We start from the raw sequence: 72,089 nt of genomic DNA on the forward strand, positions 1-72,089 counted from the left end.
ATTCTTCCCAGATCAAATCTGTTTGGTTGGTTAAAAATGAAGTGATGGTTGCAAATAACAGTATCCAGAAGACTATACTGGGTTCTAAATTAGCCAAATGAAAGGCATTGTTCCCATTTCATTGTTATGAAAATCTAACTGACAGGTTCTCTAGTCTTAGCTTTATGAGGTGCATGTGTCTGAGTGTGTGTGCATGAACAGGAATGCTTGCTTTTAGTGAAATGGGCAGATATGAGATATATTGATTGGGTTCTTCCTGCCATTGATTGAGTAGAATACCTGTCACTTCTCCAAGTAGTGAATCATGTTGACAGAGAGCAATACATTTTATAAGGTGGTTTTTTTTTTTTCCTTTGTTCAGATCATTTGTAGTTGAAGCACATTTGCCACCACCTTTTAAAAGTGATCTCTGCAGCATTCCAGAGCCATTGAAATATTCGTCTTGACCAGGATAGTCAGTTTCTCTGCTAGCACGGAAGATTTTTAACATGAACGTGATTTTATCAACCACTCTTTGCTTTGGACTCCTAACTTTGTTATCTGTAATGATCTTTTTAGAATCGGTGCACGGACTGCCATATTTTATTCAAGGTATGTACACATGAATGTATAATTCTACAGGTGGGTAAATAATCCTTATCCTTCTATTTGCGTTGCTTTGATTTTTCTATCATTATGGCAATAATGTTTTAAACATCAATATAATTTAATCTTCAGACAACCCTTCAGTAGTTGCTGTTTTAAATTAAATGTAATCTGTGATGCTGTTCTCAAGTTAATTAATTTTAACTGACACTGTACTAAATTAATTTCAACTGCATTTGTCTCTAACCAAGGGAAATCTTTTTCTTATCTCTATTCCATTAGCAAAGACGGGAATGTATAAATAGTAATACAGTGCAATGCATATTTCAAAAGTACATCTTCAGGGGAAAAAAAAGAGTTTCATCCAGTGAGATGATTAGTAAACTACTTATAAAAGGAGAATGACTCTGAAAACATATCAAGACAACACTTGTATGTGTAGAGATCTGGGGAGAATGATACATTGGGAAATTTATATAGTACTTTCAGGAGGAGGATGTTAACACCCACATTATTCATTGACTATAATCAGATTTCTAAATACTTAGGGTACTTATATTAAATGAAATAATGTAATTTTTGACATCTACAAATACCATGAGAAATTTAGAGAAAATAAGTTTCTATTCTGGTCATATTGGAATTTGATCTTTTAAAAAAAATTTTCATTGGATTCTGTAGTGGAAATAGCTTTTAATCTGAGAATCAGTGGAGTTAGATTTAATGCTAACTTACTAGGCAAACAACCTAACCTCACTGACACTTTTATATATGTCTTTACAATTTAAAAATAGTAACTAAAAATAGTGCTCTTTAATATCTCATCCAAATTGAATCTATCATCTAACTGACCTCTTTGTCAGGAAGAAGGAGACAGACAGCCTTTGCTTTTGCTTTCTTAGGGAAACCAAGACAGAATTTAATAAATTTTGTTTACATGACTCTGGGTTGAGAAAAGGAATTACGTTTCCTCTTTAAGATGTAATCCAACTTTAGTAGACTGTTTTGTCTCAAATGAGGTTTTAAAAGTCAATGAAAATTAGAACAGTTCTTTTGATAGTGGAAATAAAATTGCGTAAACCCTTGTTATTTATTTATAGGGATTTTCCCTTTGAAAAACAAATACAAGCCTGGGGCCTAACTGCAAGACCTAAATACAAGCTTGGGGATGAAAGAATCTGGATTTTATCCCTGGCACTCACATTTTGTCTTTGGCTAGCCAAAATCATTGTGCTTGGTAGGCCTTCATTGCTTTTCCTATGAAATAATGGGATTTTCAATGTTCTTAACGGTATAAATGTGTGAGGAAGGAAACAATTGGTCATTCACAGAAGGCTCTGCAAAATGAGGATGTTAGTGGTAACTGTATTATAACTTCTGATATCATGTATATGAAATACAGAAAAATCCAACTCAAACTTTTTACAAGATTACAAATAGATAACATCTCTGACCCAGAATACCACACACTGATGTCCATATATCATTGGCAACATATAGGAAAGGTTTCTCTCTGGGACCCCTTGATCTCAGTTTCATTATATGTAAATAGAGAAGACAAGTTATTGGGAAGTTTATTTTCTAATCTAAATTGTCCAGGATTAGAGCAAACTTCTCACCATTTTTCAAAGCAACTAAATGTTTGACTTATTTTAGTCTTTTAACATACTGTTTTCAAATAAGCATTTGTCCACTGACAAATCACAAAGGTGGGGTCACATCCTCTCTGTGTTAGATGCCATCCAAGACCAAGAACACAGTCTGCCAGCTTTCCTCTAGCTTGGGGGTCACAATGAAAGCATGCCTCGTGAGCCTGAAACTGGACAAATTGCCCACCGTGAAATGAACAGCAGTGAATATCATGACTCGAAATTTAAAAATTTTTGGTATATTATGATTTGAGAGTGTTCCAGGTTTCTTTCTGCAAAATTTCTTGTCTATATCCCATAAAAAGCATCACATTCAAATGACAAGCAAGGACACAACTGCCTCTTTTAAGCTTCAGTGTCTCAGGTAGTAATGAGTCTTTTTCTCTTTTTCTTGTAAATTGCAAAAGTAATCACTCTCTCATTTCTGAGTAACTTTGCCATCCTTTTTGCAAAGGGACATCAGCACTTGGATAGATTTTTATTCAAACAATTTTTTATCAACACTAACTTGTAGTTTAAAGACAGAAATATTAAAAGTACATGCATTTTTTTCTTTTAAAGCTGTATCTGTTTTAAGATTAAAAATAAAAATGAGAAAAAAGACTTATTTTCTACTATTCTTCTTATCTTTCTAATGTTTTACTTTATAAAAAAATTTTTAAAAATTTCTTGAAAAAACTTTTCCTCAGAGTATCCTATAAAAGGTGGTTTTCTTAAAAGGTAGTGACTAGAATTACTGAGGACAGTGTGTAATCACTGGAAACCAAATGGGTAAAGAATGGTAAATACATTAATTTTCTCTTTTGAAAAATGTTCCACTTAAACACACAGAGAAGGGGACTGTAAATTAAGCCAACAAAAGGTTCAGAAGGTAACATTTTCTAGTTACCTTTCTTCTAGTTTTATAAATTCCCTAAATTGAAGGTGATGAATCTGTTTCTTTTATCACAGTTCTCTTTCTAAAACAAATAATCATTATCACCTGGCTACACAATGTTCCTCATTTTTTCAATGAAAGCATTTTAAAGATTATAATTTAACATTTTAATAAATAGCTATAATAAAAATTGCTACACTATTGCATAGTCATATCTTTCTCTTAAACTAAATTATTCCTGAGGGTCTTTGTTTAATTGATGTTAAGCAAAAGTTCCATTGATAGTCTATTATTTTAACTATTCAAAAAGAAAAAAGAACCCCAGAATTTCACAAATAATTTCTATGCCTATGAAGTAATGGAAATTGAGGAACTTTAAAATTGAGGAAATTGAGCAACAATAAATGTGTTTGTCAATGTAGAAACTTTTGATGATGCCACTTACCCCAGGTCATTTATTGTCTTTCTCGGCAAATCGCTTATTCCTTTAATTAGCCTTTTAGTTATGTGAGTTCATTAATTGACATTTTGGAGACACAGGGAATAGGAGACAATTTAAAGGAAGAGTCTAGTTAAATTATGAGCCATTTCTCTAATTTCTCTAGCTGAAGCCTCAATATTCCCACTTTTAAATTTTAAACTCACTAATCTATCTTTTGTCCACACAATATCAGTTATTATGACTGAAATGGAAGAGGACCTTATGGTCCTTGCCCCCCAAAACCCTTGCCTATGTCCTCAGACTTCCTTTTTTTTTTTTTTTTTTTGTAGAAAAACTTTAGACAAAGAATAAGTTTAATCGGAGAACTGAGAAAATGAAGAAACAAAGGGAAACAGTCAAAGGAAGCCCAATAATAATAATGTAGTCTTTAAGCATAATCAAGGGCCTTTATTATATTAGAAGGACCTTCCTTCTCAAGGGCCATAGCTAATATTCTGATCCATATCCTGTGAGCTGTCTCATAGATACTGTAATATCAGGTGGAGAAATTAACTACCTGACGTCCAGACTGTAGTCATGACATAAGCAGCCACAATTCTGAGAACTGGCCTTAAAGAACTTGAAACAAACTGATGCTGGAACTGAAGGTTAACGGTACCTAAAATAAGCAAGATTACGCTGGTCAGACCACTGATGACCAATTGCAAGATGACTATCAGAGCTGACATGTTTATGCATGTAGCCCCCTCCCTCAGCCTATTAAAGCTCATGCCCCCTGACAATCAGGAGGCAGTCAGACATTGGACAGGTCTCTGCCCTCCCCAAACCTCCTGGTTGCTGGCATCCAAAATAAAGCAAAGTTTCCTTTCTACTAAGCTGGCCTCTTTAAATGGCTTTTGAGTGGCAGCAGCTGGACCTGGGTTTGGTAACATGAGGAGAAAAACAGAGGGAAGAATGATCCTATAGAAATTATATAATAAAGGTGTGATTATTTTAGGCCACCTTACAAAGTTCATTTTGTTTCTAAGACACTATTATTTTAATTGCTTTACAATCCTGTTGAATCTTCATTTTTTATAGCTTGAATAAAGTCTATTGTCCTGATTTCTACCCCAGAATCAAAATATTTAGGAAAATTTGGTTGATTTTTCTGTTTTTAGAGTGCTGAGAGAGTGGGCCAGGAGGTAAATGGACAAAGATGTAAAGCTATGATCACAGAAGAACTGGGCACCATCTGACCACTTCCACAAGGTTGCCTTGGATGGTTCAAGGCAATTCCCAGAACATAAAATGGCTCATATTTATATGTGTATAAAGTCTCAAAGTCAAATTTTATAATTTTATCTTAAAAACAACTTTTAATTTATATTTCTTATGTTAAACACAATAGTAGAAGAAAATTTTAAATATAGATGAAAAAATAGAAAGTACAATTTTCTGTAATTCTACTAAGGCAGAAATAATTACGGGTGAATTTTAGACTGTAAACTTCCAGGTATGTTCTCCATCTCTGCTTCTTTTTCTTTCTCACAATCTCTCTTTGAGTGTTCATATACGTTCAATGATTTTTAAAACAGCTTGTCTTTTTATATTACACATCTCTCTCTGTACACATTTTTTTGGCAAGTATACACACTTTCCAGGTTGGGCAGTGGTAAGGAATCTGCCTGTCAATGCAGGAGATGCAACTCAGGTTCTATCCATGGGTCAGGAAGATCCTCTGGAGGAGGAAATGACAACCCACTCCATTATTCTTCCCTGGAAAACTCTATGGACAGAGCGGCCTAGGGGGTTACACTGTAGTCCATGGGGTTGCAGAGAATCGGACGTGGCTGAGCAACTGAGCACACATGCACGTTAATAGTTACCTGTAAAATCTATTTAATCAGAAAGACACTCAAGTGACACAGACTGAAAAGAGCTTTCACTACACTGGGGTAATTATTACAGGAAATGAATTGCTTCCAGATAAAGAAGATACAGACGGTGAAGAACTGTTGCTGGCTCTACTGAATAAAAATTTTGGCTTCCAAAGATCTTCCAACACGGGTGAGTTAAGAATAAAGTCAAACATTATTTATTCCATCTTCTGACCTGTTTTCTCTACATGTTAATTTATATTAAAGAAAGTAATAATTACTAATTTAAAGCTGCACTGAAGGCTTAAGTGTCTGTTATTTCATATTCATGCTAAAAGCAATGGCATTATTAAAAAACATAAAAATCTTATTTTGTTCAATTAGAGTATTCTAATGGGATTAGTAACTGTTGAGTTACAAAACAATTATTTTTACTTCTACTTTTCCCTCTCATCTATGTTACTCTCCACAGGTACAGTTAATATTTGCTTTTACTAAATGCTTCCAGGGTATTATTAAATGTTTTGAAATAGGTTTCCACTAGAAATTTCTCAGATTAACTGTGGTTTTGTGGCACTTTTTTTTGCAATCAGATTCTTTCAATTTGGGAAATGACTGGAGTAGAAACCATTGAGAAATTTAGGCTCCACCAAGGCTTTTTTCCTTTGAAGTACAGGATAATCTGATTTACAGTTATGCATCAGATTGGTCTCCAAGAAATGATAGATATTGTCAGAAATTTAGCAGGTCTAACCTGAGAGACAGCGTGACAATATAGTGTAGTGCTCTCTCAGAAAACGTCTGTTCTAAAAAAACTGTCTATTCATGGGACAGGGCACTGGTTAGAAGAATGTCTTAATAAATACTTAAAAATACAGGATTTAAAAATTAGAAATAAGATGTTTCATTGAGGAAATTGAATGTGATTATAAAAAGAAAAATCTGTACTCATATTGTAAAACCCAGAGAGATTACTATTAGTATTTTGGGAAATTTCCCTCTTGATTAAATTTTGCAGATAAGATTTGTGGCCTGCGTTTTTTTTTTACTTAATATTTTTTCATGAGAATGTCCCCATGCCAGTGTAAAAATTTACTTCTAAATAGTAGTCCTTATTAGAACTATGAAAAGTCCCTATTTAAGAAAACTCTGTATTTATTATAGAAATTAGATGCTTGCTCATTATAGTACTGATTATATTTCAACATTACAGACACTGAAAAAATGTTTGGGGCTTTATATTAGAGATACATGGGTGATCTCAAATCATACAAAAAAAATGCCTTGTCTTTCTGAATGTGTGACCTGAAGTGAATTAAATATTACTTGCAATGTACATTTTTCATATGACAAATGTGTCTTGCAGATATAGAACTGGCTAACAAATTGGAGGAACCTAACCAGGTGAGAATGTGAAACACATGAAATCTTAATTTTCAAAATTATTTTAAGATAATTTCTTTTGAAACAGTAGTTTTTAAAATTATTAATTCTATATTTTAAAACTATTATTCTTGCTAGAAAAAGAGTGAAGTAATTCACTAGGAAAAACAATCAAATTCTACTAAAAAAAGAAGAAAAGGAAAACAGGACAAAACTATGACTGAAGTGATCATGGGATAAAATGTCTAGAAATCTGGATTTTAGATCCAGCTCTCCAATTACCTAGGAGACTATGGAAGAATTAAAATTCTCTGGATCTAAATCTCCTCATCTCTAAAATAAGAGGCTATAATTAGATTGGTGGTTTTCAAAAGCTATTATTACTTTTCAAAGTGGAAATATTTTTTTCCAAACAAAATTGTATGTGTTCCCAGTAAATGAAACATATAAAAGTGGAGCTGTTCTACTTGAAGCAGCTAGTTTGGGAGGAGAGGGACTGAAGTGCTGCATTCTTACCTGTCTTGGCCTCGGTACAGGGAACCCCTTAGCAACCTTATCCCCCAACTTTTCTCTATGAGGAAAATTGGAAAATCATTGCATTAGATTATTTATTAACTCTTTCAAACACAACTGCATGCAAATTCATTATCATATAAACCTTGTGGCTGTGAGAGAGAAGTATGCCCCGTCAATTATTAGCAGCTAGGACACGGATACATGCAGTAGCTCAAGCTGAATTCTGTTTGAATAGAGTTAGATCTCCAGGGTTTAGGCAATCAGTGATCTTGCTAAAGATCAACTTGGCTTACACTCTGGATGGAAACCTTAGGGTCTCAAAATACTTCTTTCCCACTAGGAAGGACAAATATTTCAGGAAATTTGAACATACACATAAAGTCTTTGAATCTCCTTGAAAAGGACTGGTCATTTTGGGTGACATCAAATCAGGTCCAGTTACACAGGCTGTGTTTCCAGGCTTCCCATTAATGAACACTGAGACTTGACTTCCTTCACCATAAACCTGCTTGTTCCTGATTGTTTGTTGAGTCAGTTTCTAAATGCAAGTTTCCTTTTATTTTTCTGTTTAATTATTTTTATTACTTTTGTTTCCTTTTCTGTTGCTTTTTCCTGCTTCCTTTTGTCCATCTTCTTCCTCCTTTTCTTGCTCTTTCTTCTTTCACAGAAAACAGTATTGTTGTTATTAAAGACTAATAATTTTCATATTTGATTTTTAACAGCTGGAAATACTGAAAGAGCAGCTCACAGAAGCAAAGGATGCTGAGATGTCCTATGCAATAGATGGTCTATCTTCTTCCCATCCTAATAAGCGAGGTAAATTTTCACTTCAAAGTCTTAACATTGAATTCTAAGATTAATTTTGCAAGTATTTCTGAAAGGGAAGAAATTAAGTTGACACTTCTTTATCTTATGTTGATGATAAGATCAAAGCTCATATTAAAAAAAAAAATTCCAAGGCCTCCTCAATGACTCAGATGATAAAGAATGTGCTTGCAATGTGGGAGACTGGGCTTCGATCTCTGGGTTGGGAAGATCCCTTGGAGAAGGGAATGGCTACCCGCTCTAGTATTCTTGCCTGGAGAATTCCATGGACAGAGGAACCTGTCGGGCTACAGTCCATGTGATCTCAGAGTAGGACATCACTGAGTGACTGAGCACAGACATTCAAATGAAGGCTTTAAATGTCTGTGAACTCTGTCACATATACAACATGGTTAGCAAGGTCATATATTCCAGATTTAAGTAAAATTAGACTTTCATTTGGAGAAGGCAATGGCACCCTACTCCAGTACTCTTGCCTGGGAAATCCCATGGACAGAGGAGCCTGGTAGGCTGCAGTCCATGGGGTCGTGAAGAGTCGGACACGACTGAGCGACTTTACTTTGACTTTTCACTTTCATGCATTGGAGAAGGAAATGGCAACCCACTCCAGTGTTCTTGCCTGGAGAATCCCAGGGACAGAGGAGCCTGATGGGCTGCCGTCTATGGGGTCTCACAGAGTCGGACATGACTGATGTGACTTAGCAGCAGCAGCAGCAGACTTTCATTGTTTAAAACTGTCTCACCCTTGCTATTTTGCTTTAACACTGGAGAGTAAAGAGTACTCTCATTGCTATAGCACTTAGTCCAGGTTTTGATTTATAATATTGAATTTTAGAAAGATTTGTCTTTTGGATCCCTATTTCTTTTTATAACAATCTTGGAAAATTCTTGTATATGAAAAAATTACATATATGTCTATTCACGTTGAGATATGAGATTTGCTAAGGCATGTTTTATTCATTTTCACTTGTCCCCTTCCTCTCAAGTTTGTCTTTAACTGCTGTAAAAAAGCAGTTTTTACAATGGAAGAGGATGAAACAGTGTTCTTTAGACACTTAGCATATACCAGACATTTTATATTTTACTATCTCATGTTGTTATGGTTAAGTATATAGAGTCTATGGTTAGACTGCCTGGGTTTAAATTGTAATATTGATATTTCCAACGTGTGTGACCTTGGGAAATTATCTAACTTCCTGTGCCTCATTTTCTTTGCTCCCAAATGCAAATAATAATAATAATCTTTATGGGATTGTTAGGAAGATTTTATAAGTTAATATATGAAAGTCACTTAGAACAATATCTGGCATGTAATCAGTACTGTGTAAGCCTAACTTTAAAAATTCATTTTGATCATTATTACTATAATTATTATTTTATTTTCATCATAATCACCATAAGATAGCTATTACTATGCCTATATTAAGACAGGAAAATTACATCTCAGAGGGGTTAAGTAGCATGCTGATAATAACCCAATTACTAAGTGATTTAACCAGTGAGCCTGAAGGACATTGGTAGAGGATATATTGGAGGGTGGAAGGGAGAGAATCTTCAGGCTAATTAAGGACTTTCAGTTCAGTCTAGTCGCTCAGTCGTGTCCGACTCTTTGCGACCCCATGAATCGCAGCACGCCAGGCATCCCTGTCCATCACCATCTCTGGAGTTCACTTAGATTCACGTCCATCGAGTCCGTGATGCCATCCAGCCATCTCATCCTCGGTCGTCCCCTTCTTCTCCTGCCCCCAGTCCCTCCTAGCATCAGAATCTTTTCCAATGAGTCAACTCTTCGCATGAGGTGGCCAAAGTACTGGAGTTTCAGCTTTAGCATCATTCCTTCCAAAGAAATCCCAGGGCTGATCTCCTTCAGAATGGACTGGTTGGGTCTCCTTGCAGTCCAAGGGACTCTCAAGAGTCTTCTCCAACACCACAGTTCAAAAGCATCAATTCTTCGGCGTTCAGCCTTCTTCACAGTCCAACTCTCACATCCATACATGACCACAGGAAAAACCATAGCCTTGACTAGATGGACCTTAGTCGGCAAAGTAATGTCTCTGCTTTTGAATATACTACCTAGGTTGGTCATAACTTTTCTTCCAAGGAGTAAGCATCTTTTAATTTCATGGCTGCACTCCCCATCTGCAGTGATTTTGGAGCCCAAAATATAAAGTCTGACACTGTTTCCACTGTTTCCCCATCTATTTCCCTTGAAGTGATGGGACCGGATGCCATGATCTTCGTTTTCTGAATGTTGAGCTTTAGGCCAACTTTTTCACTCTCCTCTTTCACTTTCATCAAGAGGCTTTTGAGTTCCTCTTCACTTTCTGCCATAATGGTGGTGTCATCTGCATATCTAAGGCTATTGATATTTCTTCCAGCAATCTTGATTCCAGCTTGTGCTTCTTCCAGTCCAGCGTTTCTCATGATGTACTCTGCATAGAAGTTAAATAAGCAGGGTGACAATATACAGCCTTGACATACTCCTTTTCCTATTTGGAACCAATCTGTTGTTCCATGTCCAGTTCTAACTGCTGCTTCCTGACCTGCATACAGATTTCTCAAGAGGCAGGTCAGGTGGTCAGCTATTCCCATCTCTTTCAGAATTTTCCGCAGTTTATAGTGATCCACACAGTCAAAGGCTTTGGCATAGTCAATAAAGCAGAAATAAATGTTTTTCTGGAACTCTGTTTTTTCCATGATCCAGCAGATGTTGGCAATTTGATCTCTGGTTCCTCTGCCTTTTCTAAAACCACCTTGAACGTCAGGGAGTTCATGGTTCACATATTGCTGAAGCCTGGCTTGGAGAATTTTGAGCATTACTTTACTAGCATGTAAAATGAGTGCAACTCTGTGGTAGTTTGAGCATTCTTTGGCATTGCCTTTCTTTGGAATTGGAATGAAAACTGACATTTTCCAGTCCCGTGGCCACTGCTGAGTTTTCCAAATTTGCTGGCATTTTGAATGCAGCACTTTCACAGCATCATCTTTCAGGATTTGAAAGAGCTCCACTGGAATTCCATCACCTCCACTAGCTTTGTTTGTAGTGATGCTTTCTAAGGCCCACTTGACTTCACATTCCAAACTGTCTGGCTCTAGATTAGTGATCACATCATCATGATTATCTGGGTCATGAAGATCTTTTTTGTATAGTTCTTCCATGTATTCTTCTACCTCTTCTTAATATCTTTTGCTTCTGTTAGGTCCATATCATTTCTGTCCTTTATTGAGCCCATCTTTGCATGAAATGTTCCCTGGTATCTCTAATTTTCTTAAAGAGATCTCTAGTCTTTCCCAGTCTGTTGGTTTCCTCTATTTCTTTGCATTGATCACTGAAGAAGGCTTTCTTATGTCTTCTTGCTATTCTTTGGAACTCTGCATTCAGATGCTTATATCTTTCCTTTTCTCCTTTGCTTTTCGCCTCTCTTCTTTTCACAGCTATTTGTAAGGCCTCCCCAGACAGCCATTTTGCTTTTTTGCATTTCTTTTCCATGGGGATGGTCTTGATCCCTGTCTCCTGTACAATGTCACGAACCTCATTCCATAGTTCATCAGGCACTGTATCTATCAGATCTAGGCCCTTAAATCTATTTCTCACTTCCACTGTATAATCATAAGGGATTTGATTTAGGTCATACCTGAACAGTCTAGCAGTTTTCCCTATTTTCTTCAGTTTGAGTCTGAATTTGGTAATAAGGAGTTCATGATCTGAGCCACAGTCAGCTCCTGGTCTTGATTTTGTTGACTCTATAGAGCTTCTTCATCTTTGGCTGCAAAGAATATAATCAATCTGATTTCGGTGTTGACCATCTGGTGATGTCTATGTGTAGAGTCTTCTCTTGTGTTGTTGGAAGAGGGTGTTTGCTATGACCAGTGCATTTTCTTGGCAAAACTCTATTAGTCTTTGCCCTGCTTCATTCTGCATTCCAAGGCCAAATTTGCCTGTAACTCCAGGCATTTCTTGACTCCCTACTTTTGCATTCCAGTCCCCTATAATAAAAAGTACATCTTTTTTGGGTGTTAGTTATAGAAAGTCTTGTAGATCTTCATAGGGCCGTTCACCTTCAGCTTCTTCAGCATTACTAGTCAGGGCATAGACTTGGATTACTATGATATTGAATGGTTTGCCTTGGAAACAAACAGAGATCATTCTGTCGTTTTTGAGATTTCATCCAAGTACTGCATTTTGGACTCTTTTGTTGACCATGATGGCTACTCCATTTCTTCTGAGGGATTCCTGCCTGCAGTAGGAGATATAATGGTCATCTGAGTTAAATTCACCCATTCCAGTCCACGTTAGTTCGCTGATTCCTAGAATGTCGATGTTCACCCTTGCCATCTCTTGTTAGACCACTTTCAATTTGCCTTGATTCATGGGCCTGACATCAGGTTCCTATGCAATATTGCTCTTTACAGCATTGGATCTTGCTTCTATCACCAGTCCCATCCACAGATGGGTAATGTTTTTGCTTTGGCTCCATCCCTTCATTCTTTCTGGAGTTATTTCTCCACTGATCTCCAGTAGCATATTGGGCACCTAATGACCTGGGGAGTTCCTCTTTCGGTATCCTATCATTTTGCCTTTTCATAGTAACTGTCATACTGGGTAAGACTGAAGCAAAATGAGAAAGGGGTGGCAGAGGATAAGATGGTCAGTTTACATCACGGACTTAATGGACGTGAATTTGAGCAAACTTTGGGAAATAGTAGAGGATGGAGGAGTCTGGTGTACTTCTCTCAATCCTTGTAATAAATTCATAGAATCACAGAGTTGGACACGACTTAGTGGCTGAACAATTATCATATGGGAAATCACTGAAAATTTGGGGCAAGTGAGTGCTAAGAAATAAGTTTCAACAGAACCATTCTTGATGTTTAGTGGAGAATATACTGCTGCTGCTGCTGCTGCTAAATCGCTTCAGTCGTGTCTGACTCTGTGTGACCCCATAGACGGCAGCCCACCAGGCTTCTCTGTCCCTGGGATTCTCCAGGCAAGAACCCTGGAGTGGGTTGCCATTTCCTTCTCCAATGCATGCAGGTATGCTAAGCAGCCCACCAGGCTCCTCTGTCCACAGGATTCTCCAGGCAGACACTGGAGGGTATTGCCATTTCCTTCTCCAGAATACACTGCAAAAAGGAGCAAAAATGCAAGCAGAGAGACCTTTAATGAGGCTAATTAAGATCTAGATAATAAATGGTGGTAACTTTAATTAGGGTGGCAGTAGTGAATTGATAAGAAGGAGTCTGATACTAGATATATTTTGAAAAAAAAAAGTCAACAAAATTTGCTCTAAAATTATATGTGAGTTGTGGAAAAAAAGAGGAAGGTTTGTAAATGACTCCAAGGTTTTGTTCTAAGTAACTAGGGATAAAAGGGAAATTTCTGCTTATTGAGGGCTTCCCTGGTGGCTCGGAAAGTAAATAATCTGCCTGCAATGCAGGAAACTCAGGTTTGATCTCTCGGTGGGGAAGAGCCCCTGAAGAAGGGCTACCCACTTCAGTATTCTTGCCTGGAGAATTCCAATGGGGACAGAGAGTTGGAAGAAGCAACATGGTGCAAGGGTTTGGTGATGGAAAAGAGTTGGTATAGAGATTTGTTGAATCTTTTCATAGTCAGTATAGCCTAGGCTATGATATGTTACAAATTTTAGTCCAAATCTCAGAGACTTAATATAAGGAAATCCATAAGTTCAATGCACATAGTATTAATACAAGCCTCTTCTATTTTGTGGCTGTATCAACTAGATTGTTGCTGTAACTTTACTGCCTCCAAGACTACCAAGATGAAGGAGAGGGATAGAGGCTGCATCTCAGCTCTCAGTTGCCTCAGTTCAGGGACAAGCATCACTTCTAGTGATCCACTGCCTTTAATTAGTCACTTGAGCTGCTACCAAAATATTGGAAGAACAAGCTAATAAAAGTTAGAAAGTACTTATAAAAGTACATGGGGAATACTGCCTCCACCACAGTCAATCCTTTGATCTTTTCTTAACCGCATAGACTGCACTCAACTGACTCTCTATTAGAGACAACCCCAAATTCCTTTCACTACTGCACCCCGAACAAAGAACAGGCTTTCCAGGAGATACTAATTTTTTTCAAATACAATGTGGCTCCACTTCATTCACAGACTTATTAGCTAAAAGGACAAATTCAGTAATTAGCATGGGAATAGGGAAAGGATAACAACAATCAATCATCTGATTCATAAAGGAAAAGAACATGAGACATGAGTGGTAACCCCTAGCAATTCTGAAATCCCACAGGACAAATATTATACAAGTCTCTTATTCTGGAGATGGAGAAAAGTGTCTTGCCTGGTGGCTCAAATGATAAAGCGTCTGCCTGCTGTGCAGGAGACCCGGGTTTGATCCCTGGGTTGGGAAGATCCCCTGGAGAAGGAAATGGCAACCCACTGCAGCACTCTTGCCTGGAAAATCCCATGGATGGAGGAGCCTGGTAGGCTACAGTCAGTGGGATCACAAAGAGTCGAACACAGCTGAGCGGCTTCAGTTTCAGTGTCAGTGTGTGGGAGGAGGCCTTCGACCATTGCATTGTTTCCCCTGGCTCCATCTTTTTCGAAGTTTTTGCCTTTTTTTTTTTTCATTTTTCATCCCTCAACACAGCTTATGTGCTTTTGGGGGAATATTCTCTTTGAGGCCTGAATGGTTTTTTCAGGCCTCTTCCTACATTTTAAAGTGTCAAAGATGTTTTTAGTTCTAGGGTTTATTCTGTCTTTGACAATGATTTCTTGTACCAATTTAAACAGCCTCTCAACTATTGCTACACAGTTTTTAAAAAACTATTTTAACTATTTTGTATTCTCAGCCCCAACTGAGTTGCCTTGAAGAATATACTTTGAAAAGTAACACTTAATCTCATTTTTTGCCCTGAATTCCTTATTTCAATTGATACTTACCTGACTTCACTCACTTAGAATCATTGTAAATCCCTTTTTATAGTTTCAGGATCCAGAAACAGCTCTTGAAATATTTCAAGGTCTTGTATTTCTGAACTACCTTTGTTTCATTTTTATTTATCAGTAAAGACACCATTTCCCCCTAAGCATACTATTTCTTGTAATACCTGGCTGAGTGTATCCACCAGAAACCTAAACATACTGCCAATGTTCTATTTCCTTACCTTTTTCTTCTAGAAGTTCCAGAGGAACACATTCTGAATCTGAACTGTTATCGACGTCAGTTTTACCGCACATTTTGCTACTTTGTGAAACAGCTCTTCTTGTTTTCAGCCTGTGACATCAGTCTCCTTGTCTGCCATTAATCAGTTGCTGAGGCTGTGCCATGACTTAGCTTCCTCTTAGAGCAGCACCCTCCTTCAAGTTATTAAGGCATATTTTGGTTATAATTTAGGCAAACCACAACAACCAAATAACCTTAAAAATTCAGTGGTGTAAGTTGGTTTGAGATTTATTTCATGTTTACACGGAGCCTTGTGTACCGTGGTTATTTTCCTTCACTTTGTGCCTGCACCATGGGTCCCTATGGCAGGAGAGGAGAGAGACGGAGGAAAACTCATCCTTACCTTCCAAAATTAGGCACATGTTCTCAATCTATCTTAATGGGATTAGGGAAGCACCTGGGAAATGTCAAGAAATGCAATGAACAGTTGGAGAATCCTATCTCTACTATAGACATTTTGAGCTTGTTATGCCGTGTATAGCAAAATCTTCCCAGTAGTGATTTGAGTAAACCCCTGAGTATATACATTTGGAGCTTAGGGAAGTAGCTCAGACTGGAGATCTAAATATGACAGTTACCTGCATGTCAGTATTGCTTGGTATTGTGATGAAACTCTCTAGGGAATCACTCTAGATAGATAGAAAACAGAAGACATCGAGGACAAGCGCCAGGCCACACCAAGGTTAGAGGCTGGGCAGATGAGAGAGAATTAGCAAAACAGACTGAGAGGGAGCAGCTACCGCAGAAAAGGCCACAAGCAGAAAAACGCCTCGGATGTCAAACAGAAAAACTGTTTCCAGGAAGACATAGTTCAGCTGTTCCTAAAGCTATGGTAGGTTCAGTAAAATGAGAGCTGAGACTTTCCATCTGAACAGCAATGGGAAGTGTTTTAATTATTTTGACAAGAATTATTTGATGGACTTTTGGTTAAGAAGAATATGAAAAACAACAGAAATGACTAACAACAGACAACTCTTTTGAGAAATTTTGTTTTGAAAGGTAGTAAAAATTAGAATATTAGCTGGAGTAACTTGGAGGGGTCAAGAAAGCTTTGTGATTGTTTTTAAGCAAGGAGATATTAAATCATTTATGCATGTAATAGGAACAAAATAAATATTTGTAGTGATAAACATATGAATTAGATGCCCAGGCTAGGTGACAGGAGCAATCCACATCACATCTGTCATTTTTATTGGGATAACTAGAAACAGTCTACCATGAATAACAATATATGAAGGTGAAATGAACTCAGAGGTTCACCTTAAAGCTAGAATATCTTAAATGTCTGTGAAATAATGTTATCTGTTTAATCATTTAATATATACTTGATAGACACCTGGTAAATCCTTCCTTTCATTAAAAATACAGCTGTCCAACACCAAGCATCATGCTAAAAACAGGGATAGAAGAATGCCGGCTAGGGTGTTTCCCCCCTGACCCCCCACATAAATGATAAATGATAGATAAGCATTGAGGAGTTGGTTGGACTGGTGATATCATTCATGAAGATTTCCTTCAACTGGGAAGTATATTCCAGTGCACCAGAACCAAGCTGCTCTTGAGGTGCAAGTCTTGGATATGTGTAGATTTATATTTTCCTTCTTGATTGAGATATTCAAAGATATCCAAAGGGACAGAAAGGGACTTTCCAAAATATAAAAAGAATATTGGATTAGAGGACCAAGCTCCTCAATTTACTGTCTGAAAATAAATTTCTGCTTTCATAGGATTTAAATGTGTTTTGTTGAAAGAAAACTCTGGCTCTTTTAGGAATGAAAAGTAAACTCAGTACTATTGTAACACTCTGTGTATGTGTGGTGATGAGCACTAAGGCCGCAGTTTAAAGAGTAAGTGGAGTTAGGGAGAGATATCTGGGCAAGAAGATAGACTTTTTTTATTTATGGCAAAAAGTGTCTTAACTGTCCTATGAGTTTTCAACTCATTTTTATTGTGCATCCCATTAATCAATAGTGAATCAAAGACCTATCTCTCCGAGGTCTTAATTTTATAAAACATTTAGTTTGAAGCAAATTAGAGAAATTTGTAATTAATTAGATGAAGCTGACGTTGTTAGACAATTGGGAAAAATCCACAGATTTAAATCACTCATTCATGCATTTAAAGATTAAAATGCTGCTTGAAATAGTTTGATTTTTTTTTTCTGAAGAATCACTTTATGGTCAGAATGTGAGACTCAATTTGACAATCAAATTACATAAATATCATTTGGTGGTTTGCAAAGTGAAGTTTAAATTCTCTTCCTTCTTTTTCCTCCAGTAAATAGAAGCATATTATCATGATTTCGCTTATTTGCTTAGTCCTCTTTGGGACTTAAGTTCAGTTCAGTTCAGTCGCTCAGTCATGTCTGACTCTTTGTAACCCCATGAATTGGAAAACACCAGGTTTCCCTGTCCATCACCAACTCCTGGAGTTCACTTAAACTCACGTCCATTGAGTCGGTGATGCCATCCAGCCATCTCATCCTCTGTCGTCCCCTTCTCCTCCTGCCCCCTATCCCTCCCAGCATCAGAGTCTTTTCTAATGAGTCAACTCTTCGCATGAGGTGGCCAAAGTACTGGAGTTCCAGCTTTAGCATTAGTCCTTCCAAAGAAATCCCAGGGCTGATCTCCTTCAGAATGGACTGGTTGGATCTCCTCGCAGTCCAAGTAACTCTCAAGAGTCTTCTCCAACACCACAGTTCAAAAGCATCAATTCTTCGGCGCTTAGCTTTCTTCACAGTCCAACTCTCACATCCAAATATGACCACTGGAGAAACCATAGCCTTGACTAGATGGACCTTTGTTGGCAAAGTAATGTCTCTGCTTTGGAATATACTATCTAGGTTGGTCATAACTTTCCTTCCAAGGAGTAAGCGTCTTTTAATTTCATGGCTCAGTCACCATCTGCAGTGATTTTGGAGCCCCCCAAAATAAAGTCTGATACTGTTTCCACTGTTTCCCCATCTATTTCCCATGAAGTGATTTATGCCAGCTCTAAATAGAAAGTGAAAGTCACTCAGTCATGTCTGACTCTTTGTGACCCCAAGGAATAGTCTATGGAGTTCTCCAGGCCAGACTACTGGAGTGGGTAATCTTCCCAACCCAGGGATCAAACCCAGATCTCCCACACTACAGACAGATTCTTTACCAGCTGAGCCACCAAGGAAGCCCTTCTAAAATAGAGGAGTACATTTAGTAGGATGGCCTATTGTATTTTTTTGAATTGTATTACATACATTATAATGTAAAACAGAGCTGTTCATTAGAACTTTCTTTAATGAAAGTTCTTTGGAAGGACTCTAATTTGCACTGCCTATTATGGTCATCTATTGAGCACTTAAAAGTTGGTTAGTATTCTAGAGAAACTGAATCTTCAAAAATTTATTTAATTTTAATTAATTTAAAGATCCATATGAGGCTGACTACTGCTAAATATCTGTTTTAGAAAACTTTCTCATACTCAGGCATACTTACACTATTTTATTTAAATGTAATATTTTTATCAAAAATCTTTCTAATAAAGAATTGTTTTGTTTCTTTTTTAGCTTGTTTTTGGAAATATTGTGTCTAAAGTTTTTGCTCTGGATGCAAAAAAGGATAAGAACATTAGAAAAAGTTATATAACTACCCACTCTACTGTTTAAAGATTGAAGCTATTTCAAGCATAAAAAAATAGTGGCAAAGTTTATACAGCTTGTTACATGCTTAAAGTTTATGTTGTGAATCGTAGTGACAAATTAGTTGCACTTGAATGGCATGGACTATAAGAATGACTCTGTAGAGCTAAAGTTGAGAGTGCTGTATCTATTGTACGCTTCCATAAATTCATTGTCTACAGATCATTTTGTTCAGTGATGACTAAGCTGTTGAGCTATCAATTAAAAAATTTAAGAATTGCTTTGGAAAATTAAATTATATTGTCTGAATCTATGTGGAAAATATGTATCTTTGTTCTTTCTCTTTTTTTGTGATTCTTCTGGCTAATATCTCTTTTCTGTTCATTAGGATAATTGTCAGTAAGACTCCTACTACCAAACGAATGCATTACTAGGGAGCAGAAGTCTTGTTTATCGGACTCTAGGAAAAAGCAGCACTAGGTGTTTGAGAGAGAGATATTAAGAAAATTTTCTTACATAACAGTTTGCCTTTGGGCCCCTTAATTCTTATCTTTGCCTTTACCACAGTATCAGAAATTGAGACTTTTAGCATGTCTGTGAGAGACTAGATTCAGTGTACTAAAAACATCAGACAAATCATAAAAACTCTTTGAGTTTTTTTTTTTTTCATTAATTTCTTTCTCACATCTTCAGATTAAACTGCTCTTACTTATGTCTGAACAAACTTATTTAATCAATTCAAGGCTGGGAATCCAACTTCACTTTTATTCACCACCTGTGGTGACACGGAAACATTGTCAAAGGAAGTTTGTAATTAAGAAATATCAATGGTAGACTATCAATGGCCAGATAGGCCTCGGGCATTCCCTTATATCACAGTACAGGGGAAATGTAGTTAATCTACATATGCTAATTGTGTGGGTCTTAACAATAAAACTATCTCATGACCTAGAATGAGTGATATTAAGTGAAAAACAATTAAAAAATTCATAAACAGAACAAGTTGAGTAATATACCTGTAGTGCTTTAAATAAACTTGTTAGGAGCCACTTGAATGTACATAAATATACAGTTGCTTAATAATGCCTGAATGTTTCTCCCATATTTACATCTGCTGTGAACACAAGCATGATATTATTGTAAACAAAGATAAAATGCCTGTTTTCATCATCTCATGTTTATTAACTTTGGTGCAGTTGAATGATATTTAAGCACTTTTAAACTTTATGGGTAATGTTATTAAAAAAGTTTGATACTTTTTCCTTTTACAGAAAGTTATTAATAGTTTTTCTTATAATTTGTTATTTTTAAAAATTTGCCTTAAGAAGTTTTATTCTGTAAAGGTAGAATTCCCTAGATATTTTTTGTTTTTGTAGTCAGCAATTAACATCCCCCATGAAAAATTAGTTATGTAATCAACACCAAAATTCAGAAATCTCTATTCACTTCTACATGAAGCTTCACACAGGAACAAAGAGGAAGAAAAGATAATCTATTTCTTTGAAACTAGATGAAAAGCCCCTTCAAGCTGGTAACTTTCAATGACATATAGCTGGATTTAGTAATACACAATACATTATACAAATTGATGAGATGACATCAGATTCTTAAGAGAAACTATGACTTAATTTCCTGATATGTTAAACAAATATCTTATTTTAAACTAGAATACTGCTCACGATTGTTCTACTTTATATAAAGTAGCTGTAGAAATTAAAATATGAAATCAAATAGTTACAAATAGAGAAAACATTTTTCTTTTTTACTTCATGTATGTCTGGTGTATATGCTATGAGACAAATGCATTACACATTAGAACAAAGTGTAAATCAATATATTGTGGCTTCTTACTTTAGTTAAAATGGAAGCCCATAAGCACGATTGTGAATTTAAAAATTAAAGAAGATAGGAAATCAATTTGTTTAATCCAACTTTAAATCTTTGCCATGAGAAATTTTCAGGGACGCTAGGTTTTAATACCTTTTGTCAAAGCGTGAAGCAGCAGCTCCCCGTTGGATTGGAATAGAGTGGAGTGTTAATCACTCAGTCATGCCCAACTCTTTGTGACCCTATGGACTGTAGCCTGCCAGTCTCCTCTGTCCATGGAATTCTCCAGGCAAGAATACTGGAGTGGGTAGCCATTCCCTTCTCCAGGAGATCTTCCTGACCCAGGGATTGAACCCAGGTCTTCTGCATTGCAGGCAGAGTCTGACAAATATCCAAATGAAAGGAAAATGAAAGAGTTGCTAAGGAATAGGATACATTTTTATAAATCATCACAAAGTTGGGCAAGATAAATTATAACTTAAATAATTTTTTCAGATAGTAAGTCCTGCAGGATCTTTGTCTGTGTACCACCGCTAAATTTCTAGTGCAAGAGGATGAACAGAAATCAAAAAAATCTGTGAGCTTTCTCAAATTTTACTCTTCTTTGCTAAGGTTCCTCTATTACAATTCAAAGGATAATTCATTTTCAGTTTTTTTTCCTAAATTAAATGTAAAGATTTTCAGCAGTTAGAAAATTTCTCCCCTAAAGAAACTACATACAAAATCACTTTGTGTACAATGCCAACTATATATGCTCATTTCTGTGTTTGAGTTTATTTTATTCTTTGGATGGTATGTTGATTTATATTTAGTTAAGATCAACAACTACTCACTTCTCTCCTCTTCTTCCAGTGTAACTGAACCTTCTCATTACACTCTTCCTTTTTAGCTAAAATAAACCTTTCTCTACTGGTCAATTTTTTTTTTTTTTCCCTCACATATCAGGTCTGCTTGACAGTGATTACTAGAGTTTAAAGAAGTGTTAGAGGCTTTTTAAACTTCTGCTAATTTATGCTAAATCTCTTGTTCAAGTGATAAATTCTCTGTATGTTTTTAAAGCATATACAATGTGCAATGGATTTATGCACTTAAATTACAGCAACAGTGCAGTTTTTGCTGAGGACGGCTTTCCAGAATACCAAACCTTATGCTTTCACAGGAGAATTAAAAATAATTTGAATCATTTTAAAGAAATCATTCTCAAATATATTATACTCTTCAATGCTTTATTAAACACAATATATGAAACAGATTAAATGGATTCATAGATGGGTGGTTAACATTAAGAAGACTGCTTATTGTAACGTGCTAAAATGTACTGTGCTTCAATTAGGTGAATTGAACTGGCCCCAAGAGCTCTGGTGGTTTCCTATTTGACTTCCCCCACAATTTCATCTATTATTTCTGTAAATAGCTCTCCTAATCAGCCACCACTACTCTTAATTAACTGTAAGTTATAACTTAGAGAAATGGAAAGTTGTTAGGGGACGCAAGATAGCCAAACTCAGCAAATGAATAATATTCTTCGATTCCTGATTCTAAGTCAGTGCGCTCTGACCTGCAGTGTTTCTCAATTTATTGGGAGAATAAATTTTATGGGCTTAATTACCGCTGTTTTTTCTTGTTCAGAGAGTTTTTCTCTCATATCTGGAACTGGGATTGTGTTTTATTTGGTTGAACCGAATTGACATTTGAATGTAAAAGAAGCCTAATTTCATAATCATTACCCAAGAGGCTCACAGACAAAAGATAAGAGAGGAGTAAAAGTCTTCAAGAGAAAATACACAGCATCGTCTTTCCTTGTTCCCCAGTGATGATCGAATGGATTGTACCTAAATTCTACTGAAATAAATTAGTCAGTCTTTAGTTATTATCCCTCAATTTCATATATGTAAACGGTAAAGGCACACAGAAACCATTTCACTGTATTGTGTTCCTTAGAAAAGTAATGTTTGGGGTATAGTAACCATTCATGAATACCTATAATATATATTTTAAAAATATCCATGCATTGAAATTATCTGCACAATTTAATTGAAGTTATAACAATACTGTGATGTGATGAACAGAAGTTCAAGCTCTGGAAAGGATGACAGAAGTTTCCTTAGAAGTTTAATCATTAAGGAGTGTGAAGAACTTCACCAAAATATCTTCCATGTTTCTGTGACATTTCACCCAAGGAAGTTGTGTCTGCAAAAATGAAAGTTGAAAATGTTACAGCTAGTGAGACCTCTGCATAAGGGGAAATCCATCAACTTGAATTGAGAAGAGCTAAAACTTTAATTACATGAGGTTTCATTATAGCTTTTTTTTTAAACTGCCATGTCTTTTATTGCAGAGACAATAATGCAAAACGATAATTTCAGATAAAAATTTATTAAAAAGTGTATTTTAAATATAACAAGTAGGTGCTTATGCTGAAACCACACCTCCTTTCTTCTCCTACCTTTATTTCTTTTGAGTTTCCAATTTTAGGTCAAAGGATGTTGCCGTTACAAGGGAAAGATAAATAAAATTTGATTACTACTTTCTGTTTATTGTTAACATGTTGATAATTGTATATTTTGCTCTTTTTAAAGGATCCAAATATATGCTGGTATTTAAACATAATATTTCTGTTATTTGAGAGGTATGTTGCTTATATGAATGATAGTATATCAATATTGTTCTAAAATAGAAATTGTTGGTATAATGCAACAACGTATGTTTTACATTTTTAAAAGTCTTAAGGTACTGTGGCAGCAAGGGGTTGCACAGTTAATGATCATATTTACCACATTTCATTAAGTTGGTATCCTGTTTCAACAGCAGAGTCTCAGAACTTTGCTAACTGCAGCTAGAGAAGCTACAATGCCTTACCACTCTGAATTTGAGTTGCTTAGAACTGAAACCTATTAAAAACTCAAAACTTTGGTCCAATATATTAACAATTTGAGGAGGACATTGTGTAAAAACCAGATTAGCATCCTTTCCAAAATGTGTATCAGGAAGAGACAAACATTTGTTCTGGAAACTATGTAACACACAGCAGCTGTATCTAGACTTGACCTCAAACCAAGAAAAACTTCCATGTTAGTACCAGTTTCATTATTAGTGTGATGACTTACAGTGAAACCCAGAAGGTGAAAACCCACAAATAAAACTGCCCCAAAAGAGTGTATATCAGCTCCCACAGAAGTGAAACAAAGATTTTCATAAAGTCTGAGATACTATTTCTGTTTGTTTAAGAGATGGATAATCAGTGAAGTCAGCAATAACAATTTAGCACACAGATCTTATGGGCTATGAAGAGAATGTTGGCTTATAAGTCCAGAGGCTGGGACCTGGAGCTTGCTTTGTCTAAAAGTGTGTAAAATTTTGGGCAAATCAGATTCTTCTCAAAACCTGTGTTCTCATTCATTTACAAAAATGATTTAGGTTGAAGGAAACTTTATATTCTTGAATCTCAAATGATTTCATTGCATTATTATGTGAAAATTATTTAATTATTTATGTTATCTATTAAATGATTCACATATTACATCTCCTGTTTAATTCAAAGGAATATTGTGACAATAAGAAATAACAGCAAAATAATTTTGAAAAGTTAAATGGAAATTAAAAACATTTTGATAGCCTTTATTATTCTTAGAATATAAAAACATGAAACTTTATGCGAGGAAGTCAAAAAATGTCTGAGAAATCTTGGTGATAGTGGCAGGAAGTAAAGAATAGAAACTATGATTGAGCAGGTGAACCCACAATGATTGAAGAAAGGGAAAGAGAAAAATGTATGATATTAAAATCTTTTCTCAACGTATTTTTACGATGTTACTATCTTTAGGTTTTAATAATAGGAACAGTTTTGGGGATCTTCCCCAACCAGGGATTGAACCTCGGTCTCCTTCATTGCAGGCAGATAATTTACCAACTAGGGAACCCTTTGATGCTCTATAAAATCTATTAAGTAAAGGACATAATATATTAATTTGGATTTCACATAGCAATGATTCAGGAAACATTAATTCAACTCCCTTTTCATAGTTTAATAACTCTCTGGAGTTTTTATGGTCTAAAACATATGTAAAATTTATAGGAAAAATGAACTTCTTATATGGTTTTTATGTCATACATGTGTTTTGGTTAAATTCAGAAATATTAAAATGGGTGATAACCCAGAGTTGCAAAGGTGATGGGATATATGTGGAAACCAACTGAATTTAATTATTTTAATCTCAGTGTCATAACGTTCTCAATACATCAAGAAACTGCAAGGTTGTGGCCCCAATTTCTAGGAGTTACTTAACTTTTAATAGCAATTAGTTCCTACTCAAATATAATGTGTTGATTTTTTAACATCCCTGAAGAGTAACCACTCTTAGTATATCTCTAGAAATAAAAAAAATTCAACTTGAGTTTTGAAGATGGTGCTGCTCAAAAGGCAGTGTCATTGGTTATTTTCATTAAGTCCTCCTATAGTTATGGACATTCAGTAACCTTGCCACTTCACTGACTAATGATTCCATAGAGGGAAAAATTATTTTAATTGCCATTCTGTGAATGAGATAGTTGAGGTAAAATACTGATTTTTCATTGTGGTTGATGAGGAGGCAAAACAGCATGACAAATTAAGAGGGTCAAGGCTAATGTGGTGCTTCTGGGCCTCTTCATCATTAGTCTGAGGATTATTTTGAGAAAAGCAAAAAGCAGAGCTTTCTCTGTGTAGTCTGAAATTGTCAAAACAGTTCTGAGCTGTCTTAATATGTTTGGGAGAAAGGATGCACCCTCTCTGTAAGCCTTACTGGGAGTGCCTAGATTGTGTGTCCAAAAAATATTTACCATTTAAAACATATAATATGTATAATTAAATACATTTAAAATATAAGCTAATGACTTACGCTTTCTGGAATTGAATTCTACTTGTATCATTGAGTTAATTAATATAAGCTTTCCACTTACTTGTACAATAATAATAATTATTATTGATTACTTAGTTATGTCTGGCACAATTCTAGGTGCTTCAGTTCAGTTCAGTTCAGTCGCTGTCGTGTCTGACTCTTTGCGACCCCATGAATCACAGCACGCCAGGCCTCCCTGTCCATCACCGACTCCTGGAGTTCACTCAGATTCACGTCCATTGAGTCAGTGATGCCATCCAGCCATCTTAGTGTATACCAATTCATTTATCCTTAGGACAATGCAATCTGGTTGAAATTATTATTATCCTCATTTTATGAAGGAGGATTTCAGAATTTAAGCAAGTTGCCACAGCTAATAGATAGATGATCCAGGATATGACCCACAAAACCGGACCTGTCCACCTGGTATTTTACCCCTTATACTGTACTACTTTTCAAGATATTGGAATAGTAATAGTACTTACTTTATGGAATATGATGAGTAAATAAAACTAAGTATAGGGCTCAGCATAGAGTTAATATAAACTCTTATCACTTGCACATATTATGTGTCTAATATAATTTAGAATTAGTATAGGCATCTAATTTAATCTTCACAACACCCTTAATGTTATCTAAATGTACAAGCTGCAGGGAAATAAGTTATCTTGATGGAAATGAGATAATGAATGACAGAACCAAGATTTGGATTACATGTCCTGATTTCATGCCTGATACCCTTTCTGCTATATCACTTTCTCTCCTGGTTCATGATGATAATTGGGTAGTTTAGTTATGAGCAACAAGATGGTGTATATCACCAGAATGTGTCTTCTTAATAATAGAGGGATTGCTATGTGTTTATTTATATTTATGAAAATGATTTATTGATAATTATAACTTTAATCTGTTTGCATATTAATATTCAATATGCAAGTTTGTGAGAATAAGTCTTCTTTTTAGGGCAAAGTAGATCTAGGTATTGTTTTTTAATGTCATTTAAATTAACATCAATATACTAATCAAGTACAGAAATGTTTGAAAAACAGTTTATAAGCCAAGAGATCCAAAGGGGGACTTATAAACCAAGATGGATCAATTAGCCCACTGTGAAATATTAATCAAAGCCTGCAGGTATTGTTATTTCTTCAAATTTTACTCACAACTAGAATCCATTAGCCTCTGGAATTTGAAAGCCGGTTTCTTCCAATTCGATCCATAGGGATACCAAATCGCCTTTTTGGATGATCTACTACTTTCCTGAAATAAACCAAAAATAACATATTTAAGCTAATGTCCAATTAGTTTTGCTCTTTTATTTCCCGCAGATCTGGGGGCTTTCTTCCGGAGTAGGAATGACTAGCAGTTCTTATTCATCAGCACCCAGTATGTGTCAGACACTGTCTCTTATCTTTCGGACATCTGTTGAAGTAGGTATGCCCACTTCCATTTTTCATCTGAGGACACTGAGGTTTAGAGAAATTAAATGACTTTTCCAAAATAAATAGCCAGATGAAAAACAAGATCTTACCAGCATACCAATCTGATAAGTGCTTAGTTTGGGTAAGTCCCTTTCCCCTCTTCAGATTTTGGTGTGTTCCTCTGTCACTTGAGGGAGGTTGCACCAGGTCAGTGGTTTTCCCTAACCTCTTCCTTACAATGGTTTTCCTGGGGAAGGATGGTGGTGGAAGAGGAACAGACGCTGAAGCCAAGACTGGATATGGAGTAAGTGTGCCCCTCAGGTCTTCACTCAGATTTTACCTAGAGAAGCTTCGTGTGTGATAGTCTATATTTGTTATATATGTTCAAATATTGTTTGGGGGAAAAAAAAACTTCATTATTAAACTAAAGTTAAAAAATTCTACAAGAGGCCTTACAATTTGTGTGTTTTAGGAATTATCTCTTTAAAAAGACACATTTTAATTTGATTTGTTATTGTCATTACTTAGTTCTATCAAGTCAAAATGCTAACAGGAAAGGTCCCAGAGCTGTGAATGAATAACTTTCACTGGCCTTGGATTTTAAAGAAGTTTTTATCTTCTTAAGAAAGATAGAAATAGGGAGAAACTAAGAAAGCCATGTAAATAAGTGACTTGTCTCACAGCTGAGGGGAATTGACTTAACAGATTTGTTGGACTTTTTATTGACATAATATGCATACAGAAAATAGGATATTTTGTAAGTGAACAATATGAGATACATACAGATTATAAACACAATTACTACTCAGATCAAGAAATAGAACATTACTAGCAATCAAATATTTTTGAATAGGAAAGAGTCTTAAAGTTAATTCTTGCACCAAACGTAAGAATATCAACTCCAATTTTTGATCAGCGATGATACAGCTTATCACTTGAAAATCTCAATGAGGAAGATCTAATTGCCACTCAAGACAACTTCATCAATATTCAACAGCTTAAAGAGTTTCAAGATTTGTTTCAGAGCATTTTCAACAGTTTTTTTTTTGTTTGTTTGTTTTTTCTAATTACTTGCATTATATTGTCAGTATTGACTACGTAATTTAAACACGAAAACTACATCAACTGCAAAGGCTTCCCAGGTGGAAAAGTGGTAGAGAATTCAAATGCCAGTATAAGAGATGCAAGAGACATGGGTTCAGTCCCTGGGTTGGGAAGATCCCCTGGAGGAGGAAATGCCAACCCACTCCAGTATTCTTGCCTGGAAAATTCCATGGACAGAGGAGCCTGGCAGGCTGCAGTCAATGGCGTCTCAAAGAGTCAGACACAACTGAGCGACTGAATAAGACAATATACTGCACTTCTGACCTAAACAGTTGTAAGATAATACATAAATCTGTGGGTTTTTAAACCCAGATGTTTATGTTAATTCATTACCACAGCAATAAAAAACTGAATATGTTTGTTTGTATGATTTAGGATTGATGTATGAGTGTATTACAGCTAATACCTAAAAACATGAAGCATATGTGATTTTTATTCCTTGAGTCCTCAAATTCCTTCATGAACAACTCCCATTATAATTCCAGGGAAGAAAGAAGGCAGAAGCCATCCTGGGATAGAGAAGAATGCTCTGGGGAAATCCCAGACAATAGAAGAGGAACTGAGAAACCAGCACTTCCAGGTGTTTAAAGGACTGATGAGAAGAGAAAGGAAATAGCAGCTGGGAAAAGAGTAGTGGCCCACACGTGAACTGACCTCTGAAAGCTTCTGTGGAGTGGATAGTGTCACCAGAAATAATCCTTTTACTTTTTTAGAGAAGTGTGATGGTTTCAGGGCTTCCCAGGTGGCTCAGTGGTAACGAATCTGCCTGCCAATGCAGAAGTTGCAAGAGGGGTGGGTTCGATCCCTGGGTGGGGAAGATCCCCTGGAGTTGGAAATGGCAACCCACTCCAGTATTCTTGCCTGGAGAATTCCATGGACAGAGGAGCCTGGCGGGCTAAAGTCCATGGGGCCTCAGAGTCAGACACGAATGATCACAGCACAGCACAACGCAATAGCATGATGGTTTGGTTTCATGCATTATTATAAGTTAGAACAGAACATGTATGGGTCCATATTTCCGATATATATTTTCAAAAGTGAAAGTAAAATAAATGAAAATAGCATCTTTTTTCTTTCTGTACTACAGTTAATCTACTTTTCCTGCTCAAGTAGATGGGAGAGTGCTACAGGCTTTCCTGGTGGCTCAGACAGTAAAGAGCCTGCCTGCAATGCAGGAGACCCAGGTTTGATCCCTAGGTCAGGAGGATTCCCTGGAGAAGAAAATGGCTACCCACTCCAGTATTCTTGCCTGGAAAATCACACGAAGGAGGACCCTGGTGAACTACACTCCATAGGGTCACAAAGAGACGCTACTGAGCGACTAAAACACACAATGGTGTGATAAAAAGAAAATAAACTCTTTCTCCTTCCATCTTCCCTCATTCCCTGTTCTTTCCTTCCCTTCTTTTCCCCAGATTTGATCCAAAAAGTATTAGAAATCAGGAGATATTAACTTGTATTCTATTTATTTCTTCTACTTACCAAAAATGAGAATAGCTAAGTCAAATAATTTCTATATACTTTTCTATCAATTCAGAAGCAAAATGGCAAGCTAACATTTATCTTAACATTTTTGCTGATATGAAATATATATAAGAATACTACACTCTTCAGCACGTGCACTGACATGAATACAGAGTGTGTGAAACTTAAATGCTAACACAGAAAAATATTCTTAAGACCAAAAGGAGGGAAAACCATACTTTCTAACTATCTAGTCCCTCTTGTGACAAAAGAATGGAATGACATGGCTTATATATTCATTGAAAACAGTCCATCTTTTCCATTCTAAAATATTCTGAAAGTAGTTTAAGGATACAGAATACAGAGCAAAGTAATATAATGAGGATGGATTATTTTAAATATAACTTTAAACTTCACACTAAAATATAGACAGCCTAAGTCATTTATATTCTTTGATAATTCAATTTCTGAAGATGTTCACCATTCTAAAACAACTGTTGGAAAGCTTGTATTTATACTTTTTGTTTAGAATCACACATATCTAAGAGTGTATAAATTTATTTATGTTCAGTTTTTAAAAATAAAACAAACATCCTTGTTGATAGCACCAAATTAAGAAATAAAATATTACCATTACTTAGAAGTCCTCAGTGTTCTTCCTCCCAAATTGATTCCCCCCGATAACTTGGTCACACAGGTAATCTGAAGGATGAATTTTTATCTAATAGTTCCCTTGATTTTCTTTATAATCTATATGTATTCTTCAAAACTCTCTTGATTAGTTCAGATGGTTCTAGAATTTTATTTGAAAGAAATGATCCGTGAATTCCTCTTGATTTCTTTCAAAAAATGTGTTTCGTGTTTTCAGATTTGTCCATGTTGACGTGTGTAGATATAGTCCTTTTATGTTCACTGTTGTATAGTATTTCATTGTATGGATAATGAATATGCAACAGCTTATTAACACATTTTACTGATAGTAATTTGAGGCATTTCCTTTTTTGTTATTATTATTATGTACTGTTCAGCTAGTTTTTTTAATTTACATGCCTGTAATGCACATTTGAGGATTTCTCATAGTAAATTTTTAGTAGAATTGCTAGCTATTCTTATACTTAATTTTATTACATAATGCCACACTGTTTTTCAAATTGGTACCTATTTACACACCAGAGAGCAGTGTATGACAATTTCTATTGTTTCAAATCTATGGCAACCTTTGCACTGTGGACTTTTAATTTTGCTGGTAAATTTATATCTGTAATTATTGATGAAGTTATACTGTAATTTTCTTTTCTTACTCTTTTTACTTACTTTACTCTTACTCTTTTACACCCATGATTTTGGTGTCCAAATAATGTGATTCTCAAGAAATGAATTGAGAACTATACCTTCTTTCTTAGGTATTATTTTGTTATTTATTTAATTGTTTCATGCTCTGAGACTATGCTCTGTATGATAACCAAGCCTTTAAAAATGTTAAGGCTTATTTTGTGAACAGATACTTATTTAATTTTAACAGTCGTTTCATGTGAACTTAATCATTTTTTCTCACCAATTGTAGGATACACAACTTTTATTGATTCTGCTTAAAGTTTTGAGTTTCAAAACGAAAAACTTAGGAATTAAGTTTAGTGTGGAGAGTATTCTCACAAAACAATGATTTACCACTACATCTTAAAAGGACAATAAAATATCTGGACTCTTTCAAGAAGGGCATATGGCTCCACCAACATTGAGTAACAGCAAGAAAGGAAAATACAGTAATGGCTAAGAGAGGATGCTCATTTAAATAGTTCAGTAATTGGGACTTCCCTGGCAGTCCAGTGATTAAGACTCCGAGGTTCCACTTAGCTCCCTGGTGGGAGAACTAAGACCCTGCATGCTGTGTAGTGTGGCCACATAAATAGTTCAATAGTTTAAATTAATAAAACAGAATTAAATATGTATACTTTAAAGTTTAGGTGCATATAGTAGCCATGCTCCAAGATAAACCCCCATAGTCCTACTATAATGCAGTCTCCTTCCACATTGAACAAGACGGACCTCTGTCATCAATAGCATATTGTGGAAATGATTTCTAGAGCTAAGTAATGAAAAATGCTGCAGCTTCTGCCTTGCTTTGTTGGATCTCTCACTCTAGGGGAAATCACTTGCCATCCTACAGTCCTTTAGAGAGGTTTACATGACAAGGAACTAAGGCTTCCTGCCAAGAGCTAGCAAGGGCCTGAGACTTCCTGGCCTGGTGAGTGGGCCATTTTGGAAATGGATATCCCCAGACTCCATGCAGCCTTCAGATTATTGCAATCCTGGTCAGCTTCTTCACTGTAACCTTGGGACGGACCCTGAGCCAGAATCACTCAGGCAAACTTTTCCTAGATTTGTGATGCACAAAAACCGAGTGGGAACATAAATGTGCATTCCTGTCTTGCTGCTGCTGCTCAATCACTGAGTCACGTCCAACTCTTTTTGACCCCATGGACTGTAGCCACCAGGCCCCTCTGTCCATGGGATTCCCTAGGCGAGAATACTGGAGTGGGTTGCCATTTCCTTATTGTCTTAAGCCGCTGTATTTGGGTAACTTGCTTGCATAGCAACAGATACCTAATACAGTAAGATTTAAAGGGCTGTGGGATTCCACAGGAGAAGAGATCATAGCCAAATTTGAGGGTTCCAGGAGGAGCTTATGGAATATATGAAAGCAATAAAACAAACGGTGACCCCCGAGTCCTGCAATCTTGTTTATCACAATTTAAAATTATAGAATTGATAAATGATATAGGAAGTTAGATATAAATTTAAGAGCTTCGGAAAACTAATATATGAGATAGACTAATATGAAGGAGACTCAGCAAGGGCCTGTAAAAGATGAGAATGAATGAAAGGTTAAATTTAAATGGATTTTTAAATTGAAAAGAGACAATTGGGTTTTCAAATTCAAATTCCAGAATGTTCTGATGAAAGATCACACAAGTCTGAGTGTTGATGTAATTTTTTAGGGGCCAATACATAATGCCCCCCCTTTTTTTTCTGAGTCCATCTTTAGACACAGTAGAAATGATATGAATGATCAATGCATAGAAATCAAAACGTCATTTTGTTTAAGCTGAATGTAGAATAAGACTTCAATTTGCATTTAAATGACTTTCCTACATTTTCTCTGAGGATTAGATAGATTTACACAATTAGTCCTAATTATCAAATAAAAACAAGAAGAAAGAGGATGAGCTGAACATGCTCAACTCTTCCTCCCAAGTTAACCTGTCTGGTGCATGATTACTTCTCCTTGGGGAAAGAATGAATAAAGGATTAATGCTTGGGGTCAGTATTTTTCTAACTGCAGTTCCTCTACTTGGAAACATGAGGCTGGAAAATATGACTTAATAAATGGGATACGTTTGGAATGATGAAAGAAACTGCTGCTTCATTAGCACACAGTTGACTTATGACTTTTGGAGTTCTACCTCAAAAGTGGTAATTCAATCTTAAGTAGATTCTATTAAATTTTTGATGATGGTGCTGACTAGGCATAATGTCAACTTCTGAAATATTATCCCCCAAACAGGCCCTATTAACAGGCATTCAGAAACAAACCAAGAGCTCTGGAATTAAATAGCGAGATTTAAAGGGTTCCAAATCAGACATGTCTGTAGGACTAGGCGGAAAGGATTTTCATTTACTTGGTTCATGAGCCTCTTTTAGGGACTAATGACACTTGGAATTTCTATCCAGCAAATGAATTTACACAAAAATGTCTTCTATAATGTTCTTTTGTGGGGAGTGGATAATGTACATTTCAAAACCCATATATGGAATTAAGCATTATCCCTTTTGGGGGAAAGTTTTAAACTGTCATGCATGAGTTAGGTTAGAAGTAAAAGGGAAAGGAACTGTTTCTTCATGGACCTGAGTTGGGGTGTAAGAAGCAAGCAATAAAGAACAGGCTCAGGAATAGGTTAATTATATTGGGAAAAATGGCCCAAGATCGATGATCAAGGGCATTTCTTATAGAACAGACAGGCTTTTGAATATAAAGAAGGAAACATGAAAATAGGGCATCACATTCTGGGTTCTTTCTCTGTGTTCTTCACCATGGAATGGAGCCCATTCTGAACTATCTGCTTTAGACATTAACAACTGAAAGCTGGAAAGAAGTAAAAAATCATGGAGTAACTGGATTGGCCTTAATCTGTAGCATTGTTTTACAATGAATTAAAAAGGTGAAATCTTAGGATTTTTCACCTTGAATCTTTGGTCAAGAAGAGCAATTTTGCCTGAAAAATTGAAGTTGGAATTGCTATTCTCAATTTAATTTAAACTTTATCTCTGTCTTAGGATAGAAACATATATATCATAGGTACAGTTTTTCCAAAATGATTTATTTAATGTAGTCATTCTTAGTGAATCTCACTTTTTCTGGCCTTGGACAAGTACCTTATTCACACATACTTTAATTTCTTTATCATAAGCAGCTTATTTCTCTAGAAAGTCACTGGACTTGAGGGTCAAGAACCTGGTGTTCTAGCTAGATTATAGCCAGGAAGTCATTTTATATCTGTGAAAATATACCAATAAAAAGGGGATAATATTAGGAATTTTAAAAACTCAGTGTATTGGAATGTTAAAATGGGATTCTTTCTGTCACAGTGTTGGCTGTGGCCCAGAAAAACTGAGGGGGAAAAAAGGATTGCATTTCCCCTTGCATTCCAAAGTAGGGTGCTAGAGTTACGCAGTATTTGTAAAGAAGGTTGCTATAAACTATTTTTCCAAACTTAAACCAAAAAAAAAAAAAAAAAAGATTGATACTGAATAGGTAAATAAGGAGAATTTCTCTGGAGCAAGTTATTGGAGAACAGGGACATTTCCCTCTTTTTTCATATGGAGAAAGGGCTTCAAGAAAATCTTGTTCTTCAGTCAGTCTCTATGCTTTGGCAGAGGAGCCTGGGGGGCTGCAGTTCATGGCTACGTAAAACAGTTGGACATGACCGAGCAACTAAACAACAACAAATACTCTTTAAAGCAGGGTAGACCTCATAGAACAGACTATGAAATCTAAAGGGCAGGAAGCTGTGAGAACTGGCTCAATTCCAGAGTGAAGAGACGGTTACATAAGCAACAGCTTTACTTTCAGTGACCAGAGTCAAGGATGTGGGTTTTCTGTGGAACAGATGTAGAGCAAGCATGTGGGTAGAGTTGGCCTAGGTTAATTATAAAAGGAAACTTCCCCTGCTTTTGGCCAGGGGTTATGGGTGATGTGGCCTCAGCAGGATGCTGGTGATGGTGGTGTCAAATGAAGAAACCAAGCGAATAGGATAAAGGTGAGGAGCAAAACTGATCTGCTGAAAGAGAAGCATTGCTGGAGGCAAGGGTGTTTACGTCAGTGTTCACAGTGGTTACGCAATGACCCCACAAAAACAGCCCATGGTGAGGAGTCAGCTTTGAGCATTCACTGAGGGCAGAGAACATAAAAGTCAAGTCATGATAGTATCAATAAAGTAAGACTTTTTCTTTGCTTCTTTGCACCTTCTTCCCCAGTACTGGAGGAGACTTAAGACAGCCCAGAGTGGTAGGGGAAGGGGGGAGGGTAGACGGACACAAATCCTTTCCCACTGCAGCTTTCCAGCTAGAAAAGGAGAAACATTTTTAATACTTATAGTTTGGTCTAATACTGTTGTTGAAGCTGCAATATTTTGTCCACCTGATGTGAAGAGTCGACTCATTGGAAAAGACCCTGATACTGGGAAAGACTGAGAGCAAGAGGAGAAGGGGGTGACAGAGGATGAGATGGTTGGATGGCATCACCGACTTGATGGACATGAGTTTGAGCAAACTTAGGGAGATGGTGAAGGACAGGGAAGCCTGGCATGCTACAGTTCATGGGGTCGCAAAGAGTCAAACAGGACTTAGTGACTGAACAACAGCTGAGACATATGAATAGTTATTTTAATTACTGAAATAAGATTGTTTTTCTAATAAAAGTGACCAGAAAATTTTTTGTTATTTCAATGTGACCCACAGAGTCATAGTACCTTTTTTTGTCTTTACCCAAAAGATAGAAATAACAACTCCTATTGAATTTGTTTGAATGCATGTGGGTGAGGAATAACGTTGCTTTTCTATTTATGTTCTATAAAGTCCTTCTCTTTCAATTAAGTGATTATAGAAACAATGTTAAAAGCAAAGTGTTTATTGACCTGAATCTATAGAATGTATGTAACTGTGCTGAGTAACTTCCATCTGTTCTCCAGGTATACCCTCTGCCTTTTCAGTCCAGGAAATTAACTTTTCTGGATCCCACAAACATTCCTGTACTCCCTGGGTTTGGTTTGGGGCAGGCAATGGGTAACCTTGGCATAAGAGACTGGAAGGAGAGAGGAAGTAAAATCAGGATACTTTTCCACTTGCTCCCTCCTTGCAAGATCACTTCCTCTTAACTGGAGGTCATAGCTTCTCCCAAGGAATCTGACTCTTCAAAGACCAGGTTCCTGGGCTATTGTGCCATACGATATGATTTGCCTCTCCCAGAATTTCATAGTCTTGCTGTATCTAAACACTTCTCAAATTTTCCTGTTTCAAATGTCCTGCCTGTTTCCTGTGGAAATGCTGACTGACACCATGATGTTACTTCCCTTCCTGACCTCAAAATATTAATGGGAGAATTAGAACAATGCAGCCGTGAAAATATTTACCCTAATGAAATTCAAATATAAAGAATTATTATTGTTAATATTTTACAAGGCATTTTCAGTTTTGTGTGAAGAAGAGCGAAAAACCACTTTTTAGAAAAATTTCAATATCTTCTAATGTTAAAGGTCATTCAAATAGTAGATGACCTAGAAGCTACTTCCTTTTATTTTTCATTAACTGAATGGCCTCTTCAGGCTTTAAACAAGTGAACTGAATGGAGAAAATATTTTGGATTTCAAAGCATAGTTGAGATAACCCTGCTCTGAGAATTAAAGTAACTTGCACATTCAATTGAAAATGAAGCTAGTGTCATAATCAGGTGGAATAAATATTAAATATAATATAAAATAGGAAACAATAGATGATTCTTTGCTTCATTTTATTATGATCTGACATAGACTTTGTCCCGTTTTTTTGTGCTTGTTTTCTCTTTTGTTTTTCTCTAGCTGTTCACTCATTCTTCCATTTCCATCTCTTACGGACCTTTCCAAAAGCAGATTTAAAATTTTTTCTTTTCTGAATATTTTATAGTAACTGAAAATAAAATAATGCATTTCATATGCTTGAGACAGAGGCTCTAAAATCTGGGGTAATGTACCAATTTGTCACAACATTGCTTCTGCTTTATGTTTATGATTTTTTTGGTTGCAAGGCAGGTGCAGTCTTATCTCCCTGACAGGGATAGAACCGGCACACTCTGCATTACAAAGCATATTATTAACTACATTATTAACTATTGGACTGCCAAGGAAGTCCCAGATTCCCTGCGTTGTTTCTGGTCATTTCTCTGTCTTCTCATATTTCCTGAAAATTGGCTGGTGGAACTCGAGGCAAGAATTTTCTTTTGCAGTTCTGTTATATAAGTGGTACTGAGTTAGTTCAACATAGGGCGTATCATGACTTGCTCTTTTTTCTCTTGTGATGCTAACAGAAAATTGACAATCATTGTCTAGAGCCATCACTTCATTAGGTTTTGCAAAATGGAGACATTCTATCATTCTTCCTTCACTTATTACCTGGAATAATTATATAAAGGAGAATTTCGACCTCATCTACTATGTGTATTGTTTCTTCATTGCTTTAGCTGTACAAATTTTATAAAGAGAAAATTCCACCTTTTCTTCTTTGTGTTTGCAAGCAACTATTTGTTGTAATATCCTTTTATGCTCAGTTAATAGCCATGAAGCAATCAAAAACTTACTCTAAATTTTATATGCTCTCACTACTGTCCCTAAATTGCTTGATGTTTTGCTATATCTATATTGTCAGACTGCATAACTATAATATATGGCATTTTTTTTGTTTTGCAACCATCATTACACTCTAATTCTAACGTTATGCTTGCACCAGTTCTTATGGGGGTAACTCTAGAGTCATTTTGACTGAACAAATCCATCTAGTAGCTTCCTCAGGAAGTACTACTCATGAGAACAATATTCCCTAATCTTTTAAACAGTTGTAATAGTTTACTTTTAGCCTTCAAATGTGAAATGCTGTTTAAATGAATATTAAATGTTCACCAATTTCCCTTTATTGCCTATAAATTGAGCTATGTTAGGTAGATTATTGGAGAAGACAATGGCCACCCACTCCAGTACTCTTGCCTGGAAAATCTCATGGATGGAGGAGCCTGGTAGGCTGCAGTCCATGGAGTTGCAAAGAGTCGGACACAACTGAATGACTTTACTTTTCGCTTTTCACTTTCATGCATTAGAGAAGGAAATGGCAACCCACTCCAGTGTTCTTGCCTGGAGAATCCCAGGGATGGGGGAGCCTGGTGGGTTGTCGTCTATGGGGTCACACAGAGTCGGACATGACTGAAGTGACTTAGCAGCAGGTAGATTATATCTCCTGATACCTTAAAGAAATTGTTATGATGAAACCTCCATGTAGATTCTATATATTTATATTTACGCAATATTATAAATTCATATACAAATTTTACATAAACATTTACATGTTCATTTTCAAATTATTTCGTAGACTGTGCTGCAAGATCCAGGAATCAGAGAAATTATGTTTATTAGAAGGCACAATCTTTTCTCCATTTATCCTTTGCTCTTCCATATTCTTCTTTATAAATTGCTTTTAAATGTATCTCTTCTTGCTTTGTGTTATAATTGGCTAAAAATTAAAAATGCTTTTAATTGGCATGTGATTTATTTGAGGGACAGAGACTATATTTTTCTACTTTTTTCCACCATAGTACAACACAGTGCCTAGAGCATAAGTGAAACTAACTTGTATTTTTAAAATTAAAATAGGATCTGAATTTCAAAATACAGGTGTGAAATTTTTGTCAAGTACATGTAGGATAAATCTAGTCCCAGAGTGATTTTATTTCCTAGTGTTGCTTTGAGAATCTTTCAGAAGAGAAGCCTAACAATTACATCCTGAAAATCAAAGTGAAAGCAAAATCATTCACCAGAAACAAATGTGACAAGTCCTAGAATTCCAAGTGACCAAGTAAAACTGGACTAAAGGATGTGGAGATGGGTGCGGGAAGAAATGAGGTGTCAGTAAATGAAATTCTCCACAGGATTTCCTAAGGAGTTTGCTTTTCTCTTGTAAGCAATGGGAACTTTTCATGAAGTGTTAGATAATTCCTCTGGTAGTAAAAGATGCAACTGGTGATCTAAAAAAGTGAGGATGTTGGTGGAAGAAGAGATGAAGGAAGACTGGAGAAAGAAAAGGTGAAAAGATCATTTAGGCCAGAATTAAGAAAGTCTTCATGTGAAAGGCTATCTTGGAGATATTTAACATGTAAAACAAACAAAATTTACAGAATTTAGTGAAAAACAAAGTGTTTCAAGTGAAGAAATTTGAAGTGAATCCTGTGAGCAAAAGGAATCCTGTGAGGAATCCTGTGATTCTAGTATATTCCCCAAATTCCAAACTATGGGAACTGGGTAGTCTCTTGGGCCACTACTAATATGAAGTGTCTAGCACTTTCATGCTTTGGAGAAGGAAATGGCAACCCACTCCAGTATTCTTGCCTGGAGAATCCCAGGGAGTGGGGAGCCTGGTGGGCTGCCATCTATGGGGTCACATGGGATTGTGCACAACTAAAGCGACTTAGCAGCAGCAGCAGCAGCAGCAATGCAAGGAATAGATTTTGAAGAGGTAGAAAATGAATTAAGTTTGGAATGACTGCTTTAAAGTACTGACAATTGCTCACTGATTAAAGAGAGATTTAATTACTTTAATTTTATTATAATAATTAGCAGTTTGCAAAGTTCTCATTTGATTTTTCTGGAGGTAAGTAATTATCCCCACTTTCCAGATAAATAAGCTGAGGATCACAGAGTGTAAGATCCTTATACAAATCACATGGCTAGAAATAATAAGAAATTTGACATAGACACATTTGTTTTGACTCTAGGTCCTGAGAGATCTTCACCACCTTCTTGGTATAAGAGAGGGGACTTATTCATATCACTTGGCAAGCTTTGTAACAAGGGTAAAAATAAAAATGAAATTCTAGTTACCTCTATTAAAGAGAAAACTTAATTCACTGGAACATTTATCTCACAGTATATACTTTTGCCCTTACCTCCCAAATGCTATACGTCTTTACAGAATCTTCAGAAAATATTTTGACAAAAATATTAGTGCATATTGTGCATATTAGTGGCAAATTAAATTTTAAGTACTTTGATAATTCAAAAATGGCAGTCATTTTGCTTCCCAAACTTTATTTCCAAAATGATGCCTTTAAACTCAGAAATGAGCTAAGACACTTTCAAGACATTCATTGTACTTTTTTCTAGGTAGAATTCTCCCTGTTTCTCAACCCAGTGTGGAAGAATTAGAAAATGGAAATGTTCCTTCTCCAAGAATGCACTTACCTCTGTTTACCTTTATGACTTACAGAGCCAGCTGAGAGTCTGTCCAGGGGAGAACCAAACCCAGAGAAGCTTCTTTTCTTCTTTGTTTCAATCACATCATTCTCCAGAGACACAAGTTCGTCAAGAAGTAAGAGTTTTGCTGCCAGGTCAGTGGCCGACTTATCTTCTCTGACTGTGGGTGATGACTGAACACCTAAGATTCCAGAATCAAAGGCCTATTGGGCAAGAAAGGTGAGTCCATTCATTAAGAGAAAGAGTATACATACAATCATCTATCTACATTTGGATTTTCTATTTTTCAGCTCACATGTCATGAGACTTGGTTACTCACAGAGCTATGATCCAGAGAGAAAGACTTTTGAGGAGAAAAACACATAGGGTTGAAGTTTATCCAAAAGAAATGAAAATAACACACACACATATGTACATACAAAGAAAGAAAGGATAAACTCCAGACCTGCCTCTGAAATTTAGTATATTAACTGTTCTTTCAGATTCTTTCCCAGTAACAACTGCATTCTTATAACTCTAATAGCTTTTTATCTATACTTCTTCTATCTCTACAATTATTACATTTCCCCTTGTATTACATTAGCTAAAACATATGTATGTTGCATATTAGATTGTGAGTAACTTGCAGTCCAAGACTATGTCTAATCAGCTTTTTGTTTGTGCTATTCAATCCCTATTTCAGTATTTTGCTCATTATTATTGCACTAATTAGTACATTTCTAATGAATACTTATTGAATGAATTCTGAAAAAAATATAAACCTCTTGCTGTTTTCTTTTCACTACTCATTCATTCATTCAAACCACTGAACATCCACTATGCAGGTCCTGTATTTGATCGAAGAGATACAAAAATAAGAAAAATCCAATCTGTGCTTTGAGGGAGCTTACCATCTCTACCAGTGTGATTTACTAACAAATAACAATCAGTACTACAGCGAGTCAGAGCTATTCCAAGGACTTTATTGTCCCATGTCAAATTTCTTATTTGTTTATTTACACATATTGTCACTTTGTAGTCCATCCAAGTCATAAACATGTGTAAGTGTCTGGTTTATGAAGTCTATCTTCCTTTCTCAGGCCCAATGACAGCATTTAAAAACATGTTCCTATTAACAAGGAACATTCTGGAGTCATTCTGTGGTCCAGGGGATATAACTTCTTTCCTAAGAGTTTGAGGATATTCCCCTCTGAGAAGAAACATTAACTACAGCCCGACTATTGGTGTGAGCAGGACTTATCTTTTTTCACATCCTGTCTTTGTTTTTGAATTATTTATCTCATTCTCTTTCTCTTCTGTTCATTTTTTTTCCGCAATAAAATGAAAGAGTAGCACTTTCTAAACCTTTTCATCATCTACTCAAACATTTTTCTTTTGGAATACTTGCAGTCTGCCTCAAAGCTCTTGAGACTAATGGCCATTGAACTTCTTTCCTAAACAAGTCAAATCTGCTCTAAGTATGGCTAGTTATTCTTAGAAAACTCCTCTTGTCCTGCTCTTTCTGATTCCTATCAGGAGTGATTGATATCAGATCCTCTTGGCAGCAGAGGATGAGATGGTTAGATATAATCCCCAACTAAATGGACAAGAATTTGAACAAACTCTGAGAGATAGTGAAGGACAAGGGAGCCTCGTATGCTGTAGTTCACGGAGTCTCAAAGAATCAGATACGACTCAGCAACTGAACAACAGCAACAACCTCCTCACTCAGTGCACACTCTGAATCCTCATATAATTTACTTGTCCCCTCTCTCTGTCTCTTTTCTATTCTGTCCTGAGTACTGCCACGAAGTAAATTATCTCCAAACACTACTTTCATCATATTAAAAAAAAAATTAAAGTCTGTATAACCCTTTGCTACTTACAATGCAAAGTCCAGAACTCCTTTTAAAAAATCTTAACTTCAATTACTTCCCAATATAAACTTGGAAGCATAGAAACTAAAGAGGAAATAATCATGAGAAAGAAATAATGAAGATCAGGAGAAAAACCAAAGGGCAAAGTTAAGAGATCTTTTATTATCTCTCAGAAGGTTCTCCAAAAAATATGTGTTAATTCTTCCTACTGATATACATACAAAGTCAAGTTTTCTTTTTTTTTTAATTTTAATTTTATTTATTTATTTATTTTCAAGTTTTCTTTCTTTTTAAAGATATTCCTAATCCTCAGGAAAAAAGGCACAAACATTTTATAAAACTTGCCCTTCAGTAAAATGCATTTCAGATTCTCACTTCATGCTATTTAAGAAAGTACAAAAAATGCATATTTCTCTTAAGATCAAATGATCCAAGTTAACTTTTCTCTGTGTCAAGATGTCCTCACATTTCTTTTCCTTTGTAGTTTAGTATTGGCAACAAGAAAATATTTGTAGAGTGATAAAATTTTGGCCAAGTGATTCAAATCCTGACATGTAAACAACTTTAGATTTCACATAAAATCACTTCATCTTTATATAATTCATTCAATTATATATATGTCTATATATATTTATATATACATGTATATATATGGCTGAAATTATAATGAATTTTCTCCTAAAGTTTTTGGTTTATGGAATACCAATCTTTGTTGTTACTTACAGGTTTTTTTCTTTTAAATATTTATATACCAGGTTTTCTCTGAATCCATTGTGAGGACACAGCATGGAAAGAAATGTCTATTTACTTGATTTTTGTGTTATTGAAACTTCTCCATATTTGTCAGCAGCACCTGCTACTGACCTTAGGAAAAATGATTTAAGTTCATTAAAAAACATGGCCCTTAGTTTCCATTACCTCTGTTGTGACACCCACTGAGAACACTTTTCCTGAGCTCCAGAGCATCAGTGTCATAGCCAGGATAAAATGTGTACTTGCTAATCTCCAGTCCAGCATCTAAGGGCCACACACAACAGGGTTAACATTCATTAGTTTAACATATAAAGATAGGAAACAAAAATGCCTGTAAAGCTTGTTATAGGCAGGGAATAAACTAAATTATTCAGCTTCTCTACATTGTAGTGCACCTTTGTAACACTTAAATTATACTTAATAGAGGCTGTCAATCTCCCAGAATGAATTCTATCAAGGCTTCATTTCCATGGAAACCTAGACTGGGGTTGTACAGCTATAATCATAATTTAACTCAAAAAAACCCAAGTCTGTGAAATCTAGTTTGTGGAACCTTATTGTTTGAGTGTCTAATCCATAGTTTACAACATCATGTACCTAAGGATAAATGTGTTAAACTGACTAGGTATGATAAACTAACCCCTGCTGGGGTTTGCGGTAAACGAGAGAAATGTGTTGTGTCTAAAAGCGATTTTATATGAAATTTCAAAAACACCACTGTTCCAATAGTAGAATATCTTTATGTCCTGTGATTTAAAAGGATTTTTTGAGCAAGATTCAAAAGCTGAACTTCATAGAAAAAATTAACAAATTACACTTTATCAAAATTGAAATTTTCCATGTGATAAGGTACAGTAAACAAATTGCAATAAATAACAAATTACAAATGAAATATATTTTGAACAGATATAAAAAAGCAAGATTAGCATTTTAAACATTTAAGTAACTCTGATAAATAAAATTTGGAAAAACAGACACAATTAAATAAAAATGGGCCTAAGTTTATAAGAAAACATGTATTTGAAAGTTCATAGCCTCATTGTTTAGAGCAGTGAAAAAATGAATCAACTCAAGTACCTTACTCAGAAGGAAATGGATTTGTCAGGTGAGGTATATTCATACTGTGGACTTAAAGCAAACAATTTAAATATATGTGTTATCTATGGTTCAAACAAATGACGTAAATGTTATGTGTAATTGTATGCATGGATTTAAAATAGAGCAGATTTGAGGGGAAATTAAAAATTCCAGAACAGTATATATGCCATGCTACCATTTACCTAAATTGGAAATACATAAACAATTTCCTGTATTTTGAAATCTATACTAGAATTAAAATAGAGACCAGCGAAAGTTGATTCATGACTGATTGCTTCTGGGGAAAGTGGGGGAGAATATAAGATTATGAAGAAAACTTTAGGGACTCAGGTTTTACCTACATATACACAGGAAAGCAAACAAGTCAAAAGGTTACATTTAGTACTTCTGTGCAGTAAGCATAAATGTTTCTCATTGATACTTTTATGAATTTTTACATTAATAAAGCAATATAAATCCAATTAAAGCTTATTTACAATATAGATTAGACCTTCTGGCTGCCAGTCTGACTGCTGGTTAAAATGAGAGGCCTTGTTCTGCTGGGAGATCTCTGACTCTGAGCTACCAATAAAAGCAGCTTGACTTTTCCACTTAGCACATGACACTGGGAAGTCCCCCAGTTCAACATTAATAAGAATTCTCAGCAAACTTCTGTTTCCTTAAAAAAAAAATCATTTGGAAACCTGCAGGGAGCAAAAAGAATTATTCAATCTTAATAACTGAATTTGAGACTCATATTTGCTTTAGTAATAGTATGGCCTTGGGTGTATGTTACTTAATCTGTTGAAATTTATTTTCCATATTGGTGAAATGAGGAGTAATGCTGACTTCAAAAGAACTTCGAGAGGTTTGGATTAATTCATGTATGAACTCTTCACCCGGAGAAGGCAGTGGCACCCTACTTCAGTACTCTTGCCTGGAAAATCCCATGGATGGAGGAGCCTGGTGGGCCGCAGTCCATGGTGTCGCTGGGAGTCGGACATGACTGAGCGAACTCACTTTCACTTTTCACTTTCATGCATTGGAGAAGGAAATGGCAACCCACTCCAGTGTTCTTGCCTGGAGAATCCCAGGGATGGGGGAGCCTGGTGGGCTGCCGTCTATGGGGTCGCACAGAGTCAGACACGACTGGAGCGACAGCAGGAGCAGCAGTAAGCTCTTCACTGCATATATTGTTCAGTTGCTCAGTTGTGTCAGACTCTTTGTGACCACATGGACTGCAGCATGCCAGGCCTCCCTGTCCACCACCAACTCCCGGGGCTTGAACAGACTCATGTCCATTGAGTCAATGATGCCATACAATCATCTCATCCTCCGTTGTTTCCTTCTCCTCCGGCCTTCGATCTTCCCAGCATCAGGGTCTTTTCCAACCAGTCGACTCTTCACAGCAGGTGGCCAAAGTATTGGCGTTTCAGCTTTAGCATCAGTCCTTCCAATCAATATTCAGGGAGGATTTCCTTTAGGATTGACTAGTTTAATGTCCTTGCAGTCCAAGGGACTCTCAAATGTCTTCTCCGACAGCATGGTTCAAAAGTATCAGTTCTTCGGCACTCAGCTTTCTTCACAATCCAACTCTCACATCCATACATGACTAATGGAAAAACTATAGCTTTGACTAGGTGGACCTTTCTTGGCAAAGTAATGTCTCTGCTTTTTAATATGCTGTCTAGGTTGCTCATAGCTTTTCTTCCAAGGAGCAAGCATCTTTTAATTTCATGGCTGCAGTCACCATCTGCAGTGATTTTGAAGCCCAGGAAAAGAAAGCCTGTCACTGTTTTCATTGTATCCACATCTATTTGCCATGAATTGATGGGAAAGGATACCATGATCTTCATTTTTTGAATGTTGAGGTTTAAGCCAACTTTTTAACTCTTCTCTTTCACTTTCATCAAGAGGTTCTTTAGTTCTGCTTCACTTTCTGCCATAAGTGTGGTATCATCTGCAGATCTGAGATTATTGATATTTCTCCTGGCAATCTTGTTTCCAGATTGAACTTCATCCAGCTCAGCGTTTCTTATGATGTACTCTGCATAGAAGTTAAATAAGCAGGGTGACAATATACACCCTTGACATACTCCTTTCTCAATTTGGAACCAGACTGCTGTTCCATGTCTGGTTCTAACTGTTGCTTCTTGTCCTGCATACAGATTTCTCAGGAGGAAGATAAGGTGGTTTGGTATTCCCATCTCTTTCAGAATTTTCCAGTTTGTTGTGATCTACACAATCAAAGGCTTTGGCCTAGTCAGTGAAGCAGAAATAGAAGTTTTTTTGGAACTCTCTTGCTTTGTCTATGATCCAACGGATGTTGGCAATTTGATCTCTGGTTCTTCTGCTTTTTCTAAATCTGGCTTGAACATCTGGAAGTTCATGGTTCACATACTGTTGAAGCCTGGCTTGGAGAATTTTGAGCACTACTTTGCCAGCATGTGAGATGAGTGCAATTGTGCGGTAGTCTGAACGTTCTTTGGCATTGCCTTTCTTTGGGATCAGAATGAAAACTGACATTTTCCAGTCCTTTGGCCACTGCTGAGTTTTCCAAATTTGCTGGCATATTGAGTGCAGTACTTTCACAGCATCATCTTTCAGGATATGAAATAGCTCAATTGGAATTCCATCACCTCCACTAGCTTTGTTCATAGTGATGCTTCCTAAGGCCCACTTGACTTTGCATTCCAAGATGTCTGGCTCTAGGTGAGTGAGCACACCATTAAGATATTTTTTTGTATAGTTCTTCTGTGTATTCTTGCCACTTCCTCTAATATCTTCTACTTTTGTTAGGTCCATGCTGTTTCTGTCCTTTATTGTGCCCATCTTTGCATGATATATTCCCTTGGTAGCTCTCATTTTCTTGAAGAAATCTCTAGTCTTTCCCATTCTATTGTTTCTCCTCTATTTTTTTTGCATTGATCTCTGAGGAAGGCTTTCTTGTCTCTCCTTGCTATTCTTTGGAACTCTACATTCAGATGGGTATATCTTTCCTTTTCTCCTTTGCCCCATAGCTTCTCTTCTAAATAGCATCTAGGCTCTAAAAAGCTGATCATGATTATTTCTCTAAATTAGGACAGAAAAAAACCAACAGGAAGAAATGTAAAAGTTATCTGGTAAAAAATACCAACCAAACTGCATTACTTATTCTTTAGAAAATCAGGCATTGAATCTTATTCTTCCTTCTGATTTTGCTGATGTCTTTGACTTTCCTCAGCAAAAGGTACGATATATTAAAAATATAACTTTTTTTTTTACAATGATCTCGTATTTCTGGCATATCTTTAAAAAAATAACTCTTCCACTCACTCAAAGATAAGCTCATAATTGTGATGTTTTCTTTCCACTCTTTTTTAAAACAGTTTCAAAGTGTGAAATTTTTCAATTTTATAAGCTTTCCTATGCGGACTTTCTTCATCTATTTTTATGCACATTTTACTAACCAGGTTTCTCTTCATCTCTGCAGTCTTATAAATGGCACAGGATGATGGGTGTTTGTAATATTGATGATTATGTCTGAGGCATATATTTTTGTTCTTGGGTGTATATGGGAAAAAAGTCATAATGTGTCACCTTACAGATAACCACATCCTGATTATTTGGATAGGGAGAAATGAAAATAAATGCTGAGTTTAAATACACACATTTGATGGTTTAAAGCCATGCTTGTAGCCACTTAACCAAAAGGCCAAGTTCCTAAATATGGCATTTGGTACTCTAATGAAAACAAACACCCTGGCACCTGCCAGACAAAAGACATTTGATTAACTAGTTGAAACTTGATTGCTACAAAATTAGAAACAGGGGAAATTATAGGGAGGGAAGGAAAAGACCAGGTTCAGCTCCATTTCCCTATTTTGTTGATAGTGGATAAATATAGTCTATGACTAAAAATCTACTCAGCACCATGTACACTGCGAATTACAGAAAGAACATTCAAAGGATGCTCATTGTGTGAATATATGACAGTGGAGGCACCTGCAGTTTTTTTGTACAGCCATAATTTTCATTGAGAAATGTTTGAATAATAGTTCTCTAATGCGAGGCGTTTCCAAATAGACAGTGGGCGTGAGCTCTACCTTCTAAGATTAGGCGTGTACTTCATTTTCAGTCCATTGGCCTACCATGCACACATATTGTCACTAATGATTTTGCCGAATAAACAAACATCTTACATTGTGTAACATCTTAACCTTTGTTTCAGAGATTTTTCACATGCAAGAACTCACTATACCCTGAAGGGATCATCCAATCTGTGGCTGGAGATGTGGTGGGAGGAGGAAGACCTGATGTTTTGTCACTGAAGTTTGGGTTGCAGATAGACATTTATTATAGCTACAAGGCTTCCCTTGAGGCTCAGCTGGTAAAGAATCTGCGTGCAATGTGGGAGACCTGGGTTGGATCCCTGGGTTGGGAAGATCCCCTGGAAAAGGGAAAGGCTGCCCACTCCAGTATTCTGGCCTGGAGAATTCCACAGACTACAGTCTATGGGGTTGCAAAGAGTCAGACATGACTGAGCAACTTTCACTTTCACATATATTCCTTTAAAACATTGACGGTGCACACTGACATATTAAAAATTCTGATTTAATTATATTTAAAATAGGATTAAATGCGAAGTCTGCTAAGATGAAAAAGATGTTTGAATTATTGGCCATCAATGCTGCAGTGAGTCATCGTTATTATGAAAAATAATCTCTAAAGTGGACTGGGCTAGGAAAAGAAAAAACTGGCAACCATTTTTTGATGGTTGCTAATGTCTTTGAGGCCTGTTGTTGAAGAAAACCAAATCACTCAGGTGACTAAGGAAATTTCTCCTCAGCAAGGTCTGACTTAGAGATAGTGGATCTAACCATTAGAAATTCATGAGAGGACTAATTTTTTAGGTTTAGTCCAGATATAATTCTTTGGATGTTTTATTTTACTAATTTCTTAATTGGAAATATACAAAATAGACTCTACCCACATTACTTTCAACAGAAATTAAAGTCTTAATTAAAGATAAAGTACTTAAAAAAGTAATTAAACGTAAAAATCCTCTTCCACTGTGGCATTGCAGGCATTTAAGTGAGATTTAACAGGACATGTTGTGAAAGGTCCCTAGTTCTGTCACTGGGAAATGGCTTTGTGAGCCTGCACATAACACTCCTCAAACCTTCTTTCTCTGAAAACAGTGGTGGTCTTCTAGGCAAGTGGTGGGTCAGCTTGTTCCCACAGTAAAATTGAAAAGCAGAGTAAATTCAAAAGCATACCCTTTGCATGCTGAGTTGCTTCGGTGTGTCTGACTCTGTGTGACCCTGTAGACTGTAGCCCCCCCAGGATCCTCTGTCCATAAGATTCTCCAGGCATGAATACTGGGCTGGGTTGCCATGCCCTTCTCCTGGGGATCTTCCTGACCCAGGGATCCAACCCGAGTCTCTTATGTCTCATGCATGGGCAGGTGGGTTCTTTATATCACTATTGTAACTTGGAAAGCCCGATATTGTAGGCTACTTCTACAGTGTAGTGTTTACCCTTCTCCATAAAGTCATGCTCACCTGAGTCTTTTTAGTAATGGAGGAAAGCTTCCAGCATAGTAGATAATAGAGTAACTACTTTTTTCTTATTGTAAAGGTGAGTCTAAGGGACAATGGTTGACACAAAGTCTGTATGATAGAGACCTGAGCTAGGGGTTCTGAGACTCAGGCCCTGCTCTTGCTTGGCTGTTATTTCACTATATGATTTTGGGCAAACGACTTCTAAAGTTGCTTCTAGCTTTTGTAAAGACTGTTGCTGAATCTGACTCTTCTCTGATGGAAGCACAGACACTGTATGTTGTTGGTGTAGGTTTGGCTGAGAAAACCTTTCTGCCCTCCCTCAAATCAGGTGAGTCTACGCATAATACTTTGCATTTAGGTTTTCACATAAAAATACTTATCATTAAAGTATTTCTAACTGAAAAGAGAGGGCCTTCAAGTCTTTGATTTTAAGATTTCATTTGCAGTGATTCTATTTTAAAAGTGTATTTTAAGAAAGAAAAAAATGCTATCAATTAAGTTATGACACGCAATCAGGTATAAGGGCTTCCCTGTGTCTCAGCGGTAAAGAATCTGTCTGCCAATTCAGGAGACACAAATTTGATCCCTGTGTTGGGAAGATCCTCTGGAGAAGAAAATGGCAACCCGCTCCAGAGTTCTTGCCTGGGAAATAGCATGGACAGAAGAGCCTGACAGGCTATGGTTCATGGGGTCGCAAAAGAGTCGGGCAAGACTGAGTGACTAAATGATAGCAAGAGCAATCAAGTGTAAGGCATTCCAATTTTAGAGATGTTAAATGTGCACAGAATAGATGAAATAAGCTATATCTATTTACTTTCAAATTTTTACTTGAAGTTTTTCTTCTCATCATTCTTAAGACCATATACTCAGTTCCCCCGCACTTTAGAAACAAAGATGTTAGAGCTGAGGGAGGATCCAGATGCCCCGGTATGCAGCAGTTAGTTATATCTGCTTTTGGGGGGTGAGAGAAAGGATTGTGCAATATTTAATGTATTATTAGCTATCAATTTTTAAAAAATTACATAATTTTTGGAGTTCCCTGGTAGTCCAGTGGTTGAGAATCCAGCTTACAATGCAAGGGACGTGGGTTCAACCCCTGGTCATGGAACTAAGATCCCACATGCCTCAGGGCAACTAATGTTGCCCAGGCACAGCCAGTGTTCCCAACAAAGATCTTGCATGCTGCAACTAAGACCTGATGCAGCCAGAAAATAATTAAATTTTTTTAAAATCACATAATGTCAAAAATTTAAAGATTTGACTGAGTTCCTATTCCTATGCATTTGTTATTAATAGTATGCCTATCAAGGTAAAATAATCATTTGAATATTTTCAGAGTACTCACAAGTCTTAGTATTAGTGGACGTGCCCAGTCTTTTCAGTTGTGTCCGACTCTTTTGCAATCCCACGAACTATATTCCACCAACCCCAAAGACTATATATAGCCCACCAGGTTCCTCTGGCCGTGGGATGCTCTAGTCAAGAATACTGGGCTAGGTTGCTGTTTCCTACTTCATATATTAATGGATACAAAATTACTATTACCGTTATCAAAAGTTCTTATTTTAGTTGCAAAAATAGGACTTTTTGATAATAGAAAATTTCAGATATATAGAAAACATATATTTCTGTGATGGTAAGGAAAACTCAGAATCAGACTTGAAGGATAGGGATAACGCTCCTTGTTGTGCTAGTTAACCTTGAGCAAGATGCCTAAACCGTCAAGTTGTCTAATAAACCTTATGTATGATCTCACATTTTAATTAATTAAATTTGTTTAATTTATAATTGTTTAATTTACAATGGGCACAAATCATTAAAGATTTGCCTTGTATGTGGAACAAGAGCAATAAAACATGTACTTTTATGTTTAATATTATTATTGAGAATGTATAAAGATATACATTTATCTGCGAAAAAAACATTGCATCATTCTTATTTTATCATAGGTAAAACTTTTCAATGGAAACTCTAAATTTTGCATGAAACCATTTTGTATAAAAATGATTATTATTGAGCCCAAGGCAGGTATTTGAAGTCAAGTCCTTCCAGGGAAAGTAAAGCTTATACCCACAATGACTTAGGGAACTTGGGGCCATCTTTAAAGTCAATCAGCAAAGTCTATGTTAAAAATCAAGAAGATACAGAACAGTTTGACATTATAGGGATAGTCTTAATGCTTCAATGAGTGCTTAATGCTTGAACAGGCATTAAGGTTGTTTCCAGTTTCATTGATGAGAGAAGAAACCAGGTGCTTGAGACACTCTCCTGCTGGAAAGCAGAGACTTGGAGGCTGGAATCTCTTCTTTATTGGTGCTGATATGCCACGCCACAACCTTTGGTGCAGTTGGCTCCACAAACAAGAAAACTAAACATGGCTAAGGCACTTAGAACTTCAGAAGTGGGGATTAGTTTCAGATCCTCTTAAACTCAAATACTTAATTTAAAGTCATTGAGGATTTTCACCCAAGAGCAATTGAACTACAACTGGTTGCTTCTATCACTAGCATATACATTGTCTATATATCATTCTCACTGAAATAATCGGAGAAATACTTGGTGTTTATTTTATTTAACATTCTCTTAGTGAAATTTGCTCTTTTCAGTAGGTTGTGTGATGGGCATTTGCTTGATATATTGAGTATGATTTTGAAACGAAGGTGCAAATTGAGACTGAGAAACTTAACATTTCATTTTTTTTAATGAAAATGTCAGGAATGCATTCTTTCTCATTTCTCATTGTTCTTCCATCAGCAGTAGTCACTTTTCCAAAGTCACAAAGCCAGTTTAAAGAGCCAGAACAACAACGTAAGGCTTTCAGCCTCTCAGTTTCATGCTCCTTCAAGTCTAACTTATTTGTGGAAGTATAAAGGACATCTTTCCCATCTCCAAAACAAATTGCTTATAAAGTCAGATGTGTATGGGTGAGGTGTTCTTAATGTGGCAGACACCTGCATTTTAAAATGACTTTCCCTGAGTACTACAAATCAGAAAGAGTGATAATTTACTAGTATACATATGTTAACTGACTTTATTCTGGCACCATTTTTGTTCTTTTTCAGACACTATTGCCTTCCCAAATCATAAAACTTTGTTGTTAAATACCTCAATTTTTTTTCTATTTTGAGTTTTCAACCATACTGCTAGTATCTTTCTTGCACAAATTTAAGAAGGTAGAAACCTACCATGATATTAGTAAGATCACATTGTTAAAAAGCCTAGATAAATAAACTATGTAAATGTTGCTGTAAATTCCTTGATGGTAGGAACTATGTCATGTTCACTATTTTATCTCAGCACCCAACATAATGCCTGGCAGGGAGTCAGTATTATGCGTTGAAAGAATGAATGAATGAAGCAGCCCTTTGTGGTAGGAAAACAAATGTGGGACAGATTCTAAGTGATATGGAAATTAAGGCTTAGTCATGGGAAGAGATTTGCCCAACTTTTATACCTACAATAATATCTGATGACGTTATGCCAAACTCCTGGTATGCCTGTTCATGTTTCACATCACAGATTCTCATTCTAATGAGAGGGACATGTGTCCTTATTCCTTAATCATAATTCCAGTAAAGTTTAAGATTTCTCCTTATCAAACACTAATTTGCATTCTGATCCCTGAAATATTGTAAATTTCTTCATAGTAAACTATGTCCTCTAGAAATAGAAGAGAACTTCGTGTATGATTGTGTAAAATACTGGTAAGGGAACTTGTTGTTTAATTCTAACAGTTAATATGGGAGAAAAAAGAATCTTCAAAACTAGAGATGGGGAAATGTAGATAGAATTGCACATACACATGCTATTTGGTCATCTGATACAAGCCATTTTTATGTGGTATGAAAAGGCATTCAGAGAGTAAAGTTGGATAAATGCAGTTAAATATGGTATATATATGCATCAGGATAATGTGGACTGTTACCACCTCCTTCACTTTTTACTCCACTCTGTACTTGCATATACTATTAATGGGCTTCCCAGGTGGCGCTAGTGGTAAAGAACCCACCTGCCAATGCAGGAGGCATGAGAGATGTGGGTTTGATCCCTGAGTCAGGAAGATTCCTTGAAGGAGGGCATGACAATCTGCTCCAGTATTCTTGCCTGGAATTCTTGCCTCTGTCTCATGGACAGAGGAATCTGGGGGGATACAGTCCATGGGGTCACACAGATTTAGATACGACTAAAGTGACTTAGCCAGAGAAGGCAATGGCACCCCACTCCAGTACTCTTGTCTGGAAAATCCCATGGGTGGAGGAGCCTGGTAGGCTGCAGTCCGTGGAGTCGCTAAGAGTCGGGCACGACTAAGCGACTTCACTTTCAATTTTCACTTTCATGCATTGGGGAAAGAAATGGCAACCCACTCCAGTATTCTTGCCTGGAGAATCCCAGGAACAGAGGAGCCCAGTGGGCTGCTGTCTATGGGGTTGCACAGAGTCGGACACGACTGAAGTGACTTAGCAGCAGCAACAGCAAAGTGACTTAGCATGTATGAATACTATTTTAAAAAATAGTAAATTACATTTCAATTACATTAAATTAGACAATATAATCAATGAAAAAATACTCTAAAATATAAATAGAAGCCCAAAATATATTTTATAATACTCAACAACAAGATGCATTTATTAGGTATATGCTGTTTATTAGGCACCAGGGATATAAACATGAATGAGACACTCTTTCTGTCATCCAGTTGCTCACAGCCTGGTGGAGATGAAAACTCCTTGGCCACTGGCCCTGCCCAGCCAATGATTTCCTCCTGCAAGAGCAGACTCTTCTGTGATTCTTTCATTTCCTTCAAGTACAGTTGTTGTAAATAATCTTTTTTATTTTAATGTCTGCAAGGTACTTTATTATTTTGAAATCCGTCCATCTCCTTTCATCCTCCTAATAGTCAAGCTATGATTTATATGGAAAATATTATAATTCTATTTTTTAATAGATGAACTGACCCAACTCAGGTTACTTCCTCATCTCCTGACTCCTGGTATTGTAGTTATACTTTCTAATCCAAGAAAAGTGAGTTAGTAGAAAGAGACTGGTTGTTCTTAAGTTACACAGACTTGAATATGACTCTTGACTGGAAATGTTACTTAGCTTCATTGTTTTTAATATCTTCACCAGGAAAATGGGGCAAAAACTTACTTTTTAGGCTTATTGTAAGGACTAGAAATAATACAGCTAAAGGGACAGGCATAAAGTGATAACTTTTTAAATAGTAGCTATTGTTATCCTGATATTAGGGGCATCCCTCCTAGCTCAGTCAGTAAAAAATCTGCCTGCAGTGCAGGAGACCTGGGTTCTATTCCTGGGTTGGGAAGAGCCCCTGGAGAAGGAAATGACAACCCACTCCAGTATTCTTACCTGGAGACTCCCATGGAGAGAGGACCCTGGCAAGCTACAGTCCTTGGGGTTGCAAGAGTTGGAAATGACTTAGCGACTAAACCACCACATCCTGATATTATTGCCTTCTAAAAATAGCAACTTGTCAAAATATTACTTTTTATTCTTTTATTTTTATGAAAAATTTTTATCCTTGTTCATTTTAAGGAATAAAATTGGACCTTGGAATCTAGAATTATAGCATAGTGATAGAAAATAAAATATAATAAAATAATATTGACTGAGGGAAGGAAATTTTACTAAAGAGTTATAAATGGCAATTACTTTTAACATTTAATGTTATAGTATACTATGCAATATCATTAATTTCAGCCATAATATTTCTATTAAAATATTTGTATAAAACTATGAACAATATCTGGCTTCCCAGGTGATACTAGTGGTAAAGAGCTTGACTGCCAATGCAGGAGACATGAGATGTGAGTTTGATCCCTGGGCCAGGCAGATCCCTTGCAACTCAGTCCAGTATTCTTGCCTGAAGGATCCTATGGACAGAGGAGCCCAGTGAGCTACAGTCTACGGGGTCTCAAAGAGTCGGACATGACTAAAGCAACTTAACAAGCACACATGCATGAACAATATCATAATGAAAAGAAAGCAATGGGAAAAAATCTGTTACACTTAAAATATAATTATTCTTCAAACTCTTATTGTATTAACCAAAGTAAATTTTTAATTGAATTTTAAATGATTTATATTTTGTTTTATGGTTCATAAAATATCCTATTAAGTTTATTTTATTTTTTAAAAATCACTAATTATGTTGAGTCTTGGTTTCCCACAGGTTTTGTAATGTTGACAGTATAGCATAGTCAGGCTGTGTAAGGGAAGTGGAGCCAGCGTGAGTGTTATTGTAGTTAAGGACTTCACTACAGGAACTAGACTGTACACAAACATGGGAGCAGCCAGTAAGGGATGGACTATGGAAGAGGAAGAGATGCCACTTTTTAAACATCTTAGTGCCCTGGCATGGATGGACAAGTCAGAGTTTGCAAGGAAATGCAACCATCAATGTGGGAACACAGGGAAGTCATGGAGAAATCCATGGAAAGGCTCTTGGAGAGGACCATGGAAAGCCACAGCTCTTACTTGGTGGGCCAACAGCCAAGTTATCAGTGGTGGCCCAGCTGATATTTTAAAGGTGCATTTTTCACAATGGTTAGAACCTTGTGTCATAGGAACATAGAGTTTTAGAAAAGAAGGAGGCTATCATCAGAAACTGGAATTTACTATTTTCAGTAAGGGCTTCTCTGATAGCTCAGTTGGTAAAGAATCCACCTGCAATGCAGGAGACCCCGGTTTGATTCTTGAGTCGGGAAGATCCTTGGGAGAAGGAATAGGCTACCCACTCCAGTATTGTTGGGCTTCCCTTGTGGCTCAGCTGGAAAAATTATCCGCCTGCAATGTGGGAGACCTGGGTTGGATCATTGCATTGGGAAGATCCTCTGGAGAAAGGAAAGGCTACCAATTCTAGTATTCTGACCTGGAGAATTCCATGGACTGTATAGTCCTTGGGGTCGCAAAGAATTGAATACGACTGAGCGACTTTCACTTTCACTTTTCACTTTCAGTCCCAGTAAATGGAGAGAGCCAGACTCAAAGGTAATTAATTTGTCTAAGGAAGGGGAGATGAAAGGGAGATTTTAAATGGATGAAGAGGGGGTAAGCAGAAGGAAGCATTGCAGAAGAGTTGGTTCTGGAGGGAGTGTGTGCTTTGTGCTGAGACCAGAGCTGATGAGGCATCGATAAGGGAGAAAAGGCAAAACTGAGCAACAGCCAGTTCATGCCAACCAAAGAACCAGTAATTACTGGGCAGTGATGCTAACCACTGTTCCTGTGAGGTGCCCTGAGAATTATCTGGAGAAAGGAGGAGAACTCAGCTGAAAACATCTCTAACCAGAGAGATCTTCAGGGACATAGAAGTTGGCCCATGTAGAGAGGTGCCCAGGGCTAGGAGGGAACTTGTGACTCTTCGTGTGTATACACACAAACTCTAGTTTTACTAGGAAAGAAGGAAGCCCCTGGGAAGCTGCGTAAAAGCTGATGAAGTCAGGATTGAGATTAGAAGGCTGTTTTCCTGACTCCAAAGCTTGTATTCCTCTGATAACATTGAATCTAAGCAAAGATTGTCTGGTGGGTGATCACAGTGGATGAATTGTTGGTAAGAAGGTTAAATTAGATGATGTCTAAGGGTTAGCCCCAAGATTCTGTGATACTGATACTTCATTCTCTAATATAGGGAAAACTGATGGATGTGGGAGCTTCCCAGGTCATTCTCATATCAATATCACTGGCACTTTTAGTTCTTTTGTCTTTTTCAATGATAACGAAATGTTACAGAGCACCACTCTGTGCTTAAGCTTGCCTGAAGTTGCACAACTGCATAATGACAGAGTTGGGATAATATTTTGAGACTGCTCAATTTGAGTTCTGTTTCAATCGAATTTTATTAACTAATGTTCAAATCATCAAAATATTTGAATAAATTAAAATTGCACCCCTAAGGTCCCCAAACCTATTTTCTAAGCATAACTGCTTCTTTATTGCCCATGATTCATTGTATCAGAATCAGTTAAAAACCCTGAGAAATAAAGGGAGAAAGCAAGTAACCTTAAATACCATAAGTAACTTACTGAATGAAGCCACATTCAGTTAACTTATAAAGAGGAGACTTGAATGCTTATCCACAGGAAGTTCTCCTTAGAAAAGTTCTATAAGAGTGCTGAAGAGTAATACCATGTTACAGAGAAGACACAAAATGTGCCTGATGTTTGTGGGAGACCATTAAATATACTGCTATCAATTCTATAGCTTCCCTGGGCACTGAAATCATCATAAATCATTGCTTATCTAATTTCTAGAGAGATAACTCAGAAATATATAGTAGTCACTTTCCTAAACCTATAGAACCTATAATTGGAATTCAAAGGAGTTATATTTTGTTTTGCTAGAACTGAATTTGTAGACTATACAGTTTCCACAGATCAAAACTTGAAACAACAGTTTAAATTTCTTCTTAAACAGAACTCAAGCATATGTTTCTGATTAACACTTAATTCAATCATTAATAGCAAGAGCACTTCCAATACTGAAGAAGAAACATGACCTAAGTCTATTTTAAACTAGGTTATTAGTATCATATTTGCCTATTTGGGTTTCATAAGAATAAAAGCACTGGATAGTATAGGTTTGAAGAACATAGAGCATATAATTTGGTTAATTTAGGGATGTTTCTTAAGTTCTAATTTTAATAGAAATAAAGATAAGAGAGAAACTTCCTTTTCTACCTAGGTTTTCAGAATCAGGCCACTTTGTAACTTTAAATATTCTTAACTCTTGACACATTTGATAAAAGCAAAATTAATATATCTAACACTCTTATAGGATCATTATTTTGAGTTCTTTTTTTCTTTATTTTGAAATAGAATATAAAAGCAAAAACAATATAATAAATATAAAATGCCTGAGCAAACAATTATCTCTACCCTAAGTTTGCATTACAAAATATCTTAGATATTTTACTCATTTTTAGAGAGAATAATATTCCCCAAAACATTTCTAATTTTCACAAAATCAAGATATAATCAAAGCATTTGAAAAGTATTCAAAAACTTGAAAAAAAAAACAGTTAAAAGGAAAAAGACTATCAGCTTTTATATTTAACTTACCTTGTGAAAAATCAGGAGAGTCTAACTTTAGAGTCCTGTCTGTGCAGTTTTTCCCAAACTCAGCTCTGATGGTGAGTTTTCTCTCTGAGTTTTTATAGTCTCAGTTATACACCCCTCACTCCAATCCCTGCCTTTGCTTTCTCTTACATCATTTCTACAGATTTTCCACTGAACATTTTCCCAAGCTTCTTCTCAATCTCTCTCTCTCATTCTTTTTTCTCTCTCTCTTTCCTCACCTCTGTCTCTCTTTCTCTGTTTCCCTCTCCTATTCTTCTTTTTCATATTTATTCCATTTATTGCTTTGACCATGGAATTTAAGTAGCAACGGGAGAATCAGCTCTGGAAAATTTAAGTATACATTTAGTATTGTGTTCAGTCTTAGACTCATCACCTCTTCCTGAGGTTTCAGTCCAGCTCTGATAAATACAAATCACATTTGTGAAATAAAATGCATTAATATTCATTAAATAGAAAGTCACTAGGGCATTTCAAAAGGAGATTTAGGGAAACAAAATCAGAAACACAAACTGATTTATTGGTGTATATTTTTGACTCTGAAATTAAATGATCAAGTGTGGAAATGGTGAATAGTTTCAGCCTCAGTCAGGTGCACAGCTTGAAACTGACAGCTACTTCATAATTAACATTGCTATACTGGGAAGGCTGTCACTTACAAACCTATAAATACTAAACTGTGACATGTGGGCTATAAATGCATACATTGTACTCATTTTTATCTTGCTTTTGTTCTCTTGTATTTTAGTTTCCTTTTAACCAAAACATTTCTGCCTCTGTCTGAAGGTTTCCTTCATTCCCGTTTCTTACTAATCACATTTGAAACTTTACATACCTGAATTATAAAAAATAAGTTATTAAGTCCTTAAAGGAATATGTTGTCAGATCATTATTAGCTCACTTAAGTCACCAGTAGATCCCCATTTGACAGATAGAGACTGAGGCTAGGTAAATGATTTAATGAAATCACACAGCTAGGAAGCAGCATTAGAGCTAGATTTCAAATACAGATCTTCTTAATTCCATATCCAGTTCTTTTCCCACAACTTCATTCTGCCCCATTATTTAAGAAGCTGGAAAAGAGAATCCAAACCAGATTAATTGGCACAAATAGAAATAAATTTGTTCTTTTTGGTTTTACTTTAAAAGCCATTTAAAATACTACTTGCTAGTGTAGGAACAATTACATGGTTTACTTAGATCTAGATGGAGAACTGACCAGACTATACTGAATTGGTGGGACAGTAAAATGCTTCATTTTTATGAAGGGTTTCCAGGGATAACATATGTCTCAACAAGCTTGAAATTTGAGTAGTTGGCAGCAATAGTTCACAAGTCAAGATAAAAATACAGCCTAATTGTGGATCCTTGTTTAGACATTACTGCAATAAAACAATTATGTTAACTTGAATCCACATGATGGAAAACTCTCAATATAGATTTAATGGATTCACCATAATGCTACTAGAAGCTGATATTCTTGATGTGCCTTCTACCCTTATTTGAAAGGCCTCCCTTAGAGTGCTGACAAGTGATATCTGTGGCTGATTTATTCCAGATCTATCCCTGCTTAGACAGTCCAAAGATTCCACCCTATTTGTGGATTTTGTTGACCTAATTCAAAAATTTGACTTAACTGTTCTGTAGCAGTAGAACTAGCAACAGTTTATTCCAGGAACATAACCATGGTACATTTAAGCCATTTATACAGGCTTCTCCACATTATAAAGCCCTATGTAAATTACTTATACATTTATATATAGTAAAGAAATTGTTACTTAAAAGAGAGAGTAAAATAGAAGCATATGAAGACACTGAAGGAGAATAAACACCCAGTAATAGAGAGACTAAGATGAAAAAGGAAAAAAGTATTACTAAAAACTTAATTCTCATAATAACCTTATTAGTGAGGCATTATTATTACTATTATTTTATAACAGATGAGAAACTAAATATCAAATATGCGAAAGGGTAGCCAGAGTGCTCACACTTAAAATGATACACACTGCTGTGTATAAAATCGATAGCTACTGAGAAACTAGTCTATAGCACAGGGAACTCATCTCAATGGATTGAAGTGATCTAAAAGGGAAGAAAATTGAAAAAGAAAATGGGATGTATGTATACATATAACTGATTCATTTTGCTATACAGCAGAAACTAGTACAACATTGTAAAGCAACTATACTCCAATAAAACTTTTTTTAAAAAGTGATGAGGCCAGAAGACAGCTTTCTGTATCGTTCAGAATTCTGGCAATAAAGAAATGGTACATTCAAATTGAATAATTTGAGAATAATTTATTGTGGGCAGGGTGTGGAGGAATGAGAAAGGATTGTGCAGTATACTGAACCCCCGATAATAGCCAGGTATTTCTAAACCTGAAGGATTAAAAGTGAGATTACAGGGACCCAGAACAGAGGGATCTTGGTAGAGAAAGTTGCTTGGCAGAAGTGTAACTTTTCATCAAGGAACACAGGTAGTTAAGCGTGATCTACAAGGGAGGGAATCTAGGAAGCAAACACTGAGATTTCACTCTGCTTCCTGGACACAATCTCCTGTTGTATTTACCTCTGGTCAAACCTGAGAGATAAAGGACTCAGCATGTTGTTTAACCTCAAAATTGCACTAAGAGACATACAAATGGCATTCCTTGTAAAGATCAACTTGAGTGTGAATGCCACTGTTACCCACATTGTTATGCCATACTTCCTGATGCTTTTTTTTTTAAGTCAGGGTTATTGAAGGATAATTTACATAAACAAAATTCACCCCTTTAAAGTGCACAGTTTGATGAGTTTTGACAAATGGAGACAGTATGTAGCCTCCACTACAATCAAGATAAAGACCATCTCTATATAGCCGCCCCTCCCCCACCCCACTGCCTTTTACAGTTAATTCTCTACCCAACTCCTAGGTCCTGGTAACCACCCATCTGATTTCTGTCTCTATAATTTTGCTTTTTCCAGAAGGTTTAGGAAATTATACAGTATGTAGTCTTCGGTGTCTGGCTTCTTTTACTCAGAATAAAGCTTCTGAGATACATCCGTATTACTAAATGTACCAGCACTTGGTTTCTTTTTAAAATGCGAACGTTCTATTGAGTGGATGTGCCACACCTGCTTAACCATTTACCAGTTGGTGAAAATTTGAATTGCTTCCAGTTTTTGGTGATTATGACTAAAGCTGCCATAGTCATTAACATAGAAATCTTTCAGTGGATATATATTTTAATTTAACCTGGGAAAATATAAAGAAATGGGATTTCTGGATCACAACTGGGATTTCAGTTCAGTTCAGTCACTTAGTCGTATCGGAGCGACCCCATGAATTGCAGCACGCCAGGCTTCACTGTCCATCACCAACTCCCGGAGTTCACTCAAACTCATGTCCATCGAGTCGGTGATGCCATCCAGCCATCTCATCCTCTGTCGTCCCCTTCTCCTCCTGCCCCCAATCCCTCCCAGCATCAGGGTCTTTTCCAATGAGTCAACTCTTTGCATGAGGTGGCCAAAGTACTGGAGTTTCAGCCAAAATGATGTCCAAAGTCGCTCTAGTATTTTGCATCTCCACCAGAAATGTATGAGAGTTCTAGTTACTCAGCATCCTTGCTAGCATTGGACAGTCATTGCCATTTCCAAAAATTTAGCCTTTCTAATAAATGTATACTGGTATCTAGATGTACTTGGGACTTCCTCAGGGGCTCAGTGCTAAGAATCTGTCTGGAATGTAGGAGACATAGGAGACATGGGTCCAATCCCTGGCTGGGGAAGATCCCCTGGAGGAGGGCGTGGCAACCCACTCTAGGATTCTTGCCAGGAAAAATCCCACGGACACAGAAGCCTGGAGGTCTATAGTCCATGGAGAAGCAAAGAGTCGGACATGACTGCGCACAAGCACTATACTGAATACTATCTTACTGTGTTTAATTTGTATTTCCATAAAAACTAAGGGATGTTGATAATCTTTTCATGTACTTACTTTCCCTTGTATATCTTCTCTAGTAAAGTGTCGGTTCAAATCTTTTGCTTATCAGTTGTGAGACTTCTCTATACATTCGATACAAGATTTTTTAAATGAGATTTGTGTTTTGCAATTTTTTTCCCATTCTCTAGCTTGTCTTTTCACTCTCATAGCAGCTTTGTTTCATAGAGCAGTCATTTATAATTTTGATGAAGTACAATTTGCCATTTAAAAAAAACAGAACATATTTCATATACCCTAAGAAATCATTTCCTCACTCAGGTTTGCAGTAATTTTTTCTTGTGTTTCCTCTCGAAGTTTCTAAAATTATTTGGCTAGTCTAAGTCATGTCCATTTCCATTTAGGTTTTAAGATCAGCTTATGAATGGGTACAAAAGAACTAACTGGGATTTTATTGGGATTTCTTTGAATCTATAGATCAATTGGAGGAAAACTGACATTTTTCCAGTATTCTGATGTGTGAACTTAGTATGCTTCGCTTTTATTTAGCTCTTTGATTTCTCTTTACAATGTTTTTAAATTTCTAAAGTGTACTAATCTTGTATTTATTTTGTTAAATATTTCACTAATTGTTTGATATTTTTGATGCTATTACAAATGTAGCTTCTAAAATTTCAATATCTAAGTGGACATCTCTAATTTACAAAAATACAATTGATTATTGTCTATTGATCTTTTATTCTGTGACCTTCTTAAACTCATTTATCAGTTCTAGTAGGTTTTTATAGATTAAACGGGATTTTATGTAAGTATATAAAATCCTCTGGTTTAGGAAGGAAACCTGTTTTGTATCTTCAACTTGTATGTCTCTCATATTTTTGTAATTGTTTATTGCCTCATCCAGCCCCTCCAGTGAAATATTCTGTAGAAGTGGAGGGTGAACATCCCCACCTTATTCCTGATCTTGTGGTTAAGAAGGTATTAATTTTTCACCATTAAATATGATAATATAGGTTTTTTATAACTGCCCTTTATCAGGTTGCAGAAGTTCCCTTCTGTTATTAGTTTTCTGAAAGTGAATTATAACCTTGCTCTTCTGAGATAAATTCTACTTGATCACAATGAATACATTTAAGGGTATTTATTTATGAGGGAGATAGGCTTTTTACTTCCTTAAAATGTATTTTTCAGCTTTTGGTATCAGAATTATGGTGGTCTCACAAAATAATTGGAAAGAATTATGCCCTTGTCTTAGCTCATTCAGGATGCTATAAAGAAAATACTATAGACTGGAAGGCTTAACCACAAACATTTATTTCTAATTTTCTGGAAGCTGGGCAGTCCAAGATTAAAGTGCCTGAGGATTTGGAGTCTAATGGGAGCCTATTTCCTGGTTTGTAGGTGATGAACTTCTCAATGTTTTCCCACATGACAGGAAGTGCAAGAGAGATCCGTGGGGTCTCTTCAGCATGCATGCTCAGTCTCTCAGTCATGTCCGACTCTTTGAGACCCTATGGACTGTAGCCAACCAGGCTCCTGTGTCCAAGGGATTTTCCAGGCAAGAATATATTGGAGTGGGTTGCCATTTCCTCCTCCAGGGGATCTTTCTGACCCAGGGATCGAACCTGTGTCTGGGAAACCCATTGGGTCTTTTTTGTAAGCACACTAATTCTATACATGAAGCTTCCACAATTATGACCTAATCACTTCTCAAAGACCCCCCTCTACCCCCCATCTCCTAATAATATCACTTTAGGGGTTAGGATGAAAAGTGAAAGTGTTAGTCGCTCAATCTGACTCTTTAAGACCCTATGGACTGTAGCCTGCCAGGCTCCTCTGTTCATGGGATTCTCCAGGCAAGAATACTGGAGTGGGTTGCTATGCCCTTGCCCAAGGGATCTTCTCGACCCAGGGATCAAACCAGCATCTCCTGCTTGCAGACAGATTCTTTACCCTCTAAGCCACCTGGGAAACCCCTGCAATTATTGATATACTTTTTTTTAAAGCTACAATCTTAAAACTGGTGTTTTTTGTTTCATCTATTTTCTGCTATTCTACTTTAATTTGGATTATTGTTCATACCTATGTTTTAAGTTGTTGCTATAGATTTACAATATGCCAATCATTATATTGCCACAGCTTTCCTTCAAGTCATATTTTTCCACTTCACATATAGGGTAACAATCTTTTAATAGTACAATTTCATATTATTCTTTTGATCCTTTGTAGTAGTATTGTCACACTTTTTAATTTTTGCTTTTATAAGCCTAATTGTTTTTTCTATATTTACTTTACAAAGTCAATAATTTTTAGTGCTTTAACATTTTTTAAAATTTATATTTGCCTATATTTACCATTGCTGATACTGTTTTTTGTGTTTGTGTGTGTTTAGATTTACACTTTTAAGTAATACTATTTTTCTTTTGCTTAAAAAACATTCTTTAACATTTCTCATTATATTTTTGTTCAAGAGAGTGTTTAACTTATCTTCATTTTTCACTTTTATTATTGCTCATGATAGAATTCTGAGGTGATATTTGCATAGTGTATGTTTGGAAACCTGTTCATCTGTGATATACTTTATGATGTAGTAGTATTTTCCTTTCCATTTATAATCCTGAAGGTTTCTGAGTTTCTTGATTGTTTTCTTTCATTAATTTTGGGGGAAAATGACCATTACCTCCTCAAATATTTTTTGTCTCATTCTCTCTTTTTTCTTCGGTGACTCTGAGTACATGTGCGTTAGATCATTTGATATTGTCCTACGCCTCTTGGAAGGTCTGATTAAGGAAAAAATATCTTTCCTCTATATTATTCAGTTGAAATAGTTTCTGTTGACCGAGCTTTAAATTCATTTACTTTGTGTGTGTGTACACATGTGTGCCCATGTGCCTGTGTGTATTTAATTTCAGCATATTATAGACCTCGCAAATGAATGAGGATTTCACTTATATATTGTCTTCTGGGAACTCTAAACTCTCATGCCAATGACACATTTACTTTAAAAATTTGTTAAAATTTCAACTGTTCTTTTGTTTTTAATGACTTTTATGTTGGCTTCCTATTTTTCAAATGTTGTACCCAAGGTGAGACAATCTGTATGTCCTCTCTCCCCTCAGAAGAACTGCAAGAATTTGAAATTTACCAACCCTGATTATTATTGACGTCAGATCCCTGATGGTCTCAAACAAAGTTAAAATTTTGCATGATTTTGTGAAAGTGACATTGTCTTATGGCTTTCATATACCAAATGAAAGTATAAGTTTTCTTCCTAATATTTTATGCTTGTTTGGCTGTGTAACAATATTTTAATAATTCCTTTCCATTCTTGACAATATTGTATTTATTATCATTCCAGTTTTGTAGATGTTAAAACAGATTTTAAAACACTCATACAGTAGAAATGAGATGCACAGCTTGTCTCTTAGCTATGTCCTTTTCCACTGCATTTTTCATCTGTATAAATCATCCCTTTAATAATGAAATTCAGAGGTGTAAGAATTGCATTCACAAGCCTCCTCATATTTCCTTTGTATTTAGTGAACTAATTGAAATGAACTTGAGAAGAAGGCTGAGCGCCAAAGAAATGATGCTTTTGAACTGTGATGTTGGAGAAGACTCTTGAGAGTCCCTTGGACTGCAAGGAGATCCAACCAATCCATTCTGAAGGAGATCAGCCCTGGGATTTCTTTGGAAGGAATGATACTAAAGCTGAAACTTCAGTACTTTGGCCACCTCATGTGAAGAGTTGACTCATTGGAAAAGACTCTGATGCTGGGAGGGATTGAGGGCAGGAGGAGAAGGGGACGACAGAGGATGAGATGGCTGGATGACAACACAGACTTGATGGATGTGAATCCGAGTGAACTCCGAGAGTTGGTGATGGACAGGGAGGCCTGGCGTGCTGCGATTCATAGGGTCACAAAGAGTCGGACACGACTGAGTGACTGAACTGAACAGAACTTGAGAAGGCTAAATTTCCATACTCTAATCTTCCACGTCAGAAGCCTCATTTCTACTTCTAGACTCTATGGAACACCTCGTGTTATTCTGGTTTTGATTTTTGTTGTGTCTAGGGCACACTGCATTTATACAGTTGCAGTGGTGGTGGCTTTAAAAATAGACTGGAAGTTTACAGATCACCTTTGAGCCAAAGTGCATTACCTTTCACCTTTATTTTATGGGGCTTGAGCCTCAACCTGGCTTGTTGGCCTTATTTCAAGAATTTTTTTTATAGCCATGACATTTGCTGACCCTGACTGAATGCTCTTGTCTTTTGATATTCCTGTCCTTTACATCCTTCCTTTATTATGATCATCCCTACCGTTATATTAACTACAGGAGTCTATCTGGTAAATTACAACAGTTCAAAGCACTGACTTGATCAATTTTAGGGAATACCAGAAGCCACACTAGAAGACCAAACTGCCATATATTTCCTCAGCTTTATCACACAGACACACACACATACACACAGGGCTACAGGAGAAAAATCACTTGCTTATAAGGATATACTAATATAATAATAATAATAATAATAACAACCTATTAACTTCTGTGGTAACTCAGTTGGTAAAGAATTTGCCTGCAGTACAGGATACCCTGGTTCAGATCTTGGGTCAGAAAGATCCCCTGGAAAAGAGATAGGCTACCTACTCAGTATTCTTGGGCTTCTCTGGTGGCTCAGATGGTGAAGAATCCACCTGCAATATGGGAGACCTGAGTTCAATCCCTGGGTTCAGAAGATTCCCTGGAGAAGGGCATGGCAACCCACTCCAGTGTTCTAGCCTGGACAGAAGAGCCTTGGCGGGCCACAGTCCATGGTGTTGCAAAGAGTCACACATGACTGAGTGACTAAGCACATTAACACATAGCACTTCAAAATTTATCTTTTTACTTCTATGCACTGGAGAAATTATTATCTTCCTTTTACCAGAGAAGAAATAAAAACTTAACTAAAGTCAATAAACTAGTTAGTGGTAAAGCCAAAATTTAAAGAAAAATATTCTGACCTTACAGTTTATGGTTTTTAACAACTGCACTATATTGTCTCTCCGTCTAATCCTTGACACACCTTAAAAGGTAGGAATTATCCATAATTAAATCATGGGGAAATAAGATTTGGAATATGTTCAAAGTCATGCAGGTATAAAGGTGAGAGCTAGGATTTGTGTTTGTGAGTGACTCCTCCAAAACTGTTCTTAAAACTTCTTCAATACTGCTTTCCACTGTGCTCTACCAATGATGCTGAGAAGTCAGCTTGACAGTCCTGGGTATACCTCATATTCCTGGAATGATCTATTTAGGCCATCAACTTTCATCATTTTGGAGAAGTCATGTGTCTATAAATTACATACCGTTTAAATTCATCTCTACAAATTCACACTGGGAAGGAGACTCAGGTATCACAAAATAAATAAACTCTGCTCAATATGCAATAGTAAATAAGACAAGTAAATTAGAACCTCTTAAGTAAGTAGGAAATACCACTGCTGGACTGCAACCATCAGACTTACAAGTCCTGTACTTGCCCAGCTTCAGAACCAACAAAAGAGCCTGGAGTCTGAGATTGAGATGTCAGTGGCTTAATGGATGGAGGAGCTTACATGTCTGAAACAAGGTCCTAGAGTGACATCCCACTGTGTGTGGCAGATGGGGCAGGGCATGGCAGGAGACTTCTCTCTCTCTCGAGGGTGGGGAGAAGTTACCAGTTCTGAAGAAATTGACTTCAAATGGGTTTTCAGGTTGGGCTTTCCTGGTGGGTCAGTGGTTGAAAATCCACCTACCAATGCAGAAGTCATGGGTTCAACCCCTGAGTTGGAAAGATCCCCTAGAGAAGGAAGTGGCAACCCTGTCCAGTATTCTTGCCTGGGTAGTCCCATGGACAGAGGAACCTGGCAGGGTCTATGAGGTCACAAAAATTTGTCCATGGGGTCACATAAGAATAGGACATGAATTACCAGCTGAACAACAACAGCAACAATGAGCTCACTGGTTACTGGAAAACCAGAAGACAGGCACGCCTCTTACCCTTTCCTTTTGGTAAGAATTATCACTAGCGGGGGCCTGGGGCAAGTGTGTAGAAAGGTCAGTCATGTGAGCAGGGTATAGGTGAGGCATGCACTGGTTGAGCAAGGGATGTAGGGAGAGCAAGAGAACAGCTACCTTGGGTGGCCTGACTATACAGCCAATAACAAGATTATTAAATTCTCTCTGTTGATTGTTTTTTAGTCATTAAGTTGTATCTGACTCTGCACCTCCATGAACTGCAGCACACTAGGCTTCACTGTCTCTTGGAGTTTGCTCAAATTCTTGTCCATTGAGTTGGTGATGCTATTCAGCTATCTCATCCTCTGCCCCTCCCCACTCCCCCCTCCCCCCATTCCATCCAAGCTTGTCACATTTTACCTTCAATCTTTCCCAGCATCAGGATCTTTTCCAATGAGTCAGCTCTTTACATCAGGTGGCCAAAGTATTGGAACTTCAACTTCAACATTTGTCCTTCCAATGAATATTCAGGGTTGATATGCTTTAGGATTGACTGATTTGATCTCCTTGCAGTCCAGGGAACTTTCAAGAGTCTTCTCCAGCACCACAATTCAAAAGCACCAATAAAACAAGACTTCAAGTAAGATACCCAGTGCAAATTAACTATAATATAAATGCTTAAAAACCTCTAACAGACAGTATCCAAAGGATGAAGGTAATCATTCTACTCTCCTCTCTGCTTGTCAGATTGTATTGTACTTTGAGAGAGTTGCAGACAAATTAGTGTCCCAAAATGAGGACCCAGCTCAGGGTGGTATCTGGAAGACAGTTACTTTAAAACCATACAGAAGAATGCATACGTTTAATTTGAGGGGCAAAAATAAAAACAAGCAAACAAATTATAGAGGGTCCTAATACTGATTATGAGTCATAAAACACAGGAAGAGAGATTTTAATTCAATAGGAACAAAACACTGTCAGTACATTTTATTTAGATCTTTTGACAAAAGAATTATTTCCCTCAAAGAACAGTTAGTCCCTACATCAAAAAGTAAAAGTGTATTTGTTGAGTGTGTTGAAGAAAGGATTGCACTTCTAATCTCTTAGATTAGAGGACTAGTAAGTTTTTAAACCTGTGATTTTCTTAGCAAAAATTGAAAAGTATATATTAATACAAACTTATATCCAAATATACAGAGTGGCTTGTTTATATCATCTGTCATATATTGATCAAAGTTATTACCATGTGGAAGTTTTAATATATAAAACACACTCCTTAGTGTGGTCACCAGACATATTGGACAAGTTAAAATAAATTTTCATTTGATAATGCCTATCTTTGCCTGAAAATCAATTTATACATTATTATGTCAACAAATACACGTGACATTGTACAGGAGACAGGGATCAAGATCATCCCCATGGAAAAGAAATGCAAAAAAGCAAAGTGGCTGTCTGGGGAGGCCTTACAAATAGCTGTGAAAAGAAGAGAAGCAAAAAGCAAAGGAGCAAAGGAAAGATATAAGTATCTGAATGCAGAGTTCCAAAGAACAGCAAGGAGAGATAAGAAAGCCTTCCTCAGCGATCAATGCAAAGAAATAGAAGAAAAAAACAGAATGGGACAGACTAGAGATCTCTTCAAGAAAATTAGAGATACCAAGGGAATATTTCATGCAAAGATGGGCTCAATAAAGGACAGAAATGGTAGGGACCTAACAGAAGCAGAAGATATTAAGAAGAGGTGACGAGAATACACAGAAGAACTGTACAAAAAAATTCTTCATGACCAAGATAATCACGATGGTGTGATCACTCACCTATAGCCAGACATCCTGGAATGTGAAGTCAAGTGGGCCTTAGGAAGCATCACTATGAACAAAGCTAGTGGAGGTGATGGAATTCCAGTTGAGCTATTTCAAATCCTGGAAGATGAAGCTGTGAAAGTGCTGCACTCAATATGCCAGCAAATTTGGAAAACTCAGCAGTGGCCACAAGACTGGAAAAGGTCAGTTTTCATTCCAATCCCAAAGAAAGGCAATGCAAAAGAATGCTCAAACTACTGCACAACTGCACTTATCTCACATGCTAGTAAAGTAATGCTCAAAATTCTCCAGGTCAGGCTTCAGGAATGCATGAACCGTGAACTCCCAGATGTTCAAGCTGGTTTCAGAAAAGGCAGAGGAACCAGAGATCAAATTGCCAACATCCACTGGATCATGGAAAAAGCAAGAGAGTTTCAGAAAAACATCTATTTCTGCTTTATTGACTATGCCAAAGCCTTTGACTGTGTGCATCACAACAAACTGTGGAAAATTCTTCAAGAGATGGGAATACCAGACCACCTGACCTGCCTCCTGAGAAATCTGTATATAGGCCAAGAAGCAACAGTTAGAACTGGACATGGAACAACAGACTGGTTCCAAATATGAAAAGGAGTACGTCAAAGCTATATATTGTCACCCTGCTTATTTAACTTATATGCAGAGTACATCATGAGAAATGCTGGACTGGAAGAAACACAAGGTGGAATCAAGATTGCCGGGAGAAATATCAATAACCTCAGAAATGCAGATGACACCACTCTTATGGCAGAAAGTGAAGAGGAACTAAAAAGCTTCTTGATGAAAGTGAAAGAGGAGAGTGAAAAAGTTGGCTTAAAGCTCAACATTCAGAAAACGAAGATCATGACATCAAATCCCATCACTTCATGGCAAATAGATGGGGAAACAGTGGAAACAGTGTCAGACTTTATTTTTGGGGGCTCCAAACTCACTGCAGATGGTGATTGCAGCCATAAAATTAAAAGACACTTACTCCTTGGAAGGAAAGTTATGACCAACCTAGATAGCGTATTCAAAAGCAGAGGCATTACTTTGCCAATAAAGGTCCATTTAGTCAAGGCTATGATTTTTCCAGTGGTCAGGTATGGAGGTGAAAGTTGGACTGTGAAGAAAGCTAAATGATGCTTTTCAACTGTGATGCTGGAGAAGACTCTTGAGAGTCCCTTGGACTGCAAGGAGATCCAACCAGTTCATTCTAAAGGAGATCAGTCCTAGGTGTTCTTTGGAAGGACTGATGCTAAAGCTGAAACTCCAATAATTTGGCCACCTCATGCAAAGAGTTGTCTAGTTCGAAAAGACTCTGATTCTGGAAGGGATTGAGGGCAGGAGGAGAAGGGGACGACAGAGGATGAGATGGCTGGATGGCATCACCAACTAAATGCACATGAGTTTGGGTGGACTCTGGGAGTTGGTGATGGACAGGGAGGCCTGGCATGCTGCGATTCATGGGGTTGCAAAGAGTCAGACATGATTGAGTGACTGAACTGAACTGAAACAAGTACACTGGTTGAATAAAGTATGCATGTAACATGTGATACAATCATTAATCTCTTTTGCTTCAGACTTATTTGTATTATTATATTTGCTTATAAAATTATAAATATTTTCATTCTAAATGGGAGTAGATAGGTATAGGCATGAATGTAAGTCCTAGTCAAGAATATTTATCATATTTCCCTCATCTCCCTAGTTACTACCTCCATATATTAAATAATAGTAATTTACTCTAACCTGAGGCAGATGGTTCTACAGTAATCATTTTTTTGCTTTTTAAGTAATTGTTTTCTCAAGCAAAAATGTATATAAGTTTAGTTTTCTCTTTTTAAT

The 72,089-nt window shown here is 36.6% G+C and overlaps 2 protein-coding genes across 2 annotated transcripts; one reads left to right on the forward strand and one right to left on the reverse strand.

The window, feature by feature from the left end:
* Positions 489-15,417, forward strand: UTS2B (urotensin 2B). The gene is made up of 5 exons (XM_018050138.1): positions 489-591; positions 5,504-5,602; positions 6,779-6,816; positions 8,034-8,127; positions 15,290-15,417. The coding sequence occupies exons 1-5, from the start codon at positions 489-491 to the stop codon at positions 15,415-15,417; spliced, it is 462 nt and encodes a 153-aa protein (XP_017905627.1).
* OSTN (osteocrin) lies at positions 21,988-58,547 on the reverse strand. Its single transcript, XM_005675118.3, has 5 exons — positions 58,495-58,547; positions 42,966-43,064; positions 40,180-40,394; positions 26,819-26,915; positions 21,988-22,968 (listed from the first exon to the last, which is right to left on the reverse strand). The coding sequence occupies exons 2-4, from the start codon at positions 43,062-43,064 to the stop codon at positions 26,831-26,833; spliced, it is 399 nt and encodes a 132-aa protein (XP_005675175.1). The 5' UTR covers positions 58,495-58,547; the 3' UTR covers positions 21,988-22,968; positions 26,819-26,830.

Source organism: Capra hircus, chromosome 1, assembly GCF_001704415.2.
Source record: "Capra hircus breed San Clemente chromosome 1, ASM170441v1, whole genome shotgun sequence".
In the NCBI taxonomy this organism is placed as follows: Eukaryota; Metazoa; Chordata; class Mammalia; order Artiodactyla; family Bovidae; genus Capra; species Capra hircus.

What these genes read in the sequence shown, in the direction of transcription:
- UTS2B (XM_018050138.1), top strand. Translation starts at nt 489, where the DNA reads ATGAACGTGATTTTATCAACCACTCTTTGCTTTGGACTCCTAACTTTG. An exon ending in AATTGGAGGAACCTAACCAG is followed by an intron (nt 6,817 to 8,033) that starts GTGAGAATGTGA and finishes GATTTTTAACAG; the next exon opens with CTGGAAATACTGAAAGAGCA. An exon ending in TTCCCATCCTAATAAGCGAG is followed by an intron (nt 8,128 to 15,289) that starts GTAAATTTTCAC and finishes TTTTTCTTCTAG; the next exon opens with AAGTTCCAGAGGAACACATT.
- OSTN (XM_005675118.3), bottom strand. Translation starts at nt 43,064, where the DNA reads ATGCTGGACTGGAGATTAGCAAGTACACATTTTATCCTGGCTATGACA. An exon ending in CAGTGGGTGTCACAACAGAG is followed by an intron (nt 40,395 to 42,965) that starts GTAATGGAAACT and finishes CTTGCCCAATAG; the next exon opens with GCCTTTGATTCTGGAATCTT. An exon ending in AGTCATAAAGGTAAACAGAG is followed by an intron (nt 26,916 to 40,179) that starts GTAAGTGCATTC and finishes GGTTTATTTCAG; the next exon opens with GAAAGTAGTAGATCATCCAA.